Source organism: Schistocerca piceifrons, chromosome 2, assembly GCF_021461385.2.
Source record: "Schistocerca piceifrons isolate TAMUIC-IGC-003096 chromosome 2, iqSchPice1.1, whole genome shotgun sequence".
Lineage (NCBI taxonomy): Eukaryota > Metazoa > Arthropoda > Insecta > Orthoptera > Acrididae > Schistocerca > Schistocerca piceifrons.
In genome coordinates, this window is record NC_060139.1 from 680,290,893 (window position 1) to 680,362,981 (window position 72,089).

At 43.7% G+C, this 72,089-nt stretch overlaps 4 protein-coding genes and 1 pseudogene across 4 annotated transcripts; 3 read left to right on the top strand and 2 right to left on the bottom strand.

Moving 5' to 3' along the window:
• Positions 1-2,954: 2,954 nt before the first annotated feature.
• Positions 2,955-3,072, top strand: LOC124778740 (annotated as a pseudogene).
• A 356-nt stretch (positions 3,073-3,428) lies between these two features.
• On the bottom strand, positions 3,429-12,142 carry LOC124777573. The gene is made up of 3 exons (XM_047253028.1): positions 12,032-12,142; positions 9,728-9,840; positions 3,429-3,841 (listed from the first exon to the last, which is right to left on the bottom strand). Exons 2-3 carry the CDS (start codon positions 9,794-9,796, stop codon positions 3,563-3,565), a joined length of 348 nt encoding a protein of 115 aa, XP_047108984.1. The 5' UTR covers positions 9,797-9,840; positions 12,032-12,142; the 3' UTR covers positions 3,429-3,562.
• A 15,706-nt stretch (positions 12,143-27,848) lies between these two features.
• Positions 27,849-34,731, top strand: LOC124777576. The gene is made up of 3 exons (XM_047253031.1): positions 27,849-27,912; positions 30,534-30,629; positions 34,378-34,731. The coding sequence occupies exons 2-3, from the start codon at positions 30,555-30,557 to the stop codon at positions 34,585-34,587; spliced, it is 285 nt and encodes a 94-aa protein (XP_047108987.1). The 5' UTR covers positions 27,849-27,912; positions 30,534-30,554; the 3' UTR covers positions 34,588-34,731.
• A 13,946-nt stretch (positions 34,732-48,677) lies between these two features.
• On the bottom strand, positions 48,678-57,123 carry LOC124777575. The gene is made up of 3 exons (XM_047253030.1): positions 57,102-57,123; positions 54,998-55,103; positions 48,678-49,454 (listed from the first exon to the last, which is right to left on the bottom strand). The coding sequence occupies exons 2-3, from the start codon at positions 55,064-55,066 to the stop codon at positions 49,176-49,178; spliced, it is 348 nt and encodes a 115-aa protein (XP_047108986.1). The 5' UTR covers positions 55,067-55,103; positions 57,102-57,123; the 3' UTR covers positions 48,678-49,175.
• A 7,377-nt stretch (positions 57,124-64,500) lies between these two features.
• Positions 64,501-68,813, top strand: LOC124777491. The gene is made up of 3 exons (XM_047252929.1): positions 64,501-64,568; positions 67,970-68,055; positions 68,409-68,813. Exons 2-3 carry the CDS (start codon positions 67,981-67,983, stop codon positions 68,613-68,615), a joined length of 282 nt encoding a protein of 93 aa, XP_047108885.1. The 5' UTR covers positions 64,501-64,568; positions 67,970-67,980; the 3' UTR covers positions 68,616-68,813.
• Positions 68,814-72,089: the final 3,276 nt, after the last annotated feature.

Here is a 72,089-nt window from a genome sequence, read left to right on the forward strand (position 1 = left end):
GATATGGAAATACCATGAGTGCATACCACTACACTACAATGTATACTACAAAACTTTATACTGTCTATCAATCTGATTAAAATCGGGCATAGGTTACCCTAGAAATATCACTTTCGTGCCACACACAAAATGTCAATCTTGATTAAGATAAAACACTGATAAATTTTGACTTTTATATAGGCTTTAACTTTTGCTGGTCAAACCAATTTAGAACACTTCAGAATTCAAATGAATAAAAAGGGAGGGGGAGGGGGACCCTTAAACTGTTATGATCACTGTATTAAAAAAAATTATTAATGAATTTATTATGCGTTCAAGATTTCCAGTATATAAGTTACTACTCTTTTCATCTTATTTACTGCTCATTTAAATACCTTTATATCTGTCTCGAAATAATAAACTTCATTACTATATCAATACTAAAGTTATCTTTCGACTTCGTTAGACCTTCGTTATTCATTTACTGGTTCATTAACAAAACATTTCTTTAAACACCATTCTAACATAGTTAGGTCTGCAAATAATCATTATTAACACAAATTTTAAATTTTCATTTCGGAACACTCGGAATGCACAACATTTGGAAAGCACCCTATCTAGGTTAGTTGTGAGGATAATTAAATGATGGGAAAGTTCTCGTAAAATTTAGGTTATTATTGCACAGTTCACTCTCTGATCCATACGAATACAGTACTAAAAGTTTCAACCTGCTAGTATCGATGCGGCGGTTGGCGAGCGGCAAGACGGCGAGGCACAGAGCACACATACAACCACAGCTATGGCTCTTGACGTATCGGCACTTTAATTCTTCTTAGCGCCGCAATACTTTTCCCTTTAGTGCCTATGTAATTTTGCCATGCTGTGTGGCGTTGGAACTGCATACCCGAGGCTCAGTGAAGCTACGTCTTCCAGGAGAGCCTCCTCGCTGCAGAAGGTGTTGCTCAAACCAGTGCCAAACTCCAACTACTACTGAGCCCGTAGTGCCGTGCAGTGCCCGCGTGCATTTTCCCGCGCTCGCCTGCCATCCACCTTTTACCGCTCCCTGACAGACCGGGTATTCACCCGAGGTATTGCATTCTAAATATCCTAACACATTGCCTACGTATGGGCCAGACGCACAGTTACAATTTTAAACATCTTACAACAGTTCCAAAATTTGTTACATTTCAATTCTATCACAATATTACTTGACATTTGACATAAACATTAATATTCACATTAAAACTTGTTTACAGTTTTCTTAACACAATGGCATGAAACAAAAAAGAAATGAAATCAGAACATGAATTACACAAGTTTATCGAAAAATCAGAAGAAAAAATATTATTTATATGTACAATAGTACAGCGTCGTTGTTGTTACAACCGGCAACCCTCATGTTCGGATATTCCCTCAATTCGCCCTTGTCCAACATCTGATCGATCCAGGACCTCCTGCCCAACGAGATTAGCCCGGAAATCATCAAGAACAACACGCGCAGGGTTAAGGTCGCTATCTAGGGCACACAAAAGGGAAGCAGTGCAGTAAAACAACAGTTGTTGTCTGGGGAATATTGGTATCGAGACATGCTTCTTGTAAGGGACTTTGCTGGTAGGGCCGAGGCGGGAAAGACATCGGAAAGGGTGTCACCCCGTTATGTGGGGGCAACGCAAGATCGAGACGAGAAATCAGAACTTTTGCCTTTCGTAGGCAAGTGCTCTGTCGACTGAGCCATCCACACACGACTTAACGACTCGTCCTCACATGTTTACAGAATTTTCCGAGTTAGAATTTCGATCCGGCAGACAGTTTTAATTTGCCAGTAAGTTTCGTGTCTGCCCACAGTCCCAGGTTGCGGGTAAGCCATGCCTCCACGGTATCCTTTTTCCAGGGATGCTAGTCCTGCAAGTTTCGCAGAAGATTTTCTGTGAAGTTTGGAAGCTAGGAGACGAGGTTCCGGCGGAAGTAATTCAGCTATAAGATTTGATGATAATACATTCCTCAGTGAATATGAGCAAAAATTATAGAACTTACTGATTGAAAAGAGCAGTTTAATGAGCGCAAGGCACCAAAAAAATAACGCAATGGGAAGTATTAGAAGTGAATAAGCAACAAATTTAATGACAACATTAGTTATCACATGGTATATGATGAGAAGGAAGTGTAACAAACGCATTACGGGTAAAGCAACGAAAGAAGGTATTCCTCGGTAAAAGAAATCTGCTATTTTCAAACAAATGCATTAATTTGAGGAAGGTATTTCTGCGAATCTGTGTTTGGAGCCCTGTTTTAATCTGCCGGGAAGTCTCATATCTGCACACACTGCAGAGAGGAAAATTCATTCCGTGGAATTAATCTTCGCTCTCTGGAGTTTACTTTACGGTTTTTGCATTGATGTATAGTCTGCGTGCTAAGAAAAAGAGACTGAAGTAGTATGATAATTTGTAAACAGGTATCACTTGTTGCTTGAGACAGACACGTCGAATAGACATGAAGGCCGAACGATGTAAAGCGACACTAAATGAAACGAGCATGGAAGGGCGATAATACAGAAGGTGAATGGTCGACTACGGTTTATATATAGAATTTTAGATAAGTGTAGCTGGTGAAGGTGACATATTTTTAAGAAATGCTCGTCTGTTGGGAATTGCCACCGGGCCGGATTAAAGGAGGACATTGAAGCAGTTCAGAGGTGTGCTGCTAGATACATTACCGGCATGACGGTTCAATCAACACACGAGTCTTAAAGAGGTCCATCGTCAACTTGATTCGGAATTCCTGGATGGGAAACGAAGTTCTATTTGGAAACATTACTGAAAAAATTTAGAAAATAGGCGTTTGCAACTGACTGCATAACGATTCGAACGCCGCCAGCGTACGTTTCGCATAAGGACCCTGAAGACAAGACAAGAAAAATTAGGGCTCGTCAGAGGCATATAGATGGTTGTTTTTACCCTCGCCCATTTCCTAACGGAGCCAACGGCTTTGCCGCAGTGGTAACACCGGTTCCCGTCAGATCACCGAAATTAAGCGCTGTAGGGCTGGGCTAGCACTTGGATGGGTGACCATCCAGTCTGCCGAGCGCTGTTGGCAAGCGGGGTGTACTCAGCCCTTGTCAGGCAAACTGAGGAGCTACTTGATTGAAAAGTAGCGGCTCCGGTCTCGGAAACTGACGTACGGCCGGGAGAGCGGTATGCTGACCACATGCCCATCCGTGTCCGCATCCAGTGACGCCTATGAGCTGAGGATGAGATTGACAGGCGGTCAGTACCGTTGGGTCTTCAGGGCCTGTTCGGGAGGAGTTTTTAGCTTTGCTAACGGAACATGAAAGAAAAGATTTGTAATGGTACAAGATACGCTCCGCCATACACCATGCTGTAAATGGAAAGCTAAGGCTGACACAGTCTTGGTCTTACTAATTTATTTATCAAAAATACATATTTATTTACATCCTTATTTACATAAATAACAAAATAACACTTAAATGCTCAACATCGGTGTAAGAGAAATGAAATAGAGCTTTAAAAGAGCAAGAGTCCGGCTGTGTGTGTGTGGCACGCTGTGCAGCTGCTTTCTCATCCGCTCACTTGCCCGGGAAGCTGTGCTGGACGTTGATGTAGCCGCCCTTGGAGGCGGGCCCGGCGGCCGGCCCGTTGTGCACGCGGCCGTAGCTGACGCCGGCGCCCACCCTGGTGTTGCCGTCCTTGCTGGTCCACACGCCGTCCGCCCGGCCGTGCACCATGGTGCCGATGCGCCGGTCGCGGCTGATGCCGCCGTCCACGCTGCCCGACAAGTGGCTCTCCTGCCGCTTCGGCGGGTTCTCCACCCTCGACACGAAGCGCCGCTCCCGCACCACGGAGTCCTAGAATAATGAAGACAATTAAGAAGCCACCCAATTGTCTCCTCTGACTCCTACAGCAATGAACGAGACCAAGAAGCTATCTACTTGTTTTTTTGAATATTCCGACGTCTAGCTAGAGGAGGGTGGGGAGGAGAGATAGAAAGAAAGAGGGGGAGGAGGAGATGTATATCGAGACGGGGCAGTAGGGGAGGGTGGGGGGACAGGGGGTGATGGATACGGAGAGGAAACAGGAGAAGATGGACAAAGAGATGGGGCACATGGAAATAGGGAGATAGGACACGAAGACGACGTGAAGGTGGTGCAGGAGATACGGATATAGGGAGAGGGAAGCAGGATGACATGGACAGAGGAGGACCAGGAGAGAAGGAGGAAGGAGGTGATGGACAGGGAATTGGAAGGAGGATGAGGTAGACAGAGAGGGGGAAGATGAGAGGGACAAAGAGAGAGTGGAGGAGGTTAAGGGCAGAGACAGGGGAGAGGGAATGAGATGAGCACAGGGAGGAGAAGAGGGAATTGTCATAGACAAGGGTAATGTACGTAGGAAAGTGGAGAGCAGAGCATAGATAATGGGGAAACTGATGGACAACGAGACTGGGGTGGAAGAAACGGGCACACGTGGTGAGGATATGGAGAGGGGGTGCAGCAGGAGGTGATGGGCAGATGGAGTGAGGACAGGAGGAGATGCACAGACAAGGAGAGTGGAGGAAGGAGGACATAGTGGGTGGGAGGAGGAGTTGGACAGGTGGAGAGAGGAGGTGGGGGTGGACAGAGAAATAGAGGAGGAGGAAATGAACAGAGATGAGGCAGAAAGGAAGAGAGGGGGAAGAGAGTGAGATGGAAAGAGAGAGGGGGCACGAGGATGTGTGTGCAACATACGTGCCGAAGGTACAGGTGCCGTAAATGTACACTCGAGAAGCTATGGAGCAGCAGCTAGTATGTAGATAACGAAGCATGCAAGGTCGGTGAGGAGCTAATAGAAACAGATATTCAACTCATAAGTCGCAGGAGTAATGAGGAGGAGGAGGAGGAGATTAGTGTTTAACGTCCCGTCGACAACGAGGTCATTAGAGACGGAGCGCAAGCTCGGGTGAGGGAAGGATGGGGAAGGAAATCGGTCGTGCCCTTTCAAAGGAACCATCCCGGCATTTGCCTGAAGCGATTTAGGGAAATCACGGAAAACCTAAATCAGGATGGCCGGAGACGGGATTGAACCAACGTCCTCCCGAATGCAAGTCCAGTGTGCTAACCACTGCACCACCTCGCTCGGTCGCAGGAGTAATGAAGCAAGTGAAGAAAAGATATATGACTAGGAATACAAATGTAAGGATAACGCATACCGTTGCTTTAGTAGAAAGGAGTCTAGTCCGTTTTTCAGTCCATTTATCTTCTCACACAAGAATGTACCACTGCTACATGGGTTTTCTTCTCGAATCTATGTGCCAAATGTGTCGATGGTTGTTTAGCTTCACTAATTTCTTTGAAGTGATAGTCACCCCAATGTTCAGTAGGATTTTGTGGCGTATTTTTGGTCGCGCCTGCATGTGAAAGCTGGAACGCTCCTCATCCTGGATCGCATGAGGATCGCTTGCAGCTGGCTGCTGAAGCATCGAACAGGATTCAAAAAGCACAGACGAGTTGCAGGTATCGCCAAACAGCGTTCATTTGCTTATTTTGCTGTTTCCTCCCAATTATTTTGCAATTTAGTCTTCGTCAGCAGTGAAAATTTGTTTCATTGGAAATGAAGCATAACCAGAATATCAAACGGGGGTATGGCCCGGGCCACTGAGTGTGAGGAGAAACCCATAAGATTCTTTCAGTGCTGCGCTTAAGGCCTTTCGTACTCTGGTGATTGTGTCTCAGTGAATGTGGCGCCACGCGATTGTTCAATACGAGGTATGATATCTTTCCGATAGTGTTTTTACTGAGTGTGACTACCCACTTCTTCAGGCCAATGAAGCACTCGGCTTGAATTCGTACTTTTCTGGCTGAACTTAGACGAGTTGCTGTCATGAAACATTTGAAATTACATGTACATTTTCAGTAATACGTCCGACTAGAAGATAAAGTAATAAAAATACCTTCGTTCCTTTTACCATTAGAGCAGTATAATTAAGTGTACAATGCGACTCAATTTAGAGTCAAGAACGTTATCAAGAACGGTCGAAGTAGCTAAAGAACAACAGTTTCAAGATTCATAGACGACGTAGCCCTCTTGGCCGAAAGCCGAATACCAAAACACACGTAGGAGAGGCCTAGGAACAATCATTAGCTACTATCATTTGAGTAACAGATAGCTGATAATTAAATAGCTATGTCAAGTTACTGTGGTTCATGGTGTGGGTTCCTGTAGTCATGTCCTAGTTCATGAACCACGGGCAACGTATGAGTGGCCAAGTAAGTGGTCCCGACAGTCGGGATACCAGTTACTTTGGAATAAGGCTGGGCATCTCGGACATATTCTGAGTCGTGGTCACAATGAAATGGGGAGCTATTAATATCAATGGGGGCTACTCTGGGAAGAAGGTAGAGCTGGCAGAGGCTGCAAGTAAGATGGGGCTGGACGTTTTAGCTGTTAGTGACATTCGGGTAAGGGGTGAGAAAGAAGAGGTAGTGGGAGAATACAAGGTCTATCTGTCAGGAGTCAAAGCAGGAATAGCACAATGGGGTGTAGGGCTTTACATCAGGAAAGAAATGGAACCCAGCGTAGTTGCAATAAGGTATGTAAACGAACGACTGATATGGATAGATCTGACAGTGTCTAGCAAGAAAATTAGGATTGTGTCAGTATATTCGCATTGTGAAGGGACAGATCAAGATAAGATGGATAGTTTTTATGAGGCACTCAATGATGTAGTTGTTAGAGTAAAGGACAAGGACAGTGTTCGGCTCATGGGTGATTTTGACGCCAGGATTGGAAATCAAACAGAAGGGTATGAAAAGGTTATGGGTAAATTTGGAGAGGATATGGAGGCCAACAGGAACGGGAAACAACTGTTGGATTTCTGTGCCAGTATGGGCTTAGTAATCACAAACTCCTTTTTTAAACATAAGAACGTTCACCGGTATACTTTGGAAGGCAGGGGAACCAGATCTGTCATTGACTATATAATAACAGATCAGGAATTCAGGAAGGCTGTGAGGGACACACGTGTATTCAGGGGATTCTTTGATGACACTGATCATTATTTAATCTGCAGTGAAATTGGGATTGTGAGGCCGAAAGTGCAGGAAGTCAGGTCCATATGTAGGAGGATAAGAGTGGAGAAACTCCAGGATAAGGAAATCAGGCACAAGTACATAACAGCGATCTCAGAAAGGTACCAGTTAGTTTAATGTAGTCAATTACAGTCATTGGAAAAGGAATGGACAAGGTACAGGGACACAGTACTAGAAGTGGCTAAAGAATGTCTTGGAACAGTAGTTTGTAAAAGTAGGATGAAGCAAACAGCTTGGTGGAATGATACAGTCAAGGCAGCCTGTAAAAGGAAAAAGAAGGCGTATCAAAAATTGCTACATACCAGAACCCAGGTAGACAGAGAAAGTTATGTTGAAGAAAAAAACAAAGCCAAACAGATAATTGCAGCATCCGAGAAGAACTCGTGGGAAGACTTTGGAAAAAGGTTGGAGACTATGGGTCAAGCTGCTGGAAAACCATTCTGGAGTGTAATTAGCAGTCTTCGAAAGGGAGGTAAGAAGGAAATGACAAGCATTTTGGACAGGTCAGGAAAACTGCTGGTGAATCCGGTGGATGCCTTGGGCAGATGGAGGGAATATTTTGAAGAGTTGCTCAATGTAGGTGAAAATGCGATCAGTAATGTTTCAGAATTCGAGGTAGAATGGGATAGGAATGATGATGGAAATAGGATCACATTTGAGGAAGTGGAAAAAATGGTCAATAGATTGCAGTGCAATAAAGCGACTGGGGTGGATGAAATTAAGTCGGAACTCATCAAATACAGTGGAATGTCAGGTCTTAAATGGCTACACAGGATAATTGAAATGGCCTGGGAGTCGGGACAGGTTCCATCAGACTGGACAAAAGCAGTAATCACACCAATCTTTAAACATGGAAACAGAAAAGATTGTAACAACTACAGAGGTATCTCTTTAATCAGTGTTGTGGGTAAAATCTTTTCAGGTATTGTTGAAAGGAAAGTGCGAGTATTAGTTGAAGACCAATTGGATGAAAATCAGTGTGGGTTTAGGCCTCTTAGAGGTTGTCAGGACCAGATCTTTAGCTTACGGCAAATAATGGAGAAGTGTTATGAGTGGAACAGGGAATTGTATCTATGCTTTATAGATCTAGAAAAGGCATATGACCGGGTTCCTAGGAGGAAGTTATTGTCTGTTCTACGAGATTATGGAATAGGAGGCAAACTTTTGCAAGCAATTAAAAGTCTTTACATGGATAGTCAGGCAGCAGTTAGAGTTGACGGTAAATTGAGTTCATGGTTCAGAGTGGTTTCAGGGGTAAGACAAGGCTGCAACCTGTCTCCACTCTTGTTCATTTTATTTATGGATCATATGTTGAAAACAATAGACTGGCTGTGTGAGATTAAGATATGTGAACACAAAATAAGCAGTCTTGCATATGCGGATGACTTAGTTGTGATGGCAGATTCGATTGAAAGTTTGCAAAGTAATATTTCAGAGCTAGATCAGAAATGTAAGGACTATGGTATGAAGATTAGCATCTCCAAAACGAAAGTAATGTCAGTGGGAAAGAAATATAAACGGATTGAGTGCCAAATAGGAGGAACAAAGTTAGAACAGGTGGACGGTTTCAAGTACTTAGGATGCATATTCTCACTGGATGGCAACATAGTGAAAGAACTGGAAGCGAGGTGTAGCAAAGCTAATGCAGTGAGCGCTCAGCTACGATCTACTCTCTTCTGCAAGAAGGAAGTCAGTACCAAGACTAAGTTATCTGTGCATCGTTCAATCTTTCGACCAACTTTCTTGTATGGGAGCGAAAGCTGGGTGGATTCAGGTTACCTTATCAACAAGGTTGAGGTTACGGATATGAAAGTAGCTAGGATGATTGCAGGTACTAGTAGATGGGAACAATGGCAGGAGGGTGTCCACAATGAGGAAATCAAAGAAAAACTGGGAATGAAATCTATAGATCTAGCAGTCAGGGCGAACAGGCTTAGATGGTGGGGTCATGTTACACGCATGGGAGAAGCAAGGTTACCCAAGAGACTCATGGATTCAGCAGTAGAGGGTAAGAGGAGTCGGGGCAGACCGAGGAGAAGGTACCTGGATTCGGTTAAGAATGATTTTGAAGTAATAGGTTTAACATCAGAAGATGCACCAATGTTAGAACTGAATAGGGGATCATGGAGGAATTGTATAGGGGGGGCTATGCTCCAGACTGAACGCTGAAAGGCATAATCAGTCTTAAATGATGATGATGATGATGATGATGATGTCAAGTTACTGGTGCTGGTATGAGAATCAAGTATCATATGAAGGACTGCCATGTGCCAGCTTGGTTACTAGGTTTATCAGAACGGTGAAAGACCAGGCAAAATGAAAATAGGTACTATCACTTTGCCGCTTCCTTTTAAAAAACTCTGAGACGCCTTCTAGGTAAAACTATCTCTCTGATAGGACAGATCACAACGGAAAATGTTTCAACACTGACCCCAAAAATCCTTACAAAGACGTCTGGCATTATCCATATGTTTTGGTAGTCAGTTCAAAAATCAGGATCAGGCTATACATCGCAAACTGTCTCTTCCTACTCAAGATTCAACCCGTCTGCTTCCAATACCAAAGAGTTTTACTAATCTCGCCTACGCAGGCACCCTCACGAAACATTCAATGATAAATGCGTCCGCACTCGCCACACTGGAGAACGGTAAAGTTCCGACGTCTACATACCTCTTCCACTTGAGCGGAACAAATGACAGCGAAGACGCTGATGAGGAGAAGAGCCAAAGTCGTCCTCATTGTGTGGTGTGTTTAGCGGGGCTGCGACTGGTCCAGCTGTCAGTCTGGAACAGAGGAGACAGAGAGCATTAGAAGCTACATAGTTTCATAATACATGATTATTGACGACATCGATATTTAATGTATGTTCGGACACATTTTCGTCACATTTGAAGCTGTTTTAAACAATTGCTTAGAAATCACTTACGCTGGTCATAATAAAGTTACACTGAGATACCACCACAATCAGCTACATTTCTTTCACGACTTTTGCCATTAAATAAAGTTCTTCCTGTCTGATGGCAATAATTTGCAGATGTAACTTTTACAAGAACAGTTCTACACGAAAGAAGTTTACTCCCACCTAAACATTAAATAGTACAGAAGCAATCAAATTCCTACTAACGACCCTTTTGTACATCAACCCCCCCCCTCCCCCCCAAGTCAAAACTGCAGTAAATATTCAGAATAGTTTAGTGCTTTTTATACACTAATACTACGAGGCCTTCCTAAAAGTTCAGTAAAACTGTATATTTGTATACCATTGGAAATCTTTATAAATCTACTCCATTTTTATTTATGAAAATAAAACATAAATGTATTTCAACTACTATGCAATTCAGATGTCAGAAACATTTCTTGACATCTTTGAGATAAAAGGAAGTTACAAAATTGATATATGGATGTGTGCTGGAATTAGGCTCCCTGAGTCTTTTCTGGGCAGCAGAACAAGAGTACTTTCCAAGCGTATTATTATCAGCCGTCAGAGCTAAGCTATAGATGATCCGACTGAATACATTTTGCTTTTTAAAGTCATTCTACTTATTCGAAATTATCTATCTAAACAGCCAGAGAAGATCTTTCAACTAATGTCTCCATTTTTCAGGCAATCCTTCTGTCGCCATTACTTTGGCTGATCACCTTGAGGTCTAAAAGCGCTTTTTGTGTTTGTAGTACACATTCTTTGGACCTGTTAATTCTGAACTCCTTCCATCGCTTCCATCCTTCACCCTCCTAGTCTTGATCTATTTCGCACATGCCCACCAATCCGCAGTAAGGGTTTTTCACTTTACATCTTGCATTTGCAGTCTTCTTCCTCTTGCATTATTTGTAGAATTAATTAACAATGTACTTTTGATGTATCGTATTCCAATTCGACCCTAGACAACTTCCGTATAGGATGTTCCAATCCTTCCCGAGACGACTCCCTTCTAGTTTCGACAGCATCAACACTTGTCTTCTACATTGAGACTTTCTTCAGTATCAGTAGTATTTTCATCTTTCCATTTACTTTTCTTCACTTTATTCTGAATCATTCTCTAGACAACACCCTTATAGCATATTCCAGTTCTTCCTCAAACAACTCCCTTCTAGTTTCCAAAGTATCAACGTTCTGCAATATCAAGTGCAACAACTTATTCTCAGTCAGTTCACCTTTCAGCAGTTTGAAGTCCATGGCAGTCGATGTTTTATGAAGATGATCCATTAGACTGTGTTTTTTAAATACAAGCGAACCTTTTTTGGAGTACCTAATTTTTATTACTATGCCAAGTACAATTTCTTTCATCTTCTCGTCCCACTCGCCGGAAAATGAAACTACGTTCTTTGTAACGTAATAGCATTATTCTCAACAGCATAAAAATTTTAAAAAGACATTTATAATTTCTCCAGGCTCTACACTATTACCTCTTCCGGTAAAGTCTGCTTACACAAAGAAAGAAACAGCAAAGATTCGTCTAATCCTGCGCTCCACTGCAGAGGCAGCGCGAGAAGGATCGATGGGCAAGCAGAGTGTTACAAGAGCCTATGTATTGGCTAGCTTTCGCCTCAGGTTTACTACGCAGTAGTGACCTAGACAATCGCTTGCTTGGGGATTTGTAGTGCTATACAGACGAATGTTGAACATTAGGTGGGTTGATAAGGTGTGCAATGAGGAGGTTATACGCAGAATCGGTGAGGAAAAGAATATATGGAAAACGCTGACAAGAAGAAATAACTTGATGGTAGTACATCTGTTAAGACAGCACGGAATAAATTAATGGTACTAGAGAGAGCTGTAGAGGGTACGATCTGTAGATGTAGACAGAAAGTAGAATACATCGGGCAAATAATTGAGGACATAGGTTACAAATTCTGCTCTGAGATGAAGAGGTTGGCACAAGAGAGGAATTCGTGGCGGGCCGCATCAAATCAGATCAAAAGACTGATGACTACAGAAACGGACAAACGATCTGTCTGCGCAGAGCGAGCACTTACCTCGTACAGTGCGTGTGTGCGTGCGCTGTGCCTGTGGTACAGTGCAGACGACGGCCGCTGGCCCGCTATTTAACGGCTGTGGCCTGGCCGTAGGTGCATCCCCTCCGAGGGCACGTCGTACTCTCTGGTGCTTTCTGTGTGACGCCGCCAGCGCTGAGACCTCCCGGAACATTGCGTCATCAACCGAGCAGCGGTCGGGCCCTCTGGTTCTCGAGGCGGGCATTCGTTACGAAATTGTGCGTCTCACACACCAATGAAACGAGTATTAAGCAAGTTGTCATAGTGTGGTTTCCACAAATTGGAGATATGTCGTTGGCCGATGATAGTGTGCGGCATCTTATTGTCACTGAAGAACTAAGGTCGCCATTAGAACAAATGCATTTTTTATATGTGGTTGGCCTGCCTTGTCATACAGCACACATTTATCTATAGGAAGAATCAGTTATCGATGTGAGAAATGTTGCTTTAATTACATTAACTTAATATATTATGAGATATGAAAGTCACGTACAGCAAAAAGAATATTGGTGCGGAGTTTGTCATAAAAGAAACAGAACTGTTCGTATTATTAGGCAACTGTTATTCGTGGCGGAGTAGTGTTTGCACTGTCTGCTTACGGCTAGCAAATTTCTTCAGAGTAGATCAGTTCAGTATCACACATGAGCAGTTTTCTACAGACGTTCCCTTTGTCCTCCTAAAGCCAAAATAGCTGCGGAGCTCCTGACCAGCGTCTCGTACAGCATTATGTAGAAATGTTGTTTAGTGTTAGTAACGAATGCAAACGTGTGCAGAATAAAAGTGCAAATTTGTAAGGAACCTCCACTAAACGAATTTTTTGTAATCACACAAATTTGCTGCAAACAGTCTCATGTATACTGATTCAGAGCTAATACACGATATATTCTAGTGTAACGCAACAACACTTCTGTGGTAACCAGGCGTCGCTATAATAGATGTTTAGTCTACTTCCAGCTGGTTCAAATGGTTCAAATGGCTCTGAGCACTATGGGACTCAACTGCTGAGGTTATTAGTCCCCTAGAACTTAGAACTAGTTAAACCTAACTAACCTAAGGACATCACAAACATCCATGCCCGAGGCAGGATTCGAACCTGCGACCGTAGCGGTCTTGCGGTTCCGGACTGCAGCGCCTTTAACCGCACGGCCACTTCGGCCGGCTTACTTCCAGCTGTTCCCGAATACGAGACTGTGGGCAGAACTAACGTAAGCAGTTGTGTTAGTCTTCTATCTTTTCTGTTCAGTTCTTCGACTTCCGAGAATTAACAGAGCAGCATGAGAGCTGCATTTTCGGACTCAAGACCACAACAAGACATACCGGGTCTCGAACAGATCGTATAGTGAGGGGCACAGTGTTTCTGTGATGACAGTACACCGTAACTTATTAAGTACGAATGTCTTCATGTTCAACTTCGTGCTAGATAAAAACTAAGTGCCAACCGAGACTCGAATTTGGGATTCTTGCCTTTGGAGATGAGACACCGGTGGAAGTAAAGCTGCGAGGAGAGGTCGAGAGTTACGTTTGAGTAGCTCAGTCGCAAAAAAAAAACCTGTAGAGCACTTATCCACGTAGGCAAAGGCCTCGAGCTAGAGTCTCGATCGGGCACATAGTTTTAATCTGTGAGGAAGGTTCATCTCAGCACACACGACGTTGCAGCGTGAAAATTTCATTCTTTCATGTTAACATGTATAGTACACACTCTAGATTTTTTCTCCTTTGAAAACAACCAGTGAGCCATAGCAAAGTCTTCCTAAATTTAGTCGTAGTTTTTTACAAAAAATGGGAAAGGAGTACTATATTAAACCTCCTGTCGTCACAGACGTCATTGGAGAAGGTACTCGTTCAGTTTGGACAGTTCTGGATAACGAGGTAAGACGTGATCCGGAAAGATTTCATGCCCCTCAAATACCACTGTGCCACTTCACTCGCTGAGGACGATATTAACTGCGACCTTCACTGATGAATGACGTTTACGATAGTCCCTCCATCTGCAAATTTCCCTGTGGAAATTACGCCTGCCTCGTGTCAGAGAGGGGTAGCAGGTAAACCGGTTGTAATGAATAACATTTATTTTGTGAGCGTTGTTTGCAGCTATATGAATAAGTTGCATTATTCACTCAAACTGTGCTGCCTGTGCTTGTAGCTTGTAGGTTATTGTTTGGATTTCAGCAAGGAGCTATCGATATTCAATTTAGAACCACTCATGACAGCGCAGCAGTCTTACATGCTTAAATGTCTACGATAAACATTGTTCGTCTGTCACTGTTATTTTACATGTATTCATATCGTAACAAATAGTTAACAGCATATAGTCATTGTTTAAAATCGTGGTTCTGCCAAGAATGTACTACTTTTCTCAAAAGTCAAATTTTTGTTTAAATTTTGGGTTTAATTTGTGGTGAAGGCTTGCAGACTCGGCTGAAGTGAAACTGAAGCAGTAGGTAGTGCAGAGTGCTATGGTACGAGACGGCGAGGCAGACTGCCTGCCAACTTATAAGATTGTTATTCTCAGTTCTGTGTGTGAAAACTTGTAGTTAGTTCGTCACCTTCGGCATGTTGAATGTCATCCACTTAACGATTGCTCTGTGAAGACACGTTAGCTACGTCAAGCTTCGTTTCTTCTTCCTGTTTTGTTATACGTATTTCACAGGAACGCATTACTAGGTTCAATGCCACTGTCCGCTGAATATTCTAATCTTGCGTGCTGTGCCCAAAGATTCTTAAATATATGTAGTATATACGAATTTATTCTCGAACTGAATGAAAAATATGTGTAAAAAACGAATACAACAATTTTTCTTGTGGATATACCATCAATTATGGTGTCAATGTCTGTAGCAATAGAGAGAAAAAAGTAGAAGTATTTAAAGATTTCTTTAAATAAATGGTAATTGAGATTTCCATTAGAAATACAGAGCGTTAACGATGGAAATAATGTCATTCCAGGATGTTGTCTTGTGGACAACTGTATTCCAACCTTTTCTGTATAGACACCTTGATTCGCTCTCATCCAGTTCTGTGAAATACGTCTCCTCCTTTACGGAATTGCTGCTCAGAAGAAGAAGACCTTAACACCGGAACATGGCTTTTATTATTCTCCTTCTTAAGAAAAGAGACAGACAAGACAAACAAAACTGTAAACATATCAGCCTATTCTCCGTAGCGTACAAGAAATTCTCTACAATTATCAGCAGCCAAGTCGAAAAAGAGATCTAATTTCAATCAGTTAAACGGACGATCAGCTTTTATACGTGAGTATAGGTCAATGTATCACATGAGAGTCGTGAACTAACTACAGAACATTGTTTTTGACTGAAACGTACACAAAAACCCTTAAGGAAGAAGGCACTGATTCACTCTAAACACATCAGTGCTATACCTTCCATTACATTTCACCAGTTAGCGGACATCACGTAACTGAATGAAGAAACAAGCTGCTTTTCCCAGTAGCCCTAAATAAAGTTTTCAGTGGAAAGTAAGAAGAAAGACGTTTTAACTGATCTTCTACCTTGGTGTTGGCGGTGATGCTGTGTTGCTTGCCTCCAGTGCAGATAAACTTAAAATTGTGCAAGTTTGAAAGTAATGAAAGACAGCTTTAAAATAAATTATAAGCTCGAAAAGAATATAGTACAAATGAACACTGAATAATTTGGTCGCTTACTGTGTTTAGCAAAATCGAAGACAAATGTTGGAATGTGATGATGAGACGCAAGGAGAGGACAGTAAAAATAGCCTGGAACGTTTTTAGTTAACTGAATGAAGTCTTGCTTTACGATCACTAAGTCTGGAAAGGGAGGTTTAAAGCCTCTATTTTGCCTTCATCTAGTGAGACAGGGACCTTTAATGCAAAAAGGGATTCAAATGTTAGTACTGCTCAGCGAGCAGTGGAGAGATGTGCATTGACAATTACTGGGAGAGACAGGGAAATAAGCGGATGGATCAGGGAACTGAGTGGAGTACAAGATTGTATACGTAGTGCAAATTGAACTGAGATTTTTTTCTACGTAGTGCAAATTAAATGGAGATTTTGTAAGGCTTATTATTTCGTAATTGTGATGTGATTAAATTATTACCATTAGGGTCAGATAACGAACGAAGCCGGTAATCATCTAAAACATATCGCAACTGTTATTTTAATGAATAATGTGTTATAATTTTCGAACAGTTGCTTTGTGTCTCTGTAGATACTATGTCTGCCCCTATAAAAATGGAGATAGGCGAGACATGTAGTCGGATACTAGGCGTACCATGAAAGTTCTTTGCTGAATTCAAAGAGAATATGGATGAAACATATCAGAAAATGTGAAATTAATGGCAAACTGCTCATAATTATACCCGTAATAAGAAAGCGATTGGGGGGGGGGGGGAGACATTGTCAATTCAGCGTTACGTGCAAGTGCATATATATATATATATATATATATATATATATATATATATATATATATATATATATATCACCTGTGTCATTCCGAACTGAGTACATTCGTACGTTTATCTTTACTAAGCAGTATTGAGTTCGCTTAGCAAGGTCGTAATGGTCCTATCACTTCCTAAGTTCAATGTAAAGAAAGTTTCTGATATGGAATTTTTTATTGCCTTGATCGCGCATAGGTACTCCTGATTAATAGTTTCGATAGGACTAAGGTGCCATCTTTGTATTCACACTGTACTGGTTATGAACTCATGCTCTGCGATAAAAGGAACTTTATTTCCTTAATAAAGAGAGAGTAGGACATTAAAAATGTAACTGTGACATCATAACAAGCGCCCCATGTGCCTGGCTTGGCTGCCGGCTGTATTTCATGTAGCTACGTACAATCAGTATGTAGTGCTGCGCGGGGTAACCGCCCTGCCACGGTTCGCGCGGCTCTCACCGTCAGAAGTTCGAGTCCTCCCTCGTGTGTGTGTGTGTGTGTGTGTGCGCGCGCGCGCGCGCGCGCGCGCGTGCGTGTGTGTGTGTGCGTGCGTGCGTGTGTGTTTGTGTGTGTGTGTGTGTGTGTGTGTGTGTGTGTGTATGTATATATGTGTGTGCGTTGTCCTTAGCGTATGTTGTAGCTAGATTAAGTAGTGTGTAAGCCTAGGGTCCGATGACCTCAGCAGTTTGGTCCCATAGGAACTTAGCACAGATTTTCAGTATGTAGCCGCAGCCAAGCCGGAAGACATGGGGCGCTTCTTGATGTGCCAAACCTGTACGGTTCTGTCTTGCCGTAAGAACTCGTTTTATTATGAGTCCGTTACGACGGTACGGAAGCAAACGTATGTTTTATCGCACAGCATGATTTCATAATCTGTACACTGTGAATCTGAAGATGACAGCTTAGCCCTGTCGAAACTAGTAATCCAGTGTACCTAAACGCGATCAAGGCAATACAAAACTTCAAATCTGAAACTTTATTGATACTGAATTCGTTAAGCGCTCTCCAGCCGACTAAGCCAGGTATTTACAATACTTCCAAAATTGTTTCACAGACAGGTTAACACATTGCGCAAAAGAAACATCCTGCACGGAGAAACAAAGGATATGGGAACAAATAACAACAGTTTTGTTACTGACCGCAACTGCCGTCTCCAGTTGACGCAACCGGCACCTAAGGTAGCGGAGTGATATGATAACTGTGCGCAGGACGGAAGGTACGACAAAATTCGTGCTCTGTCGGATTGTTGCTATGGCAGCTGTCCTGTAAACAAGTAGCTGTCACCCACTGGAAAATAACGTGAATCGAGGACAGTCGAGATTTCAAACTAATCAAATAACTTAATTAACAATTAGGCTTCGAATAGCAAAGAAAACAAGACGGAAATGAGTGTCATACTGCAAAATTCTTCATTTTTAGTTAGAAAATTGCTAGAATAGGTGGAAATTGCGTTGTCTGACCACTTGCACCTAATATAATTCATGTGTTCACTAAATTAAGCACAACACAGTCACTTATTTACATGCATTTGCTCTATCAAAAGATGATTACCATTTTTACTTATGAAAACATAGTACACGTTAAAGCAGTTCAGTAAAATGGAAGGATACATGTTGTGTCTATAAGCTCCAGTAGCGGAAAACTAATACAAAATAATAGGCTGAAGCAATGAGCCCAAGTAAATTTTCATTCTTATACTACACAGGTGGCCCCAACAGAGTATTTACTAAGGTTATCTTGGTCCCTGTGGAAGTACTGTATTGGAGAGCAATTTCATTATCATTCAATTGTAGTGGAGCCCTGTGCATTCATGCATAAAGACTGTCGGCTTAAAGGTATCGGTATTCATCTTGGGACATCGTGTTCTGTGTTATTTTCATCTGTTGTCGCAATCTCTCGAGCGCTGTAGCCAATCAGGGCAGGGTTAGGTCACTCTAGAACAATTTCGTTATCCTGCAGTTGCAACGGAGTCTTGCGGGTCGTGTACAGATATTGTCATCCTAGAGGCGTCAGATGTCAGCTTGTGAGATAGTGTTCCGTGTTTCTCTTAAAACGTCTCAACAGAGCCATTCCATAAGAACTTCCCATTATGAATTATATGGCCCACCTTGTAACTGCGGTTGAGCGTATGAATCGCCCTAGAAGGCTTGAGTAGGTTGACTGGCGGCAGAAAAATGTTTTTTCTTGCCACAAAACCAAGTATTTTGCAAAAGGTCATCAGTGTTTGATTATATCATGTCATTTATTATGTTCCACGTTTCCACACATATACCTATTCGTTTCCCTAAACCGTCTTGTGTCTGTGAATGTGAACAAATGAGCATTTGAAGGTCTTTTCTAGCAATATGTGGTGGAAGTTGAGTTGGTTGACGTCTGCTAGAGCGAGGGCTGAGTGGTCGCTGCTTGGAAGGGAGAGCAGGATGACCAACTCTGGATCCTAGTACCTGGGCAGAGAGGTCTATTCTTTCTGGAGATGGTATTGTTGGTTTGTCAGGTTGGTGACGGAAGCTCTCTCTGGTTTTCATTTTCACGTGGTAGCCGGTGGAACCTTTGTGGAGAGGAAGGCATTCTGTTGCTGGTTACTGGTGAGTAAAGTCGTGGTCCTGTGTTGCTCTGCTAGGAACGTCCGAAGTTTGCGTTTTATCTGTCGTAAACAGCCTGAAACATTTACGTTCGCTTCATCTGAAACGCTATGCGTCTTCTAGTGCCTTTGTGCTATGAGGTAGCAGTAATAGCTGACGATTATGTGCAATTTTTGCGCTGATCAGACTTGGCTTTGTTCCTGTAGAACAACGTGGTGCAATTCACGCACCACAGAAACTTTCCGGCATGTTTAAGTTAGAATAACTTGCCCATACTTCGTGTGAAAAGTAAGGGTGGTTATTTCTTCATGCGTGCGCGTGTTTTCAATTTCTTTACGCCTTTGATCCCTAAGCTGATCGTCGTGCCCTTTCGTGTATAATAAGTTTCTTTCGGCGTGACTTGAAGTAATTACGTTTATGATATTATTTGTGAATTCTAGGAGTTTTCATACAAGTGCGGAAATCTGGTGGAACAAATGTATTGTCTGGGAACCACGTGGAATAGGTGGAGGCCTTCAGCCGGACCAGATTATTCCCCATCGATCTGATTTATACGGCTGTATTCTGTGACAGAAATGCACTCTCTGGGCCCACTTTCCTCCTCTGCATGCGAGTGCTGGTGGTGGTTTCTTGCTTCAGCCCATCCGAGTCTAAACTAACTGAGTGTACGGCAATTTCCTTATTACTACCTGTCCTTTCCCTTCCGTTCAGTTTCACAAATGTTACGATCTTCTCATTAAAGAGAAGCAAGTTATTTTGTTCCAGGGCCAGGCAACCGTTTTTCTCTTATAAAGTAATTGATTCCCTCTATTATTGAGCAGTTAACTGAATACATCAGTGATAAGTTGTACACCATCAACCCTGTGTATTATTTCACGATCGTTAAGTTAATACCCGGTTTCAATTGCAAAATCAATACGAATGCTCTGTTCGTTTTCATGTCTTTTAACGAGTCATTGCATAAGGGCAGTAATAAAAGAGAAGATGAAAGTTACCAGAACAACTTAATTAAATGATAAGAGAAAAAGGGGGAAAACAATTGTAGATCCTTTTTTCATAAACAATTTCCAGCCCGGTCGGTTCTCTTGTCTTAAGAGTCGACTTAGGCTGGTGGCGAATTACTCGTAGTTATAAGTCTGAATGCCCCAAAGTACTAAAAGTAGCATACTGATTCATTCGTCCTAGGTCAAGTTGCCAGTGCACTCTCTTTGCAAGACATAAGCATCCTACTTACACTCATCCCTTGTCGATACAAATTCAAGGGATGTTACCAGAGTTGGGTCCATATGGGCGAAGTTTCACTAATCTTCAGTTGCAGTGGAGTAGTGTAATTCGTATTGTCCAGTCAGCTGTGTCGGTTGTCATCGTGGGATGACGATGCCCCGTCAAATCCCACAGATGCTAAAGAGGGTACAGGTCTGGGAATCATACTGACCAAGGGTTTTGATGAACATCCTGGAGCCTGTGTTCAGTAATGAGAGAAGTTACAACGATCCTGTTCCCCTTTTCCTACACACAAATACCCCTGTACGTAAATTTTTTCAAGAGTTTTGTTGCGTGCGTGAAACAGACTAACATCGCTTACATAGAGTGTAAAAGCGTAAGCGCGAACGTGAACAAATATATTTGCAATTTGGACACTATATTAAGCTATAATGCTCGCTTTGGTTAATCTTGACCTCGTCTTTACCTCATTAAGATTTAATTTGGCTATCAGTCTTCTTTTGAAGTGTTCAGTAGACGAACAATTGCGTAGCTGCATTTACCAACAAAGGATTCGAAGCATTCACTACGCACCATAATTTCTGTTTTCCGTGAACGTAGTGACTATATCAACCACTCGAACAGGAACAGTGACTAGAACTGTGCTATATTCACCTTCAGAACTTCCTGCTGAAAATTAAAGATACTATTTGCTATACAGTGGCGTCACATTTTGAAGGAACGAAGTTTGAAAGTTAAATCTGTTCATTCAAGTTGGAACTTGTTCAACTTAGTTTTTAATGAAATAAAAAATTGCTTTTGGGTACCAGAATGAAACTGAAAAGATATTTATTTACTTGATTTGAGCCTCTTTTCTAACTCTTTCCAGAATTTTAAAGTTAATTCTTCCCATTGGAATAAAGGTAATGTACTCTCCATACTTTAAGAAAATGACTTTACGGAAACGATATACTGATATACACTCCTGGAAATGGAAAAAAGAACACATTCACACCGGTGTGTCAGACCCACCATACTTGCTCCGGACACTGCGAGAGGGCTGTACAAGCAATGATCACACGCACGGCACAGCGGACACACCAGGAACCGCGGTGTTGGCCGTCGAATGGCGCTAGCTGCGCAGCATTTGTGCACCGCCGCCGTCAGTGTCAGCCAGTTTGCCGTGGCATACGGAGCTCCATCGCAGTCTTTAACACTGGTAGCATGCCGCGACAGCGTGGACGTGAACCGTATGTGCAGTTGACGGACTTTGAGCGAGGGCGTATAGTGGGCATGCGGGAGGCCGGGTGGACGTACCGCCGAATTGCTCAACACGTGGGGCGTGAGGTCTCCACAGTACATCGATGTTGTCGCCAGTGGTCGGCGGAAGGTGCACGTGCCCGTCGACCTGGGACCGGACCGCAGCGACACACGGATGCACGCCAAGACCGTAGGATCCTACGCAGTGCCGTAGGGGACCGCACCGCCACTTCCCAGCAAATTAGGGACACTGCTGCTTCTGGGGTATCGGCGAGGACCATTCACAACCGTCTCCATGAAGCTGGGCTACGGTCCCGCACACAGTTAGGCCGTCTTCTGCTCACGCCCCAACATCGTGCAGCCCGCCTCCAGTGGTGTCGCGACAGGCGTGAATGGAGGGACGAATGGAGACGTGTCGTCTTCAGCGATGAGAGTCGCTTCTGCCTTGGTGCCAATGATGGTCGTATGCGTGTTTGGCGCCGTGCAGGTGAGCGCCACAATCAGGACTGCATACGACCGAGGCACACAGGGCCAACACCCGGCATCATGGTGTGGGGAGCGATCTCCTACACTGGCCGTACACCACTGGTGATCGTCGAGGGGACACTGAATAGTGCACGGTACATCCAAAGCGTCATCGAACCCATCGTTCTACCATTCCTAGACCGGCAAGGGAACTTGCTGTTCCAACAGGACAATGCACGTCCGCATGTATCCCGTGCCACCCAACGTGCTCTAGAAGGTGTAAGTCAACTACCCTGGCCGGCAAGATCTCCGGATCTGTCCCCCATTGAGCATGTTTGGGACTGGATGAAGCGTCGTCTCACGCGGTCTGCACGTCCAGCACGAACGCTGGTCTAACTGAGGCGCCAGGTGGAAATGGCATGGCAAGCCGTTCCACAGGACTACATCCAGCATCTCTACGATCGTCTCCATGGGAGAATAGCAGCCTGCATTGCTGCGAAAGGTGGATATACACTGTACTAGTGCCGACATTGTGCATGCTCTGTTGCCTGTGTCTATGTGCCTGTGGTTCTGTCAGTGTGATCATGTGATGTATCTGACCCCAGGAATGTGTCAATAAAGTTTCCCCTTCCTGGGACAATGAATTCACGGTGTTCTTATTTCAATTTCCAGGAGTGTATATGCCGATTGCATACATATTGCAAGAACTATCTACTATAATGTGAACATGGCATTTGTGATAGTCATAATGAAACGGGAAGTATAAGAAGAAAATTTGAAGGTAGAATTTCCATTTCGTCATATGTAATGGCAAGTAGAAATAATAAGTCAAATGCTCTGTATGTATTCCATCAGTTTACAGATCAGAAGATGACAATCTTAACTGTTGAAACCGATCATCAATAATAAATAATATTGAAGGAGACCCTGGCTATAGTTACGGAAATAAGTTTTCCTCAAGTGATGTAGCAAAGCGACCCATCAATAAATGCGTAATACTCTGACTCTTTAAATTTAAGGAAACACTGCAGCTACCGTTGCTGCTGCTACAATCATAGTTACAGCTGAACGTATGATTAGAAAAATGCAATCGATTTCGAAATCAAAAAATAACGCTCTGTAGTGTAAATGACAATATACTCAACAAAATACACTTAATCACAAAACGATTTGAATTAGGCCTGGCTCTCCTTTACAAAATGACCATTAAGTATTTCGTAGTCTGCCTTGTTGTGTAGAGTGCAACTGAGGTTGTGCATCGGAAAAAAATACATACACACATACATACATGAACATAAACACATACACCCACACACACATTATTAATGTCTGTTCATCCAGACAAGCAAATAAAAAAATAATTATCAGTACAAGTTAAATGCGACAACTCACATAATCATAGTCAAAGATCTCGTTTTATTATAAACACAATAAATTATTCGTACCGAATCTGGCGCACATAATGGGGCACTGCGTATGTAGTATCATCACACTTTGTGAACATCTCATGTTGAAGACCAGTTTCTGAACTTCATGCAGTGTTCAAAATGTTCTTATTTGTTTCCCATTTGCAATGGATCATCCGAGAAATCGTTCCGAGCTATCACTCTGTCTGTTATACACTCCTGGAAATTGAAATAAGAACACCGTGAATTCATTGTCCCAGGAAGGGGAAACTTTATTGACACATTCCTGGGGCCAGATACATCACATGATCACACTGACAGAACCACAGGCACATAGACAAAGGCAACAGAGCATGCACAATGTCGGCACTAGTACAGTGTATATCCACCTTTCGCAGCAATGCAGGCTGCTATTCTCCCATGGAGACGATCGTAGAGATGCTGGATGTAGTCCTGTGGAATGGCTTGCCATGCCATTTCCACCTGGCGCCTCAGTTGGACCAGCGTTCGTGCTGGACGTGCAGACCGCGTGAGACGACGCTTCAACCAGTCCCAAACATGCTCAATGGGGGACAGATCCGGAGATCTTGCTGGCCAGGGTAGTTGACTTACACCTTCTAGAGCACGTTGGGTGGCACGGGATACATGCGGACGTGCATTGTCCTGTTGGAACAGCAAGTTCCCTTGCCGGTCTAGGAATGGTAGAACGATGGGTTCGATGACGGTTTGGATGTACCGTGCACTATTCAGTGTCCCCTCGACGATCACCAGTAGTGTACGGCCAGTGTAGGAGATCGCTCCCCACACCATGATGCCGGGTGTTGGCCCTGCGTGCCTCGGTCGTATGCAGTCCTGATTGTGGCGCTCACCTGCACGGCGCCAAACACGCATACGACCATCATTGGCACCAAGGCAGAAGCGACTCTCATCGCTGAAGACGACACGTCTCCATTCGTCCCTCCAATCACGCCTGTCGCGACACCACCGGAGGCAGGCTGCACGATTTTGGGGCGTGAGCGGAAGACGGCCTAACTGTGTGCGGGACCGTAGCCCAGCTTCATGGAGACGATTGCGAATGGTCCTCGCCGATACCCCAGGAGCAACAGTGTCCCTAATTTGCTGGGAAATGGCGGTGCGGTCCCCTACGGCACTGCGTAGGATCCTACGGTCTTGGCGTGCATCCGTGCGTCGCTGCGGTCCGGTCCCAGGTCGACGGGCACGTGCACCTTCCGCCGACCACTGGCGACAACATCGATGTACTGTGGAGACCTCACGCCCCACGTGTTGAGCAATTTGGCGGTACGTCCACCCGGCCTCCCGCATGCCCACTATACGCCCTCGCTCAAAGTCCGTCAACTGCACATACGGTTCACGTCCACGCTGTCGCGGCATGCTACCAGTGTTAAAGACTGCGATGGAGCTCCGTATGCCACGGCAAACTGGCTGACACTGACGGCGGCGGTGCACAAATGCTGCGCAGCTAGCGCCATTCTACGGTCAACACCGCGGTTCCTGGTGTGTCTGCTGTGCCGTGCGTTGATCATTGCTTGTACAGCCCTCTCGCAGTGTCCGGAGCAAGTATGGTGGGTCTGACACACCGGTGTCAATGTGTTCTTTTTTCCATTTCCAGGAGTGTAGTTGTAGTAGTGTGACGATTTGCTGTCATTTAGTATCTTACAAATGTCCCACGACGACAAATTGTCGTTGCTCACTTGTTGCATCCGTGACCACAGTAACATATCCATTAGTACAATCACTGTTAAACATTGTCTGTCATGTAACATGACGGCAGAGAAGCGTTAAACAGGATTGTCAGGTCTACGAAACTAACTGATGAAAGTAAAATGTTCCTAGAGAACAGTCTCAACAAATGTAATGCGATTGGAACTACATACACCAGAGATTTGTGTTAGTTTGATATAATGAAACCTTTTGTACCGAGCGAGATGGCGCAGTGGTTAGCACACTGGACGCGCATTCAGGAGGACGACGGTTCGAAACTGCGTCCGGCCCTCTAGATTTGGTTTCCCGTGAATTCGCTAAATCGCTCCAGGCTGATTCTGGTATGGTACCTTTGAAAGATTACGGCCGATTTCCTTCCCCGTCCTTCAAGCATTCCTTGCTCGAGCTCCCTATCCAATTACCTCGATGACGACGGAACATTAAACCCTACTCCATCATGTATAAACGAGATGACAGGAAAAAAAGCGATTTCAATGAATCGCACAGTCAAACTGCCGCCCACAGAAAACAGTTAAGGCACTATGAGCAAGTCTCCTTTTGCACTGTTCCGCGGGATATGTGGAGCAGACCAGGGAAGGCGGAGAATCCAGACCCGTCGTGTTACGTGAATTATAATGGTTTGGACGGAGAAATTTTTCTTCGGAATGAGACGCACGGTCGTACTGAGAGTAATACTAGCAAGTAATGTTTGCGAAATAATTATAGGTGACCATGTGAAGGATAAACTGCTCCGTTACAACTCACAAATCGATATTCTGCTCTTCCGTATTGGCAAGGTATTACCTCCACATTTGCCGTTGATTTGGCACCTCTTCGCTGATTACACTTGGCCCAAAGAGATGCACCTCATCACATAAGCACGTTCAACCTACGCATACTCCGTCTCTTTGATATTTTAGTAGCTTTTTCTTTCATACACTGTTCCATACACACTCCAAACTTTGGGTTCATTGAGCCGTTCGTTCTGGCTGTTGTAATTTTCATAACCGTTAACGCTTATAAGAGGCAGTCGAGCAGTATCGGACAGCTGTTTCTCAACTCTGGGGCTAATTGAAGCGCTTGAAACGCCACTGAAGACTTGACTATGGAGCAAGGATACCTCTCATGTTTTGATTCAAAACAATAATAAGTTTCGGAATGGCAACAAGTTATATGTAAAAGCATCCTTTAAAATATTTTAAGGCTCCTATAATTGTGAAGTCAAATAGTAAACTATGAAAAGCTGAGTAACTGAGAAATTTTGACTGAAAATATCTGAAGCTTGCTTGAAATGGAGTCTGTGAAGCTCACGCTACACGATGTGAATTCCAGGTAATCGGTTTAACTTTATGTTAAATGTTAGCCCTGAATGCTGTGAACCTTTGTTTACCAGATCTGTTGTCGTCAATACAAAATAAATGATCACTGAATAAAACGCATTAGACTTTATCTGTCAAATCTGTTTGAATTCACAATGTAGCACTCCCATAAAATATTTCACTCCAATCTTGCTTCTTTATAAAAAAAAAAAAAAAATAACGATCTGAGTGTCAAAATTAAGCGATGTGCAAACGGAGGTGGGATTTCATCAGTACTCTAAAATGTTATTCAGCACAGAACTCGCGATGTGCAGTGCAAGTGTGTAGTCAAATAAAACCAAGAACACAAATGAAAAATCCGGTACTAATCTCACCGAGAAAGAAATAACTGAATAGGCACTTAAAGTTTTGACTCAGAATTATAAAGTCATAGCAGCTATACAGGTTGCCACACTTCTCACACATCAACTAATTCGAAATATCTCTCAGAAGACTGGGTTGAGTGCTACATTTCCTGGTGTTGGGCCCATGACAATTGTGCCCTTAAAGAGCTGAGCACTACACTTGAGTCATAAATGTGTCACTGAACGTTACACTATTTATATCGATGTTGTTCTATTCTGTTAAACAAGTGTATAATGAAGCTTAGATTATTCGAGTCAATGTTCTTTCATTTCAAAGCTTAATACTTTAGTTTAAGGTCCATTTACGGTGGAATTGAGACTTTTTTGTAACAAAAATTCCTTTTTTTCACGTCAGGATTTCATGTCTGATTAATACTCCTCTTCAAAAATTAAAACGACGAATATGCAAAGGATGGAAAAAATATAAAATAATCGACGAAAGTATATTCTCAGGCCATTGGATTTTATAATTTCATTAAGTAACGTATCATACTACTTTTTAGTGTGAGGAATGCTCCAATACAATCTTCCGGAAAAAATATATGATTTCGAAAATGTTTGCGTGTCCTCCATAATTAAGGGGCCACTTACCGTGGAGCGGCTCCCGTCACTGTACCTGATAGTGTTATTTCTAGGGTTCTTTTTGTGAGTAAGGGAAATAAGATGACTATAGCTATAACTGCGCAGACTAATGTAAAAGCTCTCTCAAAGAAAACATGCAATAGAGTTACTTGAGATGAAATTGTTCTTGGAAATATCCATTAACCGTGACGAATAGACTGTAATGAGAACTTGTAGCACTTGCCACCGCCATTCATCGTTAAGGAAAGGCCGAGGCCGTTCTTTGAGTCCACGGCGGTTACTGCACTCTGCCAGGAAGGCGCTGACGTCACTGCCTCCGCAGGCGCGCCTCGCGGTCTAACCGGGAGCAAACAATGTCGCCTGCGCGCAGTGTGGTGATGCACCGACGGGAAGACCGACCCCAGACCCCGGGGGTATAAAGGCTGCTGTCAGCTGGGAGCTTGAGGCATCCACTAGCTGGCAGAGAAACAGCAGCATCAGCCCGACCGCCGCGGAGGAACAAGTAAGTCTGAGGAGGCAGCTATACTTCCGGCAAAGATGCTGGTCCTTGATGTGAGATGCACAGTATTAATGCTGCGAACTTTCATAGGAAATTTGGAAGTGATACAGACATTTTTACGTGTTAATTCTAGTAAAGCTAGACAATGATTAAGATTACTAATAGGTGAGAGTGACACACAAAATGTTTAAATTTTGTTTCTGTTATTGGCAAGTTTATTCGCACCTTCACTGTTAGTCTTGCCAATTGGTAATAAAGAAAGATGTCGTACAATATTGGTCAGTTAGTACTAAAGGAACTAATGGCAGCCAGACAGTATTTTCCTATTGCTTTATTGCCCTTGACCAGTTTGATATGCAGTCAACAGGAGGTGCACATTTAGTTTAACACCGTACGAAGGTACTGAGAGCCTTGACGTTCGCAGTTAATAGCGATCTTCTTTCTCCTTTTCTGCGTAGGTACGGAATTTATGTCAGAGGGCGCATTTTACGTGTTTCATGCACTTGAAGCTCAGCTGCAGCACAATAAGTAACATACTGTGGCGAACGAAATTAGAAATTACTGTCGATTTTTACATTGTCATCACATATCTTATTTTTCATCATATCACGTTAATGTGTTGACAGTAGCGCCTATAATTTGTATGATAATCACCAATTTGAAATAAAGTTTCACCTTGAGCACGCTACTGGTAATACAAAACTAACAGCAACTAAGAATTTTTTTTTCACTAGAACCTATTTAATCCTTCCTGGACCCCAGTCGTATACAGGATGACTAGTACATTTCGTTCGACAGTAATACAGCATACGTTATAGTTAGCATCGGTTCAAATTAATGATTAATACAATCCTTTTTATAGAACAGCCTAACCATTCACCATCAAGGAACAAAACCATGACTATGTTTTAAAACAGTTTTCCCGCTTTCTTCAGTTATCTAATTGTTAAAAGTTCTCTCTGTGACAGGAACGTGTTCTCAAGGAGAAAAAATTAATTTCAATTATATCGTGCGAGCTGCAACATATACGGAATTACTTAGTGCCTAATTATATTGCAACAGAACAGTTTTAATAGAGAAGAGGCCACAGACGTTTATCTGTGTAGAATAATCGGTTTGATCTCCACATTGACCCTCATGCTGCTACAGTATCGCGTAGACAATGTGACTTTGCCGTAAGTTATTTTCAGGAATCTTATGTTTCCAATTCTTAAGCACGTCTGATGAGTCAACAATACGTCCCGAAGAACTGAATTTCCACTTTCGTTAAGAATGGTAAAGATTGCTGTACGTAACACTGGAATGAAGTGTGAAGGTCGGTGACAGATCTCTTCATCAATATTCGAATCTCGTGTGAAGTGCTGGTAATGACCAGTTAGTCTGCCTTGCGAGCAACCTCAAGGAACAACAGTGAGCTACCCTCAGCTATGGGCGTTCGTACAAAAAATAAGTTCCTTTGTAGTAAGACCCCGCTCTTGTTTAATTCATGGCGATGGATCAGAAGACGCGGAGAATTATTTAATCTTATGTCGGTTGTCTTTCCTATGAATCTTCGTTTCTCTGATGTTTCATCAGATACTTGAAAGCTCGTTTTTTCCCATTGGATAGCTGAAGTCAGCCCAAAGACATACTGCTTATCATGTCATGACAACTGGAGTTGTGCACACTCATTCGTCGGTGCGGTCACTAGTTACTCTAGTGCGATGGTCGTTTTTATCGATGTCTTTTCACAGGGACATTAAAACAGGAAGAAACACAATACTCCAGCAGCGAATGCTGGAGTACTGGTTAGTCTTCGTGTTTCACTGTCACAGTTAATACATATCGATAAAACGACTGTCTCATTAAACTAATTTGGGACCGCTCTGTCGAGTGGACACTTGAAATTCTGATTTAAAAATCACTTTCTCAGTAACGAGAAACAAACTGACGCTTCCCGTTGACCCCGTTCGTTGCATGAAAGACATAAAAACAGTATTTGTTTGGGCCAACTCCAGCTAAATGCTGAAAAACTAAATTGCAAATATCCGCCGAAACACAAGGGAAAATTCGACTGGCAGCTCTTGGGAGAGAGGAAAGATCCTGTAGAGAGGACATCTCCTGCGTTGAAGTGTAAAATAAAATCGTGGGTAACAGGACAATGACAAAATAGGATATGGTAGCGGTGTGTAACGTCTGCTTTAAGACCGCACTGAATTTGCAGGCAAGATCTGCCTTGTATCTGTGGGTCTGATCTTTCAGCAGCCATAGAAGGACCGTACGTAGTTCAGAGTCGAATCCGAACTGAATCGCTTCCGAGTAGAATCGGTTTCCCAGATGTGTTGGTCATACAAGAACCTATAAAATTCTTCTCACCCGACACGTTTAACATGTAGTTATTCCTTCTTGTATAATTAGAGTTAAACTACTTTTCTGTGACACACACTAATATCGGTTTTCCAGTTAAAAGAACTCACAGTGTGAAATATTTTGCCCCAATCATTAAATTACAATACGCACTCTCGTACTTTGGAGTCGCTGGATACTCGCATTCCTGTTGATACAAAGATCATAACTTACGATACTCCCTTATTATTGTTGTTCGTTTCATTTGGACGTAACAGCCATCAACTTTTCTGTTCCAGAGTCACGCAGAGTCAACCACTATGAAGACAGTCGTGCTGTTCCTCGTCCTGAGCGCCGTAGTTCTCAGCTGTGCTCTCCCGTCTCCGGAGGACAAGGTAAAGCATGCTTATTTGTTTGCAGAGAAAAAAAAACTTTCATTTGCCCAAACAACAGAGATTTATTATGTGCTTGAAAGCTAACTGGTTCGTAATTAAATCAGACAAGAGTTAATGAAATCGATCTATCATCAGTCGGCAGATGATGGTTGAAGTGTGTTGTATGGACAACAAGCAGAAATCGACAGACACAAGTATTGTTTTGACCAGAACCGAGGTGGAATCTTCCTACACGTCGGACAGGGGCCTGAAGATGGCGTATTAAATCGCCGAAACAGATAGCCAATTAAAATAAGTTTGGAAATTAGACGGCTGAAAGGTGTTTGATTTGACACCCTACAGTGAACGGCCGAGTCCCGGAACCATCTTTGAAAAGATGGACATACAGACACTTAAATTTATACAGGTGTACTGGGAGAGGCTCTCCATATTTTCCGTTCGTATTGTTTCTTACGCTTATACCTCTACAGTTTGAAACAATGTAATTAAAACCAAATTACGTAGAAAGTAAAATTACAATACGTTAGCTTTGTTAGGAAGATAAAGAGAGGAAATAATCGTAAATAAAGTGACATCGTTACCGCAGACGTCTGGCAAATATCATCATCAGTAATACCACACAGGGTGTAAACAGAATAAACTGCCAATATTATACGGAAAGGTACCTCCCGGTGTCCGTGACGAAAAACGTCTCGGAAGACCCCTAACGGTACTAACCGACCGCCGTGTCATCCTCAACCTATAGGTGTCACCGGATGCGGATATGGAGGGGTGTGACGTCATAATGCCGCTACTTCTCAATCAAGTCGCTCCTCGCCGGCCGGGGTGGCCGAACGGTTCTAGGCGCTACAGTCTGGAACCGTGCGACCGCTACGGTCTCAGGTTCGAATCCTGCCTCGGGCATGGATGTGTGTGATGTCCTTAGGTTAGTTAGGTTTAAGTAGTTCTAAGTTCTAGGGGACTGATGACCTCAGAAGTTAAGTCCCATAGTGCTCAGAGCCATTTCAAGTCGCTCCTCGATTTGCCTCAGAAGAGGTGAGTGCATCCCGTTTCCCAACAGCGGTCGGCAGAGCGCAAGCGCTAGCCAAGCCCGTCAGCGCTTAACTTCGGTGATCTGACGAGAACCAATGTCACCACTGCGGCAAGGCCGTTGGCATACCGTTGTGTCACGTTCTTTATTTTCGTATTCCTAAAAGACAGATAGTTGTATGTTTGATAGTAGACACATCTCTGTTTACTTTGTCAACTGTCGGCACACGATCTTGCTTGTGTATTATCGACAGCGATGTGACGGTCAGGGAAAGGTAACGGACGAGTCAAGCAATGTAAACATTGGGCGTGTACAACAGCGCAGGCCGGCGGCTAGGTACTACCGGAACAAGAAATTTAAATACTCATTGGGGTGTCAAGAACGTGTAATTCGGTTGGCGTAAACAATGAATTAAGTACAACCAGACGTTTTCTCTTTTACATTATCAGAACGAAGGTCGCGGTAGTAACGAAAAGTATCGATCGTGCAGGAGGTCTTCGTTGTGGGAAATGTTTCGGATAAATTCGTAGAGCTGCCATCACAATACCATTTGCCTCGCCATAAATTAAATGAATATCGCCTAGTTCAGTGATAGTAAATCTCCGTTCCTTCCTAACATTTAACGGAGTTGCAACGTCTGCACAGATAACTCGACGACTGCCGACGATCGACATATTACAGTGACTCAACCAAGCAGGCCATTGTTAGAAATTTATAAGTTCTTATGGGACCAAACTGCTAAAGTCATCGTCCCCTAGGCTTACACACTACTTAATCTACCTTAAACTAATTTACGCTGATAATAACGCACACACACACACACACACACACACACACACACACACACACACACACACACACACATGCCCGAGGGAGGACTCGAACCTCCGACGGGGCAGCCGCGCGAACCGTTGTAAGGCGCCCTAGAGCGCGCGGCTACCTCGCGCGGCAGCAGGACATTGTTGCCTACTTGTTTGCGACTTACGCCTGCGATGTCAATACGCGCAGAAGTAAATTACACGAATCGATCGCTTATATAAATGTACCTGTGTTGGGGGAAGGGTGGCCGACGTAACCCGTAGTGTACTCATCCTGTTTCATGAATTCTTCCATTTCATTGTGCAAAACGTTTCCACAAGTCACGCCTAATTCGTATGTGCTGTCCAGAGTCCTTTCCAAAAACATTGTCACGAGACGAACTTTTTTTGTCTGGGAAAGCCGTAGGAAATGGACCAACATGTTACTAGACGTTTTAAATCCATTACATGTGTTCTGTTAACTGGATTTTTTTGGCACTTTATACCATTTACACCCTGCATAGCTACGTAGGATAGCGAGCTATACAGTATCCATAAGCGTGTCAATTTCCGCAAGTTACGAGGCTTGTTTTGAACTACAACTTTGTTGGGTATTGTATGTTACGCTTGCTACGTTAGTGAATGGAGCTTATATTTGTGACAAGAGTACATTTGATGTTACTGCTTTTTGAACTATACAAAAGAAAAAGAAAGACGCACAACAAAAGAACTATCCGAATGGGACGGAAATTGGTAGATGTGATTTACATGTATAGACAAATAATTACAGCTTCAGAAAAACTATATGATTCATTCGAGAGACAGAGAAGGTCATTAATACGTTCGTTCACCTCTAGTCCTTTGGTTGCCACCAACGTCATCGTTACAGCACGCCCCGTTTTGTTGCCCTCATGGCAATCCATCCTGAGCTTACATTCCAGCAAGATAGCGCTCGCTGACGCACGTTGAAAGTTTCTTGCCAAACCCTGCCTTGGCCAACACGACCGACCTCTCCCCAGTTGAGTACGTGTGGGACATTATGGTCAGGGCCCTCCAACCATCTCGGGATTTTGACGATCTAGCGGACCGGTGGGAGAGAAAATGGCACGATATAACTCAGGAGGACATCCAACAAATCAATCAGTGCCAAGGCGAATAACTGCTAGTATAAGGGCCAAAGATTGACCAACGCGATATTGACGTACTAAACTTGTGTAGCGGTTTCTCTTGAAGAAGTCATCCATTTTTTTCTGAAATAGTAATAGTTTGTTTGTCTGTACACGTTCATCACATCTACAGATTTCCATCCCATTTGGGCAATTCCTCTGTGGTGCGTCATTCTTTTGTCTTAAAGTATATTTCCGTGTAAGTAACTTCCCTAGTTTATTTGCTACAAATGCTTGTTTAATGATGCCTATTGCTAGATTTTGTCTCATACACCACTGCTTTGTTCTCTTTTTTCTTGTATTTGAAACAACCACAACAAGATCGTCATCATATCTTCCAATTCCATCGTCGTTTACTGACTCTCCTGAACTGAAGAACTAACTAAACGAAATGTAGTGTCTCACTTTTGGAGATAAATAGTCATGTGTTTACCAAATTTCTTCCCCCCCCCCCCCCCCCCCACTTCCCCGCCCCCGGCCCACCAAATGTAGCCATAGTCAGTAGAGGAAACTATGGTCACCAGAAACCAGGTGACTTTGCATTTGATGTAATTTTGACAATATTCCAAATGCTTCTCAGGAGGCGCGACAGTCTGGAACCGAGCGACCGCTACGGTCGCAGGTTCTAACCCTGCCACGGGCATGTGTGATGTCCTTAGGTTAGCTAGGTTTAAATAGTTCTAAGTTCTAGGGTACTGATAACCTCTGCATTTAAGTCCCATGGTGCTCAGAGCCATTTGAACCATTTTTCTCAGGAGGACCGTGGCGGAGTGGGCGTGGACGTGCACAAAGAGAAGGGCGTGGGCACCGTGGTGGACGCCCAGGCCCACGGAAACGTATGGAAGAGCGACGACGGCAACACCCGGGTGGACGCCGAAGGCTCCTGGCAGAGGGTCTACCACGGGCCTGGGGCCGGCAAACCCAACTACTCCGGCGGCATCCGCTTCTCCCACAGGTGGCGATAACCGACCTGTGCTACCTGCCTCTCGCTACAGCCCCAGGGAGTGTATCTCGTCGCCGGAATTGCTGTACTTCGCCATGCAAAGTTTCTTCAGAAACGAGTCCCACTTTCGTACCTGTACTATTTACCATCAATTTAATTGGTAATAAATAACATCTTATAAAAACTTTTTGTTTCCTTTCTTTATGTAACGCTCAGCCCCATGCTGGGTGACACCAAAATAAATTGTTATATGTTCTCATGTTTTACAAGGTCCGATCGATCACGACATTAAAACCACAGTGAAAATTCGATAAATCTTTGCACAGATGTGTTGCGCAGTGTCTCTACTATGCCCATCGATCGCGTCGCGTGGGTCTTTTCAGTTTTGAGTGTGCAGTGAGCACGTTAAGATGCCTAGAACAAAAGATTGTCCCACCAAGAGTGAAGAGTGTGCTGCCATTTGCCGAGGGTATCCGCCTGATTTCATGCAGTCCACATATCGTACCTGCCATTCACCTGCCACGCATAACAGCAAAGTGGGGCAATGGAGCAGGAACTCACTGCAATGTTTTCGATGGAAAGTGTTTGACCACCCATGTTACAGCCTGCATGTAGCTCCATCTGATTCTCATCTCTTTGCTCACATGAAGCGTTACCTGTGTGGACAACATTTTGATCCAGAAAACGATCTGCAGACCAGCATAGAGAATTCGCGGAAAGCTGCTGCCTTCTATGATGAAGGTTCTTGAAAAGTTGTAAACCTTCAACAAATACGAGGTGCGACAATAAAGTAATGAGATTGATTTTCTTTGCAAGATGTGGCAACCCTGAAGGCTTGCATAGGCACAATATCTTTGACATTGGTCTATAAGCTGCTTCTAGTCCAAGCGGCACATCGATGCAACTGCTCAGTCGTGAGTTGTGCTGTAATAAGTTAACACGTGTTTGTGTCTCTCGTCACGGAAATGGAACCGCATAATATTGCGCAACGGTACGCCATTTCTTTTTGCGTTAAATTGGGTGAAAACGCGACAACTTACGGTAAGCTTCAGAAGGCTTCTGTAGAGGAGGTTATGTCTAGAGCTCAAGTTTTTCGTTGGCATAAAATGTTTAGTGAAGGCACAACGAATTTTGAAGATAAAGACCGCAGTGGACGACCATCAACCACACAGACGGATGTCGGCCAGGGTGCGTGAACTCGTACGATCTAATCGAACATTATCCATGAAAATGATTGCAGAAGAACTGAACATCAATCGAGAAACGGTTCCTCTAATTATAACTGAAGATCTTGGTATGTGAAATACTTTTGCATAAATTGTCCCCAAAAATCTCACACCACAACAGCGAGAAACACGGGAAAATGTGGCACCCGATCTGTTAGAGCAAACTGAAATCAATCCAGAATTGTTGACCCGTGTTATCATTGGTGATGAAAGTTGATTTTTGCAGTATGATCCAGAGACAAAACGTTAAAGTTCGCAATTGTGCTCAAAGGGATCACCCAGACCAAAAAAAGCTCGCATGTCAAAGTCAAAAGTGAAATGCATGCTTGTTTGCTACTTTGATTCCAAGGGAATTGTTCATGAAGAGTGGGTCCTCATGAACTAACAGTTAACCACTATTACTACAAAGAAATTTTAGAACGACTTCGCAAAAGAGTTCTTCGTGTCTATGCCAACATTGCAGATAATAGGATTCTGCATCACGATAATGCTCCATCCCATATTGCTGTGAGGACGACGGTTCAATCCCGCGTCCGGCCATCTTGATTTAGATTTTCCGTGATTTTCCTAAATCACTCCAGGCAAATGCCGGGATGGTTCCTCTGAAAGGGCACGGCCGACTTCCTTCCCTAAACCGATGAGACCGATGACCACGCTGTCTGGTCTCCTTCCCCAAACAACCAACCAACCAACCAACCATATTGCTGTGTCAGTACAGCAATTTTTAACCTCAAAATAAATTTCAGTACCACCACAGCCACCTTATTCACCAGATATCGATCTGTGTGACTTTTTTCTATTTCCAAGAGTCAAAACGGCGGTGTCCAAAAAGCTATGACGAGGGTCTTGGGGGATATTACAGAAGATGAGTTCCAGGAATGTTACCATCAATGGCAGAAGCGCTGGAAAAAGTGTGTGCAATCAGAATGGAACTAATCTGAAGGAGACAACACTAAACTTGAAACTCCCTGGCGGATTAAAACTGTGTGCCGGACCGAGACTCGAAGTCGGGAGCTTTGCCTTTCGCGGGCAAGTGCTCCACCATCAGAGCTACCCAAGCACGACTCACACCCCGTCCTCACAGCTTCATTTCTGCCAGTACCTCGTCTCCTACCGTCCAAACTTTACAGAAGCTCTCCTGTGAAAGGCAAAGGTCTCGAGTCCGAGTCTCGGTCCGGCACACAGTTTTAATCTGCCAGGAAGTTTCATGTCAGCGCACACTCCGCTGCAGAGTGAAAATCTCATTCTGGAACACTAAATTTGACTAAAACGGTAAGCAACATTTTTTCACATCAGCCTCATTACTTTACTGTCGCACCTCGTATCTCAGTCAGAGCCGCGACTAGATAAGGAACTGGAAGAAGTTGCTAAATTTTAAAAATCATACATTTCTGTTTTTCTCTGTGGTTTCCATTTCACGACCACTAAAGCCTCGCAAACAAATAAATAAATGAAAAAATAGAAACATAAAAAACGGCCTCGTCTCATGTCTTGCCATTGACAGAATTCGCAACTCCCATCACCTATTCGTTACGATAAACTTCAAACCTTTCTCGTCTGGTACAGAGAATAACCGGACAGGAGACACAGTGATACCAATCTCATGGTTACTTACTGGATATTATACAAAACAAAAGTTAGGAGGAACGCTGTTATCTACGACCTCCCAAATATTTTCAGACTGCTTTGCAAATTATTTTGTCGCCAGTGCTTTGATCTCGTCACGACTGACTCATCTTTTCGTCATTCCTTTTATCACAATTTGAGTGAAGGAAGACAGCAGCCGGCCGGGGTGGCCGAGCGGTTCTAGGCGCTACAGTCTGGAACCGCGCGACCGCTACGGTCGCACGTTCGAATCCTGCCTCCGGCACGGATGTGTGTGATGTCCTTAGGTTAGTTAGGTTTAAGTAGTTCTAAGTTCTCGGGGATTGATGACCTCAGAAGTTAAGTCCCATAGTGCTCAGAGCCATTTGAACCATTTTTGAAGACAGCAATAAGAATTGAGATGCTGCCGTTTTGACACATTATAATGCAAAAAGTACTTATATCATATGGAATTCTGGGAATTAGAAAACGGGAAGTAAATTATCGGCAGCAGTCATTAGTTAAAGTAACCTTCATCAGGCAGACTGAGTCGACAAACGTTTAAAGGGCGCTACACCGGCACATTTGCTAGATCCATAGGAACAACGCTTATTCGTTGACGTGACAGAGAAAAGGGATCCTGTTTTACACGCTTTGCAACGAATCGTGGATCACTATGTCCAGACCGGATATGTAACAGTTTCCGCTGACCGGCTGTCAAATGCTAAAAGGGCGACAACTCTGTGACGCGGCGCACTTCTGGTGGTTTTTTGCAAATTAATACTTAATTATAATTGTCCCCTCCACTAGTTTTAACACTTCCCACTCACGTTGCAACTAAAATATTAGTGTAAATTTAGAACAAATATAAACGATAAAGGCGTCCTACAACGAAGTAGTAAAAAATTATACGAATATTACGTTAAAAAGTAATACACAAAATTTGAGCAACAGAGAAGTACGGCAGGTTTGATAAATCAAATCTAAATCTACAGTAGTTGAGCATCAGAAAATCCACATAATTTCATTGACGAAACAAATGGTGTCACATCGAAAAAAATATATAATGTAAGGGATAACCAGTAACCAACAAACTCTCACATTGCAATATAATACATAATACACTGAGATGGCAAAAGTATTGGGTAGCGACTTTCACATATAAGATGCCTGTTGTATTGCATGTAAAAGGTCATTTGTACCCAGGTCATTCATGTGAAATTGTGTCCTATGTGATTATGATCGCAAGACGGGAATTAACAGACACTGAACGCGGAATGTTGATACATTCCATTTCGAAAATCGTTTGGGGATTCAATATTTCGAGCTCTACAGTGCCAAGAGGGTGCCGAGAATACCAAATTTCAGGCATTACCTCTCACCACGAACGACGCAGTGGCCGATGTTCTTCACTTAACGACCGAGAGGAGAGGCATTTGCGTAGAGTAGGCAGTGCTAATAGACAAGTGACACCGAGTGAAATAACAGCAGAAATCAATGTGGGACATGCGACGAACATATCCGTTAGAACAGTGCGGCAAAATCTTGCACTACTGGGCCATGGCAGCAGACAACCGACGCGAGTGCCTTTGCTAGCAGTTCGACATTGCCCGCAGCGCCTCTCTGTGCTCGTGGCCAAATCGATTGAACCCTGGACGACTGGAAAATAGAATACAATACATACAATTTTCTAATGGTTCAAATGGCTCTGAGCACTATGGGACTCAACTGCTGAGGTCATTAGTCCCCTAGAACTTAGAACTAGTTAAACCTAACTAACCTAAGGACATCACAAACATCCATGCCCGAGGCAGGATTCGAACCTGCGACCGTAGCGGTCTTGCGGTTCCAGACTGCAGCGCCTTTAACCGCACGGCCATACAATTTTCTAGCTCAAATGCGTGCATACTGGAAAAAACTGCCTGTATGTGAACTCAGGACACCGACTTTGCCTGCACGAGTGAAAGCGTTTACGGCTGAGCCTCCACTGTTCCAGTGACAAGGACATACCATCGAGTGTACAAGAGCTACACCGTCATACTTCGAATGCGATTTTCTCGACAGTGTCTCAGAACTGCGCCTTACGCTTTTCCTTACCTTAAGTCCCAGTCTTGAACTCTATGTATGCTGAATGAGGGTGGAATAATACTTAGGGAACATACGCACCTCTCCTTATTAGTGACACTGCAATGATTGAGAAGCTCCTTGCACCGGGTCCGCTGACTGAATCGTGTTGAGAATGCGAAATCAAGGATCCTCTTACATTCGCACCGTTAAACCAATAATTGTGGGAATACCGTGAACGGAGTCACCCGTCTCTTCAGATTTATAATGGACATATTTCTCATATCTCGGAGGTTTATATTAGAACTCGTATTTACTTGACTTTTTTGCTTCGAGTGATTGTTCCATTCCACCTGGGACAACCTGTATAGCCTAGTTTGGTTTCGAAATATCCACAAGCAACACTTTGGTATGTCTACTTCCGCGTTCCATTTTCTCTTGGTCTGCATGTCGTCTGGCTGCCACAAAAAGAGAATTATTTGTTTATAAATCAAATATTAGTTACCGCAGATACGCGTTCAGATATTATGACACTTTGAGTTATTATTTAACAGTTACATACTAGCGGTATACCTAAAGCAAGAAGCATTTTGGAAAGGTCCGAGGCAAGCTAAAGAACATGCCATGAACTTTATTCTCGCTCGCCGTGAGAGCTCTCATCGTTGTAGCAGCTGTTAATGGCGACTGTGAACTTTGCTACCACCAGGAAAAGATCTGTAACAAACATTACATAACGAAGCGCCGATCGAAATTCATCTTCAACTCTCTTGTTTGTTAGCGAGCCGTCGTGAGCAAGCAGATCTACTTGTTAGTAGAAAAAGTATCTGGAGGCGACAGAGTGCCTATCAGGAAGGATGAAGTTAATTAAGGTGGTTCCTGCGCAACAATGACATTGCCAAACGCGTCCTGTACATAGCGACATGCAGAACCCTCAGTTGAAGGTTACGCAAATGCGGCGCCATTCCCTGTCCACAACCCAACGCGAGCACTTGCGTAGGGTTGAACTGTGTTCCGTTTTTAGGAGGTAATACCCATATAAAAGAACGAGCACGGTGAAAACATGGAAGTCCGGTGGTGGCACATTCGAGATTCGTAATTAACACACCATCTCCTTAACATACAGACTGTTTATCAAGAAGTATGCGTCATCACCATTCTCACTCTGTTTGACGCTGGAATTCTTTTAATGAAATTTTCGTCCATCACCAGCATTGGAACCATCTATCACCTAATAACATTTGCAGCATCCAGTTAACACGATTTACAACCTGGAACGGTTATAAATCACAGCAGTACGCAAGGAAGTAAGATAAAATTTCCTTAAAATTAAACGTCATTGTTTACATTCGTTTATTTCTCATTTCTTTTGAATCTGAAGATCTGCAAGAAAATTGTGTAACTTCGTAGTAACACGTATACTAAGATATATTGAGACTAGCAACAATAACAAGAAACTATTTCAAATCAAAGTAAATAAAGTAGCCTATTCATGCATCCCAGAGAGATCCTAGTGTGTCTCTGCGGCACTAATTCTATATTTGGGTGAGAGCAACTTCGCAGGATATTCCTTGACTGCTGATTTATCACACTTCTTCATATGAAAAATATTTTAAATACGCAAAAGAAAATGATAATGGAAGAACAGCACTTCGGTAGAGTCTCATGATACCAGTTTACACTTTTCTGATAACATTTTATGAACTTCAGTTTTCTCTTTTGCATAAAACACCGGTTTTTTAGGCGGAGGAGTGGGGTGAGAAGCACTAAATAAAACAGCCTCTTAAGTCACCAATTGTTTTCATTACCACTTTCACTCCCAAAACATGACTATTGTATTTTGGAAAGTTGCTCAAAGATATACGTGCTAAAGAAAAAGACAAGCAACGGCCTTGCCGCAGTGGCTGCACCGGTTCTCCTGAGATCACTGAAGTTAAGGGCTGTCGGGCGTGGTCGACACTTCGATGGGTGACCACCCAGGCCGCCATGTGCTGTTGCCATTTTTCGGGGTGCACTCAGCATCGTGATGCTAACTGAGGAGCTACTCGACCATCATAACGACCGGGAGAGCGGTGTGCTGACCCCACGCCCCTCCTATCTGCATCCTCCACTGAGGATGACACGGCGGTCGGATGGTCCCGGTAGGCCATTCGTGGCCTGAAGACGGAGTGCTTTATTTTTAAGAAGCAGATGATTCTTGGGGAAAAAATGAAATTTTTGCCCACCCCATTAGCGTCCCCCAGTTATCGTTTCTGGTTTAAGTGATAATTCATACCTATGTCTATCATTATCGAGATATATATTACTTAGATTATCAAGTAAAACGATTTTAGAGAAATGTTTCAAGCTCACGGCGTCACCTAATGCCATTCTGCCTGCCGATGTGCATATTGCTTTCTCTGGCCTGTGATTGTATGGACAACATCACAACATTACCATTAGTGGAGGATGATAACTTCTCAAAAATTCCTGAGCGCTTGCAGGTTGTTATGAGTTTCAAAACCATCAGTCTAAGAAGGAGAAGAAATGTGAACCATTTCATGACTGTAAGATATTTGAGACAAGACCCCGTTTTTATAGGAAATTCATGTACTAAATGTCAAACGATACTTGTTCCTCGAGATATTTTGCAAACATAGTTGCCATGTATACACATACATGACAATACACTAAATGTGCAACACATTATGGTGTTACACGTTTCTCTTGTAATCAAATAATTAGCATGTTGTGCTGTGATTCTGCTCTTTGATATTACTAACGTAGCTGTTGAATGTAATCTTTCTGCCTAAAACAAGTCCTTAAACAAAACTTAGTATACTCAGTAAACGAACATGGAAGCTGAGGACAAACGTTTCCCAAGAACTCTACACAAAAGAAGAGAACGTGTGCTATGTATATGTTTAAAACATGTTATTGGATGTGTTTGACGTAAGACACGTCATGGGGGCCCTGGGGGGGGGGGGGGGGGAAGCTGGGCTCTTTCCTCTTCCAGGACTCTTATGTATAGACTTCTAATTCATTACGTTTCTATCAGACCACAGATTTAGCACTGCTACGACAGGAAATACTGTGGCATCAGCATTCGCTTCGTAACTCGGGTGTGTTTTGTTGTTACACACTTGACGGGAAATTACGTATTTTCTCCTAGGCCAGGGAGACGGTTTCGTCGTAGACCTGCACTCAAGTTTTGACTCCTAACCTTTACAGATTGCAGGAACAGAGCAGCTCAACTTGCCTCCGCCACTGCTTCGTAAAGGTCGTTATCCCTGATGTATAGGGGGTGCACCACAGCGTAACGTGCAGTCATAGAGTTACAACTCGTGGAGTCCACTGAGTTCACTTAGCATGGCTGCACAAAGCGTTTTATACACGGGAGACGACGACCGTTTTGTCTTTTCCACACATCCGTCTAGGAAGCTGGGCCTGGTTAACACTTTATACAAAGAAGCCAAAACCGAAAATAAGTAACTTGAAATACACGTTTGCTCAATTTTGGCTCTCCCTCTCAACATAATTAAAGAGATTAAAGCAGTGAAGCACGTCCATTGACTGTAGGTACAGATTTAATTATCTTATTCTGTTTTGAGCAGTACATTACGGCAGTTCGTACCAATTTCCGTGGGCTGAGCAATCCTTCCTCTTCATACTATGAAGCACGGAACCTCACATACATGTCATATGCTTGACTCTATATATTTTCATTTCGCTGCAGGTGTAAATTATCATACGTGAAGAATTCGGAGCTCAGGTAGACTCTGGCAGTAGTTAACCTGCAATTGTCAAATTTGGTGGAATCATTTGTTATATTCCCTCCTCGCAAGTATGATGAATCTGGGTGTCTCCAGTTCAGCAAAGTTGCAGGTGGTGGTAACACTGGGTGCTCGAAAACTTCCACGAACAAAAAGATAGTCGTGGAAATACACCAGCTTTCAGAACTTTTAGTAACTTCAAATGCCGCTCATCCAATATAGTGATGTGTGGCATTTTCTATGTTATTTTATTGATGATCTCGTTCTACTCTTGAACTCCTTGAATATATGACTTCTTATCCGTTGCACTCTGCACCAGAGTAAGTTCTTGTCTAGCATTCAGAACAATTCGCCATATGTCTTCAAAGTATCCCATAGGCAGTTTTAGATGTGTATATGAAGTAAATTTCTTATTCTCCTCCACTGCTCTGCCCTCTGGCTCCTCTATGAACTATCCAGCATCTTCTAAATCGTTCAAATCTGAGGGAGAAGCAGAGACACACGTTTTAAGAGTTGATGCTATGCCCACATTGGATGTACAATCAATCTCGACTTCGTTAAGTTCGTATCTCATGAAACAGGAACACCGAAGCATTACGTGTAAGGTTCAATGCCACAGTAACGGTACCATCCCATTTCGTAAATTATCCATCAAGATATTTGAAACTTCTGCATGGGAGGCTTAAAGCGTCTTGATGCTGGATTACAATCCCGATTTCGCGCTTCTTGTTAAATGTGGTTGATGCACAAGTTTTAAGCGAGTAGCATTCCTGTCATATAATATGCTCATCATATTCCATCGGGCTAGTTATGTCGAATGATGTCATCGTGATTTCAGATCTACTGATTTAGGAAACTCATAGTTCGCATGTTTTATAACATTGCTGTTCTGTTGTGAAGCGCCACGTGGTGCGTTGTGCATCTCGGTTTTATGCCTTATTCGCATTCTCTCTTTGTTGACAATACGAGGACGCTGGGATGCTGCTGTGAGTCCTGGCTTGCTGAAGTCGCCGCTGCCGCTTCCAGTCTCCCAGCAAGAGAATGACTTTGTTCTCGCTGAGAAGCTCAGGTGGGCCCACTTCACGTCCCGGCCTGTTGAAGGTCACTGTCAATTCTGGTCCTGACAGGTTTCTGCACATTCAGGGTCACAGCTGGTTCCACTTTAGATGTAATTATGCAGTGATTTCCTACCACGAAAGTACATGAGTTGGTTGTACCAGTCCATAATATGCAGCTCCAGATAGTGGAGTGTCTGGACTGTGACTGGAAGGTAAATCACGTTGCAGTTGTTTCAATGATCTTATACCCTGTTCCAACTGATGGGAAGAATATGTAAGTTGTGTGAATCGATCTCTTGTTGAGGTAAGAGATTGTAACAATTTTACACACGACACTGTCTATACTGACACGAAGTATATACACTGACTGGTCGGATCTGTAAAATTTATTAGGCTCTTTCTTCAAAACTTGTCCTTTTGTGGGATCCAATCTCAGTCCTACTGAAACTTTCTGGTTGAAATCAGTCGCTGAATTCGGTGTCTTTATTTCAGATTTAAGTGTATTGATGTTTCACATAAGAGCCGGCCGCGGTGGCCGTGCGGTTCTAGGCGCTGCAGTCCGGAACCGCGGGACTGCTACGGTCGCAGGTTCGAATCCTGCCTCGGGCATGGATGTGTGTGTGATGTCCTTAGGTTAGTTAGGTTTAAGTAGTTCTACGTTCTAGGGGACTGATGACCTAAGGTGTTAAGTCCCATAGCGCTCAGAGCCATTTGAACCATTTCTTTTTCACATAGCACAATCCCTTTTCCAGAGCGTTTAAAATCGTCGTTTAAATCGTTAATGTCGTATCCACTGTTTTCTATTTCCACAGTTTCTTTTCTACCTTTAATTTCCAGATGAACTCCAATTGATGAGTGGACATTTAATACACCTCTTAATACACCCTCCTTCAAAAACGGTAGGAGGAACATGATACGCAGATGTCTTGTTGTATGGTTTCAGGTATAATCCTTTTCTGATTGCTAATGCTTCCATCAAGCGGTTATGCCGTCTTGCTTCGTCTAGCTGCTCCGAGGAGTTCTGTGCGTTCTTGACTGTTCTGGAAATAGCCGCAGTACCACCAGCCAGTGAACCCATCGCTGAGGGATCTGAGAGGACAGAAATGACGAAGGGGATTATTCCGCCTGATGTCTTGGGTATCGGCAGAACCCGAGTTGCTTTAACTGGTCCTCTATGCTTCAGGAGGCTTTTAGCTGCATACATCAACGTAAGGATACTGTTTTTTAAACACCCCTGACCTGACTTCTTCTTCGTAGTTGTCTTCTTCTTCTTCAGTGCACGACGTGTGTCATTGATAGCTTACCTGAAATTCACACCCAAGTCCAACTTAATTGCACCACGCATGGTTTTATCAACTACAAATGCTGCAGTGCACTACCCTATACCAATATCCTTTCTTGCATATATTGCCTTGGCTCTATCAGCTAAAATTCGATCTGCAGCACGACGTCCTGGGAGATCTTTATGTTTTGTGTATGCAATGTCGTGTTCCAAGCACGCCTCGTCAAGCAGGTTAATCCCCTTATCACCACGAGCCAACGTTTTTGACGCTTTGCACCAGGTCCACAGTAATTATACTGTGGAATGTGCAGTTCGCCTGGAAGTTTTTGGAGAATACCAAGACGTCCTAAAAAGTATTTCCTACTGTGGTCGCTATACTATTGTTATGGATATGATCAGTGTACTCTTTATATAGCAAATCGTCAGCGACAATACATCTGTTTTGTGCTGCAGGAAAGTCAAGCCATTTAACTAGTGCTCTGTTCCCTCGACGTCTCATGACATGGGCTCATAGGGGAGGGGGGGATGCTGCATTCCTATTGATTCCCACGAATTTTTCACCTATGATGTCACAATTTTGAGCACCCTCTGTTGGTGGGACTGTCAACTAGGCCAGTCAGTCTGCAGCTGCTGAAGAGGACGTTATGCTGCAGACCTATCTGGCTGCAGGGGTAACTGTTATTAGTTCAGTGTGTTACTACTATGAGTGTGCTGCCCACCACAAAAATGCAGCACATAGGAATAATATCACTTATCTGCTGCATTGGCGGCAATGCACAGTGGAAGAGTCAAGCTGACGAGCTATTTCAAAGAAGGAGTTCGGCAGTTCGAGCAGCAGCAACTATTTCTATGCGTTGCGAAAAGCTCCTTCATCCCATACCAATGCATCGCCTTTATTTGGCAAAAAGTATTCTTTTTTCGCTCCTTCATTGCTTCATCTCTCTAACCATCAAGAAGGACGCTATTTATGCAGTCCTCGACTGTATGTTTAGTATAATATGCTTATTAAATTCCTCTCTGCTACCAGCAATTGTACAAATTCTGCACACACCCAGTACATGCCTCGCCAACATCTCATCGCAGATTGAGCTTTTCCCAGCAGTTCACAAATGGAGGATGGGAGGCAGCTGTAGGACAGTCTACATATAAATAAAGGCAATACCTTATGTCCTCCCTCTCCAGCAGCTCAGCACAGACTGAGTCTTTCTCCCACCAATTCACGAGTGGGGGTGGGGAGGTGAAGTAGAGGAGGGGAAAGTGAGGTGAGAGGAAGGGAAGAGGGAGATAGAGTGGGGGGGGGGGGGGTGGTGATGATGATGTGTGATGTTGCCACATCTGCTCCCCAAGGGAGAGGAGATGGTGGGATCCTCCAGGGGAGGCTACCATCTTGAATAAATTTGGCAACAATACAGGCTGCACTGACTTATCTTTGTGCCACTACTACTGCGGTGGACCACTTCACTATTCTACACTTACAGAGCACCCTAAATCACACAAACATGCCCCGCAGTACCAACCGCCTCAAAGGCGAAGAAGCAACACTATTAAAACCTTTAAAATCAACTCAGAGAAACTAATACCAACCACAAGCAAGGCACCTGATCTCACAACGCCCTGCTCTGTGGAGAAGAGTCTGAACATCCGACAACATACCACAGGGACTTATCAATGTTCCACACTCCAAGTTTCAACGCTTTGGAAACCAGCAACTTAGTAATTGTCACAGTTTCTTGAACGTTGTATTGAGGATGAGTTGCCATACTCTTCATATGTACCAGATCACAGTAACATATATTTGATGATCTCTGTTATGAAATGATGTAAATACTAATTGTGGCAATTATTAAGTTATAATGGCATAACGCGTTTGTTTTCTGACTATCGTGTAATTACACTGACCACAAACGAAAAAAAGCTGTTATGTCATGTGCGGATGTTGTCATTTTAAGAAATATTTGAATTATGTATGAAGCTATAACGGCAGCTAACTAATCAAGAGTATTTTATGACTTGAAGATGGCTAGGTTGTTATCTGAAACTAGTAATCAATCCAAATACAGACGATTTCATGTGTGATCTTGATTTCATGGATTTTCAGTATATAACACAAATTTTAAAAAATAATAATAGTAGCAGATATCAAAAGAATTTATAGGTTTACAAAATACATGTTACTGATACAGCAAGTTTTGGGAAGTAAATTTAAGGAAACTGCTCCAGCAAAGTATTCTGGGAAATGGGGAAAATCTGGTTGGAAAGAAGGAGTGTGTACAGGGACAATGGTAATCGTGATTGTTGGTTTAGTGGATATGTCATTAACTTTCTGAAACCGGATATGTTATTCATTTCTCCAATATATTGCGGGAAGTTACTCCATAGTCGGGTTCCTGCTACAGACTTCAAGAAAAACATGTTCACATGTGTGTGAAATCTTATGGGACTTAACTGCTAAGGTCATCAGTCCCTAAGCTTACACACTATTTAACCTAAACTATCCTAAGGACAAACACACACACACCCATGCCCGAGAGAGGACTCGAAGCTCCGCCGGGATCAGAGACTTCGAGAAAGTGGCTGTAGGATGAGTGGAAAAAGAAGGATTTTGCTCTGATGTAAACAGGTGTTTTTGCAATGTTGTTCAGACAAGAGCGTAAAGGTCGAGGAGATATTTGGGAAACAATGGACACTGATAAGACAGAACAGAAGCTAGAGAGTATGGAAATCTCTGCGTTTGTCTGCACGCAACTAGGATAGCTGCTGGTATTCATAGCCACTTTCAGGCGTCGTGAGTTTTCCTGAAAAAGACCTCACCGGATAACATAGCTGTAATCAATAATAGGAAGTATACGTGTTCTGACATGCAACGTAGACACTCCTGAGCTGAACGTGTGAGCAACTCCCGGCCAGTTGCACTGCTCTACCATCTTCGGTCAACGCCACGGAGAAGCTATTTGTATAGTAGGAAAACTAAAATTTAATGTATTTACACCCAACACCGTATCACTTTCGCCCTAGGGCATTTCAACAGACCACACTGCCATACACTGAGGCTAGCATCCTGCGTAGGGACCACAGCTCTGTGGGACTCCATACTGTGTTGATCAGACACAAAGAAAGGTAAGGGGGACATAAAGTACATGGATCCGGTATACCTTTTACTAATTTATTTATAAAAAACAAATTTTTATTTACAGGCGTATTTACATATCACTACTGCTCAAAAACAATTAAAGAGCAATGAACTGGAGGCAATTGTTGAGTTGTAAATGATAAACAGAACTTTAACACAATATTTGGTATGTAGGGCGTCCGTAAATGAGAGGCATGATTAATTAATTTAAAGAAATTCGCTTCAGATTATTTAATCAAACCATGACCAGTTTCGGGATGTGAAGATCCCATCTTCAGGTGCATACAGTTATTGTACTTGCAAATGCATAACATGCGGTATGGCAAGTCGGTGCACGGCCTGGCCCGATTATATGTTATGTATTCTCAAATACAAGAATTTCATACACCTGAATACGGTGCTTTAACACCCCGAAAACGGGCGTGATTTGAATGAATAATTAGTACAATCATAACTTTTAACAGCTCGAGAGTCCGGCTGTGTGTGTGGCACGCTGTGCAGCTGCTGCCTTATCCGCTCACTTTCCCGGGAAGCTGTGCTGGACGTTGATGTAGCCGCCCTTGGAGGCGGGCCCGGCGGCCGGTCCGTCGTGCACGCGGCCGTAGCTGACGCCGGCGCCCACCCTGGTGTTGCCGTCCTTGCTGGTCCACACGCCGTCCGCCTGGCCGTGCACCATGGTGCCGATGCGCCGGTCGCGGCTGACGCCGCCGTCCACGCTGCCCGACACGTGGCTCTCCTGCCGCTTAGGCAGGTTCTCCACCCTCGACACGAAGCGCCGCGCCCGCACCACTGACTCCTGAAAGTAACGAAGCAGTTTAAGGGCCGATCTAACTGCTTCTGCTGACTGTGCGAATCAGAGACGCGGAAATCGTCAAGTGTGTCCCAAGGAGGTGTAATGATACTGCTCTTATTTTCTACAGACGTTGACGGGAAACAAAATCGCAACACCAAGAAGAAGCTGTGCGACATAGCCTACATGAAAGTTGACATGCGTGTTTCTACATAGGAAAGGTGACACCTGTTTCAATTTCGCGCCAGTCATGAAGTGGTGCTAGTAGCACCACTATGAGGAAACCAATCAGGTTTGCCTTAAATACACAGTGAAACTGTCCTGAGGATTAGTTGCCTTTGAGATTGACTGTAGTGACTTGACGTCAGTCAAAAATGCCTTTAAGCGACAAAGACGCCATCACTTCACGGAGTTTGAACGAGGTCGTGAAATAGCTTCAAGGACAACTCCGAGCCAGACGCCCTGAAAAGCGCATTCTACAGACGGTGGTTTACCGTTGTTTACGACTTCAGTAGTGTCAAGCGAGAGTTCTCTGGAGGCCAGGGTGGAAGTCTGTTGTGTTTTCTGATGAAAGCTGGTTCTGCCTCGGTTAGTTAAGAAGAGACCAGTTGACGGCCTGCAACCAATCTGTCTGCCTGTTGCACACACTGGACCTATACGTGGAGTTACGGTGTGGGTGCGAGTTCGTATGACAGCAGAAGCAGTCTCGTGGTTATCCTACGGAGCCTGACTCCAAAACTGTATATCAGTTTTGTGATTCGACCTGTCTTGCTGCCATTCGTGAACAGCATCCCAGGTTGTGCTTTCCAACAGCAGAACGCTCGCCCAACTTCCGCTATAGTAACCCGTTTTGCTCTACAGACAGTCGACTTGTTGCCTTGGCCTGCTACATTACCAAACCTGTCTTCAATAGAGCACATACCGGACATCATCGGACTACAACTGCAGCGTCAGCCATACACAGCATTTGCGTTGACCGAGCAAGTGCAACAGGTATAGAACTCCATCCCGTTAACTGACATGCAGTGCCTGTACAATACAAGGCATGCACGTTTGTATGCTTCCACCCAACATTCTGGCCGTATAGAGCTGTCATTCATGTTCCAGCATTTCATATTTCCAATGGCTTTGCTCGTGCTTACGTTCACCTGTGATGTTACAATATTAAGCGCTAAAACTGTTTCCGAAATTTCATTACTCTACATTAATTATTTTTTTATTTTCCGGTTTGTTTTGTCAGTGTACATAAATGATCTGACGGGCTACTCGCCTCCAAGAGTAGTCGCTAACGCACGCCTGTGCGGTGGCGTTCCACTCTTGCATAAGCCGGTTCGAATCCTGGTGATAGATGAAATTTTCATCGTCGGTATTTGACCGGCAAGGGGAAGATAGATAGTGGCATAACGTTTCTAACGACAAGTCTTCGGGCAAAAGTACTGGGTTAAATTCCACACCTCTCCGCAGTGTCTCATGAAGTGCGGGCAAGCGACACTGTTGACGGTGGTATGTCCGTCAGACGGGAACGGTAAGCTCGGCGGCCCCCTTGGTGCTATTCGCGAGCGGTAGGCTGTGTGCCGGTACAGGGTTTTACCCACTCCTCTCCCTCATCACCTTCAACACGAACATGACACAACACCACGCACTCCGATTCCAGCCATCTGCCCTTAACAGATGCACTTACGCACACAGTTATCATATTCCGCGAAGGAAAGGTGCCCGCGGACGCGTTGGACACGGAAAACCTTTCCAGTCAGGTGGTTGAATCTGCCCTTCGGCCACTCGCGCCATGTGACTTTACTTATCTGACAGCTGGATGAGCAGTTGCTTTCTGATGACGGTGCGGTGTACGGAAAGGTGTCATCGGTGAATGACTGTAAGAGGACTCACGATAGCTTAGGAAAACTTTCTAGTTGGTGTGATGAATGGCAGGGTGCTCTAAACGTATAAAAACGTAAGTTACTGCAGCTGAGTAGGAGAAACAATCTTTTAATGTTCGGATACGGCATTAGTAGTCTGCTGTTACTCACATCTATTAAATATTTAGGCATAATGTTGTAAAGCACCAAGGAATGGAAAAACAACGTAAGCATGGCAGTAGGGAAGGCGAATAGTCGACTTCGGTTTATTGAGAGAATATAGGAAATTCTGCTTCATCTGTGAAGAATACCGCAAATAGAAGACTACTGCGACCCATTCTTGAGTACTGTTCGAATGTTTGGGCTCCTCATCATGTCGGATTAAAGGAAAACGTCGAAGCAGTTCAGAAGTGTGGTGGTAGATCTGTTACTGGCAGGTACGACGAACACACAAGTGTTACGAAGATGCTTCGTGAACTGAAATGGCAATGCGTGCAGGGAAGACAACGTTCTTTTCGCGAAACACTACTGCGAAAATTTAGAGAACGGGTATTTGAAGCTCACTGCAAACTGATTCTACTGCCGCCAATATATATTTGGCATAAGAGCTACGAAGATAAGAGCTTTCATGGAGCCATATAGGCAGCCATTTTTCCTGTCTGAACAGGAAGCGATATGACTATTAGTGGAGTGGTACAAGGTCCCTACGTCATGCACCATACAGTGCCTTGTGCTGCATGTATGTAGATGTAGATGTAGCTGTAGACACAACACGTGCAAAAACGTAACGTAAAAAACGTGACATATAAGAAAGACAATTCGCTGATGAAGAAACTGCAAGGTTAGGATGCAACTGTTAGTGGCTGGCGTATGGTTAGTAACTGTAAGATGTAATGAACGAAGTGAAGAAAGACATTGAGTTAAGAATAAAAGTGTACGAAAAACATGTACCACTGCTAAGATCGCAAACGTCATAACCCTCATGGCTGAAACCAGGGAACACTCAGGAAAGCATTGCATGGGGATGAGTACTGAATTTACATTCAAAATAAATAAAAAAACAGAAACTTCCCGAAGATATGTAAAGAGGAGACTAACATCATGTTTAGCGTCAAAAGTGATAAAGAGGAAATAGCGAAAGAAATAAAATAAAAAGATTGTTAGGAAGGAAAGACGGTTACAGAAGATGAAGGAGCCCAGGAAGGTATTAGAACTAGACTGACGCTTACTTTGGTCCAGAAATGAGTTCGATATCAAGCAACGCACATTTTTAATAACTTACCTACAATCATTTAAGATTTATCTAATAATAAAGTACAGTTTAAAAGAAGTGTGAACGGACTGTGTATTGTGTATGAAACGGGGGACCCAGAAACTACGGAGAGGCTTTGTCCCCCCATAGTGCGCAGTGGTTCACAACCCCACAACAGGCCACAGCAGTCCACCCGCCCCACCCACCGTCGCCCCACACCGAACCCAGGGCTATTGTGCGGTTCAGCCCCCTGTGCCCCCCCCCCCCCCCCCCCACCCTCCCGGGTGGTAATCATGGTGTACGCGTACGTGGAGACAGTGTTTGCGCAGCTATCGCCGACATAGAGTAACTGAGGCGGAATAAGGAGCACCAGCCCGCATTCGCCGACGCAGATGGAAAACCGCCTTAAAAACCATCCACAGACTGGTCGGCACACCGGACCTCGACACTAATCCGCCGCAGGGCGGATTCGTGCCGGGGACCGGCACGCTTCCCGCTCGGGAAGCAGCGCGTAGACCACGCGGCTAGCCGGACTGGCTATGAAAGGTTTCATTGACAAAGCTCTCAGTAGATAAATCACGTATAATTATATTAAATTACATGAAATCTGACTTCTGAAAATATTCATTGCAAGCAATCAATGTAAATAAGTGTTGTGAACTGCTACTTGTTTGATGAAACACGGATCATCAGTCTAAGAATTATCTTACGCACTTCAATGTACATACGTATCTAGTATATAAAAATATGCCTCGCAGGATTAGCCGAGCGGTCCAAGGCGCTGCAGTCATGGTCTGTGCGGCCGATCCCGGCGGAGGTTCGAGTCCTCCCTCGGGCATGGGTGTATGTGTTTGTCCTTAGGATAATTTAGTTTAAGTATTGTGTAAGCTTAGGGAGTGGTGACCTTAGCAGTTAAGTCCCATAAGATTTCGCACACATTTGAACATTATAAAAATATGTTCCAGATTTCCTTGATGAGAATCTATGCAAGGAACACAAACGTATCTCTTTTTTTTGTAAATATGTATTCTTGCTTTATGACATCTTTTACATCCTTGAGGATCGCCTCACTACACAGGCCCACGGATCGAAACCTACTTTAAAAAAATGTTTGCAACTAAACAGCTTAAATAATATAAAAAACATAGGGCGAAGGTAAGGTTATTTACACTACGTAGATACAGCACAACAACGTGTGGAAAATGAATTCGGATTTCAGAAAGTGACAAAATAGGAAATATTTGAAATGCAATGCTATAGAAAACTGTTAGAAAGTAAGACGAGAGATAAAGTAGCAAATGAAGAGGAACTACAATGAATAGCCTGAAACAGAAGTCCTTAGACAACATTATCAGAAGAAGCGTCGTAGAACTAACCAGGAATAGTTAATTTTTGGCACCTATTAACATAAAAAGTTCCTTTTGATTGTTGGGTATTGTAAGGAAATAATTTCTCTCACCTGACGAAATAGTGGCTGCGATTCAGAGTCATATCTCTCTAGCCTAAATTGCACATGTCCGTCACAGCTTTTACCTTTTGGCAGCAATGGCGAAAATAAGACGACCTTCGTAAGTAAGAGGGATAAATGCTCTTGGGATAAACAATATATTTACACTGGTTGTGTGGAGTACAAAGTATAATGCTATGTTTTTGTGGATTACTATAGAGGAAAATGATGGGTCAAAATCTGAGTCATTGCCTATTCTTTTTATAAAGCTCGATGACGGTTGCCAGATACAATAGATACATGTAAGGTACATACAAGAACCAAATGTTTTAGATCCAAACTCCAGAAGAGGCTGCTAAAAAAACCAGCATTTAACCCTGGGTGTTGGCATCACTCGAAACCAGCAATAAACTGTGCATTGCCATTTCTCAGTTCCCTGCACAAGATTATACCTATTTGTTACCTATACCAAAGAGATTTATTAATCTCGTCCACGCAGTCAGCCGGCCGGAGTGGCCGAGCGGTTCTAGGCGCTACAGTCTGGAACCGCGCGCCCGCTACGGTCGCAGGTTCGAATCCTGCCTCGGGCATGAATGTGTGTGATGTCCTTAGGTTAGTTAGGTTTAAGTAGTCCTAAGTTCTAGGGGACTGATGACCACAGCAGTTAAGTCCCATAGTGCTCAGAGCCATTTGAACCATGCAGTCATGTGTGCGAAACAATGAATGACTACTGCATCGCCGGCCGGGGTGGCCGAGCGGTTCTAGGCGCTACAGTCTGGAACCGCGCGACCACTACGGTCGCAGGTTCGAATCCTGCCTCGGGCATGGGTGTTTGTGATGTCCTTAGGTTAGTTAGGTTTAAGTAGTTCTTAGTTCTAGGGGACTGATGACCTCAGAAGTTAAGTCCCATAGTGCTCAGAGCCATTTGAACCATTTGACTATTGCATCCGCAGTGGCCACACTGGGGAACTGCCACATTCCGACTGATACGCACCTCTTCAACTGGAGCGGCGCAGCTGAGTGCGATGACGCTGAGGAAAAAGAGAGCAGGAAACGTCCTCATTGTGTTTAGCAGGGCTGCCACTAGTCCAGCTGTCAGCCTGGAACAGAGGAAAGACAGCATTCACAGCCATACAGTTTCATGATGTTTGTACGTACAGAGCACTACAGTTGAACTGACGTGATCATTAATCAGGTCAATGTTAAATAAGTTGCCGTACGCGGTCCGCAGCTCGTGGTCGTGCGGTAGCGTTCTCGCTTCCCACACCCGGGCTCCCGGGTTCGATTCCCGACGGGGTCAGGGATTTTCTCTGCCTCGTGATGACTGGGTGTTGTGTGAGGTCCTTAGGTTATTTAGGTTTAAGTAGTTCTAAGTTATAGGGGACTGATGACCATAGATGTTAAGTTCCATAGTGCTCAGAGCCATTTGAACCATTTTTGTCGTACGCGTTGTTCCCACGACATCGATCAGTACCTTGAAAATCAGTTACACTGCCCACACTAAAGCTGAGTTAGGTACCTTCCTGAACAGCTACATTTCTTTCATGGCTTTCGGCGCTAAGGAACGGAATTCTTCCCAACGGCAATAATTTTCAGAATAATTATTACAACAACAGAAAATCCGGAATTTCGAATGGCACAGAGATACATTAAAAAGCGCAAGTTATACGTTCATCTAATTCACCTATAATAAAATTTATATTGTAGAAAGATACATTGACATCAATCAGTTTATTTGTAAAATAAATTCGTGAAATTCAGTCACCATATCTCAGATCAGTCGACGCAGTACATTCAGCTTTTGTTAGGGTCCTTCAACTTACTCGAAAACAATTTTTCATATCTTACACCTGAATGTTATTTCAAGACCTGTGCGTTAGCTTATGCGTTGTGTGTGTGTGTGTGTGTATGTGTGTGTGTGTGTGTGTGTGTGTTTTTCTCGGTGACAGTTCGCAGGTAAACGAAGCGTTGTGGTTATTGTATCTGGTTACTCTCAGATTTCATAGCACGTTATGTGTTCGAAGTCCACATCTTCTGAATCCGTTTGTTTTAATCATCGATTTCTTTCCATTCTGAGCTTGTAGAACTCACTGCCTCTCCCAGGCCTTCTAGTCACGGACTCCTTAACATTTGTCAAATCAGACCTTACGAAGGATTTCTCCTGCTCCTCTTGACGTGTGTAGCCTGCTGGGGTTGAAACAAGTCTGCAACTTTTCTGTGATAACAATAACTGTTAGGTGATGCGTCTCAAGTTGGGTAATAAGTTTTGTTTATTGATGACTAGTTTCGGGCGGCTTGTCCATTATCAAATCATCTGTGTCTGGTTGTTAGGCAAGATGTAAGTACCTGGATGATTTGATAATAAACAAGTCATTCTAAACTAGTCATCAATAAATAAATAAAACTTCCTACGCAACTTAAGACGATTTCTCTAGCAGTTATTGTCATCCTACATGAATTGTCGATTTAATTAACATTACAATTTTGATACCTCATACTGCACTTTGTCCCAGGTAATTCTGTTCCAGTTTTCACAGGGATATCATCTATTATCCATACCGTTTCCTTCTTGGCTGCTATTTCTTATTAGGTATTAATATGTTTTCCAGATAGCCCATCAGTTTCGTTTAACAGCCATTCCCCATTTTCATCTAGAGGACAACTTATGCTCGCTCACTGACATCCTTTTCATAAGCCAGAGGCACATTGTAGTGAATGTTTTATGAACACAAGCTGTATGAAGGAAGAGGTTTCTTGTACCCCAGTGTTCAGTATAATCTTTTTCGTCTCCTCTTCTTACTCACCGAAAAATTATAGTACTTCTTTTACTATTAAAGAAATTATTCTCAACTGGAGAAAATCGTTAGCAGATCTTTACGAGTTTTTCAGATATTTTCGGTACAATCTGTTTACTCAGTGAGAGAAAGAATAAACAATTTCTAGACCTCCGCTGGGTGGCAAGTGCATAGTCTTACAACTTCATGCGTACCTATTGGCTAGCTTTTGCATGAGGTTTATTTCGCAGTGGCGATCTAGACGAACATCTGCGCGTTCGTTTCTAGTGTTACACGATCTTTCAGCGCAGAACGAGCACTTACCTCGCACTGTGTGAGTCCGGTGTGCCTGTGGTACAGTGCAGACTGCAGCCGCAGGCCCGCTATTTAACGGCTGTGGCCTGGCCGTAGGTGCGTCCCCTCCGCGGGCACGTCGCACTCCTTGGTGTTTACTGTGTGACGTCACGACAGCCGAAACCTCTCGGAAGGCTGCGTCACCAGCCGGGCGGCAGGCGATGCCTCTGGTTCTCGAGACGGGGGTTCGTTAAGAAATTTGTGTCCCACATATCGATGAAACGAGCGTTGAGGAACTTGTGACATCGTCGCTTCCAGAAATTAGAGTACTATTACATGCATCGCTAGGACAGTGACATGATCTGTTATCTGATTGTCGTGTGCAGAAGGTAGATCACAGTTAGAACATACAGAGTTTTTGTGAGAGGAGGACTTCTTTTTCACACAGTACAGCTCAATCTAGAGAATGAACGATTTTAGATGTGAGAGGTGTGTTAATTACATTAACTGAATTTATTTTGACATTTCTTCAGTGACACCTATCAAAGAATGTCACACAAATGGCACCATTACCTTCGACTTAGAACCAAGTCTTTTTTTTTTTTTTTGTAACTTATCCAAGTCCCAAGTACTATCTATGTAAAGAATTCAAATCCTCCGATGAAGCAGTAATGTTACCTTTTTACACGATATGAAGCTGAAATTTATAATAAGAAAACAAAGTCACTGTGTATCCCTAAAGCAATATGTGTAGTCCACGCAAAATTGTTTGCTGTACTATGCCTGAAAAAATGTGCTATACCCATCACTAAGCAACTTGTTCAACTCGTTCGTGGCAGCAGAATCTGTCTACTCAGTGGTAGCTGATGGGCGAAAAGAAACAGCGGATTGCAGAGTCGCAGAAAACAACAGGCTAAAATGCTTTGAACTGTAGAATGAATGTATGCAATTGTGCGCTGAATGAAATGAACCCTACTTCCAAAGTTACCTCCACTGAATGAACATACATATTGTAAGCACATAAATTTGCTGCAAACAGTCTCATTTCTTTCTCTGCCTCGTGATGACTGGGTGTTGTGTGATGTCCTTAGGTTAGTTAGGTTTAAGTAGTTCTAAGTTCTAGGTGACTGATGACCGTAGATGTTAAGTCCCATAATGCTCAGAGCCATTTGAACCATTTTTTTTAGTCTCATTTCTACTGCTTGAGATTTACTGCACGACGTTTGTGGTTGATTGAAAGTACAAGTGGCCTAGTATCGAGATCATCACATGACTAAAATCTTTAACATTGCGTTTCAAAAGGTAAAATATGAAATATAAATCTGAACTACTCCGCTCCATTTCCACTCAGTCTGGCCCACACTTTCAGACAAAAGCACAAGCTACATAATACTTAATCACTATGTAAAATCCAGTGCTAAAATATACAGCAGCTAAAGTACTGTGGCAGGGAACTGCTACTAACTGATCACTGGTGTAGCGCAATAAAATGTCTTTAGTAACCAACGGTCAGGAAAACTGATTCGTAGTCTACATCCTATCTTTCTCCGATACCAGGCTGTAAACAGGTTCAACGTGAGCGACAGGTCCTGAACTTCTACCGAGTTGCCGGCCGGAGTGGCCGAGCGGTTCTAGGCGCTACAGTCTGGAACCGCGCGACCGCTACGGTCGCAGGTTCGAATCCTGCCTCGGGCATGGATGTGTGTCATGTCCTTAGGTTAGTTAGGTTTAAGAAGTTCTAAGTTCTAGGGGACTGATGACCTCAGAAGTTAAGTCTCATAGTGCTCAGAGCCATTTGAACCATTTTTTTCTACCGAGTTCCGTGTTAGCCACGAATAGTAGCTTAGCCCCCTGAAATTAAAAAGTCTTCTATTATCGTCCCGCGTCATACTTTACAGTATCGTTGGATGCAGCGTTTCTGCCCTCTTACTGATGCCTTCTTCTGGGATCTGGCTGTAGACTGTGGCGCACTGTCAGAGATACGCAAATTAAAGGAAATTATTTCGTGTGTTTATCGCCGCGAATATTAATGACTGATTGGCAATGACGTTTGCATGACTGGAGGAAGCTTTCACCAGTGACTGGAGAGCGGGGCAAGAGTCAGTAACTTTTCTCTGTTTAATCTTGTGAACTGAAATTGGAGTAAAGTGAACTTCTATTCTTTATAGCTAGAGTACCGGGTGACAATTGTCGAACTATACAAAGAAAAACGTAAATTAATTACAAAATACATACTTTATCCAGCATGTAAACGTCACTACAGATATTCGGATTTAGGTTACATGTTCGATATGCCTGACATCATTGGCGATGACGTGGCGCAGACGAATAGCGAAATTCTGCATAACCCGCTGAAGTATCGGAACATTGGCACTGTCGATGACCTCCTGAATCGCTGTTTTCAGGTCATCAATGATTTTGGAGTTACTGTCGTACGCCTTGTCTTTAATATAGCTCCACAAAAAGGAGTCGCACGTGTTCAGTCCGGATAATATGGCTGCCAATCGAAGCCCATGCCAGTATCCTCTGGGTAGCCCAGAGCCAGAATGCGGTCCCCATAAAGTGCTCCTCCGAGACATCACTCTCGTGCTCCGATGGGGTCGAGCTCCGTCTTACATGAACACATATTATCGAAATCAGGTTCACTTTGGATAATGAGGATGAAATCATCTTTCAAAACCTTCACGTACCGTTCCATCAAGGAACATCGTACCGATTATTCCGTAACTGGACATTGCACACCACACAGTCGCCGGCAGAGGGTGGAGAGACTTCTCGATCGCGAAATGCAGATTCTCAGTCCCCCAAATGCGCCAATTTTGCATAGTGACGAACCAATCCAAATGAAAGTGGGCTTCGTCGCGTAAATGCGCTTACTAATTCCTACCATGCCTTGCGCCCAACGTGCAATTCGAACGTTCTAACGCAAACCGTTCAGAAGATCTGATGATTTAATTTCCTATAGTTCACCCTGTATCTGTTGTAGTGCTGAACAATGCAAGCGGTGCAATTACAGAAACGCTATCTGATAAAATGAGTAGCCAAAACTTTCTGAAACTGTATTTTTAATTAACTTTACCAAATGGATTAAAAATTTTCTTTGAAATTTTATTAGGCAATACAGTGGGTCTCAGTACTCGACTGCACTTCCAACACACAAAGATAACAGAATGAAAATGCTGCGTAAAATTATTAATCGAATTTTGAAAGAGCAAAATGGTTCAAATGGCTCTGAGCACTATGGGACTCAACTGCTGAGGTCATTAGTCCCCTAGAACTTAGAACTAGTTAAACCTAACTAACCTAAGGACATCACAAACATCCATGCCCGAGGCAGGATTCGAACCTGCGACCGTAGCGGTCGCGCGGTTCCAGACTGCAGCGCCTTTAACCGCACGGCCACTTCGGCCGGCTTGAAAGAGCAAATCAACAAAAATGTTTGTCTAAATATGCCCTGTGAGTTTTCGTACGTAATCTGATGAAAGTTCTGGATACTGAATAATACGTACGTGAATGTGACAGTACACCGCGACAAAATAAAACTATCTGCTTACAAAATCTGAAAATCTGGAAATTTGGCCGGCCGAAGTGGCCGTGCGGTTAAAGGCGCTGCAGTCTGGAACCGCGCGACCGCTACGGTCGCAGGTTCGAATCCTGCCTCGGGCATGGATGTTTGTGATGTCCTTAGGTTAGTTAGGTTTAACTAGTTCTAAGTTCTAGGGGACTAATGACCTCAGCAGTTGAGTCCCATAGTGCTCAGAGCTATTTGAACCATTTGTTTGGAAATTTGTGGCAAGATCTTGTGGGACCAAACAGCTGAGGTCATCGGTCCCTAAGCTTACACACTATTTAATCTAACTTAAACTAACTCCAATCTCCGACAGGGGGGGGGGGGGGGGGCGGGGAGCCGCGCGAAATTTTTTGTGGCTTACCTATGGCAACGGCAACTTGTTATTGCACGAAGTGATGAACATAAATATGCAGTGCAGCTGCAAGTAAGCTAAATAAAAGGAAAGCCCGGCGCAAGCGCCTGCAACCCCGTCAGGCGGCATCCTCCGTCGCGGTGGGCAGTATGTGTGTGTGTGTGTGTGTGTGTGTGTGTGTGTGTGTGTGTGTGTATCGTTACACTTGGTCAAGTATATCATTACACTCACTTAGTCAGTCAACTCTGAGACACCGAGCGAGGTCAGTCGCATTTATTTGTGATTTTAAATTTTAAATGAACTTTGCCGCGCGCACCATTTTTGTATAAAGAACTATTAATTTCCTGCTCATTATCAGTCAAAGAGGAACGCATGAGAGTGCGCTCAAAGCTCTTACAATCGCAGCATTGTTCTGTGAATTACCATGTTAATAACTTTCTATAATGCAACGTACAGCGCGGGACTAGCCGAGCGGTCTTGGGCGCTGCAGTCATGGACTGTGCGGCTGGTCCCGGCGGAGGTTCGAGTCCTCCCTCGGGCATGGGTGTGAGTGTTTGTCCTTAGGATAATTTAAGTTAAGTAGTGTGTAAGCTTAGGGACTGATGACCTTAGCAGTTGAGTCCCATAAGATTTCACACACAATTTTTTTGCAACGTACACTCTTTTACGAAAGACGTTGGAGAATTAAGTCGATCAGTTAGCGTGGGAGTCTTTGTAAATTAAAGTCACTTTGGTAAGCCGCCAGTTTGAAAAGTTTGACATAAATGAAATTTTAGTTCAAAAATGATTCAAATGGCTCTGAGCACTATGGGACTTCAAAACTGAGGTCATCAGTCCCCTAGAACTTAGAACTACTTAAACCTAACTAACCTAAGGACATCACACACAGTCATGCCCGAGGCAGGATTCGAACTTGCGACCTAGCGGTCGCACGTTTCCAGATTGAAGCGCCTAGAACCGATCGGCCACAGCGGCCAGCAATTTTAGCTGTTAATACTAAACAATCATTAATCTACTCGAACTTGTTCGAATTTATGCAGGGAAAGTGTAGTCTGAAGAATTATGTATAAAACGTACATGTTCGTGATTATTTTCGAGGAAACCTGGACTCCTTAATACGAAGTACTATGGTGGAATCACACGCACCAAACATTTGCGGTAGCGTTGATATAAACAAACCTCTTGTGAACTAGATGTCTGAAATGACGAGATTTCAGAGGGGCACCGCAACTACCGCCCACTGAAAACAGTTAATGTACTGTGAGCAGGTCTACTCTTACACTGTTGCACCGGATACGTGGAGTACACAAGTGGACGCAGAGATTGTGGAATCGCCGTATTGCGATATTTATAATAACATTGGCGGTGAAATTGTACATCGCAGTGACATGCACGATCGTACTGAAAGTAAAGGTAGAAGTTAATATTTATGAAAGTAATAGTAGTGACTACAGAAAATGCATTCTGACTCGTTCCAACTCACATACGGATATTTCGTCCTCTGATTTTGAAGAAGCTTTATTTCCATACGTCCATTTCACACCTCTTCATCAAATACTCTTCCCCAAGAGTTACGTTCCTCTGTACATAAATGAGGTCACTGTTAGACTACGCATATTTCATTTCTTTGATATGTTAATCGCTTTTCGCTGTTCTGTTCCATACATCCTCCAAGACAGAATTCATTATAGCCTTTCAGCATGGTTTTTATAATTTTCATATTCGGCGACATGAATACTTCGGAGATCTGTGACAGTGGTGTAATTCCCATTTAAAGTGTTCGATTTCTCTGTGATCAAACAGTTCATTTCCATCACAAGAAATATTTCCGCTGCTGCTGGAACCTAACCTGGAAACTGAGAATGACACCGTCCGAAACAGAGCTCAGTTATGTCACGTCACACGATATAAAGTAGGTAAAGCGCCTAAGCAAGCTATCTTTCCAGTGTCATGTATCGATAAGTTCTGTTAGGATTTCTTGAAAGCAAGAGAACTAGCGAAATTAGCATGTTACAACGACATAGTTGTGGATGCAGCAGATGATGATGATGATGATGTTTGGTTTGTAGGGCGCTCAACTGCGTGGTTATCAGCGCCCGTATAAATTCCCAACCTTTGCACACTCCAAACTGGCCACATTCATGAATGATGATGAAATGATGAGGATAACACAAACACCCAGCCATCTCGAGGCACGTAAAAATTCTTGACCCCGCCGGGAATCGAATCCGAACCCCGTGCTCGGGAAACGAGAACGCGACAGCGAGACCATGACCTGCGGACTGATACAGCAGAGAAATTTCGCCGTCTGTATGTTATGACACTGGGTTGCTTTTCCCACTGTCACCAGTTAGGAACTGGTACAAAAATGGTGGAACGTGTACTGAACTAAGCTGAAAAGGGCGGAAGTTTTGACAGCATTTTCTTGCATTTTCAAGTAACCAATGAAGGTGCCCTCTAGTTCTGTAAGAGATTTAACTTTGAGATTGTTGAAACAAATGAGCTTTATTATAAACGTACAGAACCTGCTGGTGCTCATGTTTTAGAAAAGAATGTCAAGCCCAGTCACGAGAAGACAAATGATGTAACTCATTTTGGGACACATCGCAACAGACATTTGTCCGTGACATACAGAAAAATCTTACTTTCAAGTGGGTAAAAAGTGTTGTGATGAATAATTATAATTTTTTTTGTAGTGGTCTGTAGTCGCAAACTTGGACATTTGTGATAATGATGATGGGTCTCAGCTTGTTTCCAGTTTTCTAGCGTAGGTGTGACGATTCGATTGTGTTGTTTCCTCCTCTCCGAATGTGTCAAGGTTTTCTGTTTTAACATATTCAGATAACAAAATTCATCCCCTTTATATTAATAAACTACCAAGTAAAAAGTTGTAGAAAAATTGTCTAGCGACTGGCATTGCTGCCTCTACATCGAAGGGTTCCAGATTCGATTTCCGGTCTGGTCGGAGATCTTCTTTTTTCGTCCGAGCACTCGTTGTTTGTGTTGTTCTAATCACGTCGTTTCATCTTCATCGACATGAAAGTCCCCGAAGTGGCTTCATATAAAAGGACTTGCACCAGGCGGCCGAACAACCCCAGTGCAACGCCAATAGTACCATACGATCGCTTTATTTTTTCCGTTACTCTATCTGATATGTTATTTTCTAGGGTTCTTTTTCTGAATATTACAACTCATACGACCATAACAACATCCGGGTCATCTAATGTAATAACATTCTCGTAGAACACGTTCATTGGAGTTTCCTGATTCTTGGAAATAATAATTAACAACGAAGATCACCGGCATTCATAGAAATGGAAGGCCAGGGCCGTCTTCGAGGCCGTGGCGGTTACTGCTCTCTGCCAGGGAAGAGCTGACGTCACGACAGGCTCACCGGGCCCGCAAATGCGCCTCGCGGTCTAACTGGCGAGCAAACAATGGCACCTGCGCACAGTGCGGGGATGCACCGACGGAAAGCCCGACCCAACACGCCGGGGTATAAAGGCTGCTGGCAGTCGGGAGCCGCAGACATCCACTGCTTGGCTGCAGCACCACAACCGACGCGGGAAAACAAGTAAGTTTCACAAATTAGGTGTATATTTGGCAGATATACTGCCTACTGTCGTATGATAGACGGTGTTAATGCTGCGAGCTTCCATGGCGTTCTCAGCAGAGTGGGATGTGTGAATGTGCCGTAGAGGTTTTTGGGATTCTAATACAGTCAGCTGCTTGATATGGATTAGGTCGAGAACGGCACATAAAATATTTACATTTCCAAATATTTTATAAGGCTGATCTTATGCAACACACAGCACTAAGAGTGTATTTCATTAGAGACGATCGACATCGGCTTAAGATCAGCCCATCAAAGGGTCTACTGTATCAGAGAACAAAAAAAGGTACAGGGTGTTCGAAAATTCCTGCTACAATTTCCCAGGACTTGTAGAGGGGAGTAAATAGATAATATTTTGAACAGGAACTCGTGTCCGAAAACGAACCGTTTCTGTGCTACAACATTTTGTAAACATGTTGGTAAGGTGATCACTTTTACGACTAACTGATTAGGCGTGACCCAGTACATCACTTGTTTTACAATTACACTCATTAACAGCCGAATAAATTCCTCGTGTACTCATTGAGGGGTCCTCTTCAGCGTGATACAGTACGGCTTCTTCCAACTTGGTTGTGCGGCGTCTCCTAGGAGCACGACAGTCAAACCAGCTGACGATGAGGGTATCGTTTCTCGAAGACGTTGCTTAACTGTGCAGAAAAGTGTATGCGATGGAGTCGGATGTTGTGGAGATCGATCTTGATAAAGGCGACAAGCAGCTTCTCCGTTACCGTGATCTCTGTCACTCAGAAGGATCGTGCCGGTGTATTGTGCAAACGTGTACTCAACCATGTTGCTCTGACACCCACAGACACGTGAATGAGGCTCGAACCAGGTCAGAGAGGTAAGTCAGGCGTCAAATGACGATAGACGATACGATGTAAACACGCCCACCCCCCTCCCCCAAGACTATCTTGTTGCATACCTACCTAGCAAATGTCTTTCCAAACTGCTTTAGTATGGAAACTGTCCTTTTACGGACATTCGTTCCTATTCAGAATATTATGTACTCACTCCCCTTTACTAACCCTAGAAGTCTGTAATAGGAATTTACGAACACCATATGCAGCAAATATTACAAATCCCTGACATTGTCGGCTGGAGAGCGATCAATTAATTCAGGGTAAACAAAGCTTCCGATACGAAGTTTTTTTTTTATTCCTTCGATCACGTTTATGTACGCTGTATAACTAGTTTCGACAGTACTAAGCTGCCGTCTTTATATTGGAAGCTTTATTTACATGTAACACATGTAACAATCTGTGTAGTATTGAAGTAATGCAGTTTTTATCGTATATTCCGTACGAGCTCTGATTTCCCTTATTTTATCGTGGTTATCGTTCCTCCCTAGGTAAGTCGGTGTCAACAAAATATTTTCACATTCCGATGAGAAAGTTGGAGATTGGGATTTCGTGGGAAGGTTCCGTCTCAACGAAAAACGCCTTTCTTTTAATGATTTCCAGCCCAAATCCTGTATCATTTCTGTGACACTCTCTCCCATATTTCGCGATAATACAAAACGTGCTGCTATGTGAAAAAAATTATTTTCGGGCATAATGGTTAGGTTTTTGAAGCGTGACTGTGTGGGATAGTTATTTATTAGTAATTTCTGCTACCAGCCTCATTTTTGTTTGTTTTATGTTTAATCTAACATAATACTGTTAGGTTAAACATAAAACAAATAAAAGCGTGACTGGTAGCAGAAATTTCAAATAAACAATTACGTGAAACAACATTAAAAATGTCACACCTTACATCACTGTAACAAAGTACTTTCAGAATCGTCTCAGGTATGCATTGGCGTAATTGGTGTAACAGTTATCAGAAGTGTATTGATCCATCATTGAGACTGCCTGTAAATAAGTAATATTCTATACATTTAACCTCATGAACCTATTTCTGGTGGCTGACGATCTGGGCACATAGCGATGAAATTTCGATCGCCGAAATATTGTTCGCGTAGGACATTATGAACCGGCAGTACATCCGTGGACTGCTCTATATTAATGAATTGTTAACAGTTCTCTTAGCATCAGAAATGTACACTAATTGTGGATTCAGGGGGATAAAAATGGTTTCTAAGCACAAGCAATCTGCTAAATATGTGAAGGTACTTACTGCCTATTTATATTGTAATACTTTTTGATGGGAAACATGCTGCAGATCTTCACCACTTATAATTAATCACAGTTTAAGCTTCACGTTGGCCTGCATGTTATACTGAGAGCGCACAGATGTCGCGACTTTACTACCAATTCGTTGCATGAATCTTATGTGTTCAGGCCTCCAGGTCATCTGATCTGTCGACACGTTCCAAAGAAATGAGTTTCGGTTTCGAATCAGCGCAGATCTCTATATTTTGCAATTAAATGTATACCTCGGTGCCAGATGTCTTCGTGAATCCTCTACTCTTGTAGAATCTCATGAAGTTTACATTCTGAGGAAGGTGTTGAGCTGCCTCCATCTACGGGCAGCCGCACAAAGACTAACGTGTTACTAGTAATGCACCAGTCTTGTGTAATTTCCGGTGATAAAGCAGTTATAAGCACAACACAGGGCGGATGTATTATTGGCAGCTAAGTGTCCACTACTGCATTACAGAGTAAAACCAAGTTCACTTCGCAGGTAGAGCGATGAAATCGACTGTAGTATGGAATGTCGGTTTGAGGATCTCTGTTGGTTTCTAGACAGGGTATACCTTCCAACTACGGGCCTGGTCTTTCAGAAGGCTACAGAAGAATAGAAGCGGTTCCAAGCCGAGTAACGTTCCGAACGGAATAGCTTTGCCGGTCGTATCGACCATGTCAGAGGTTATAAAATGCCTGTCAGCCCCTAGCCCTCTAGCACATTTTTGTCTCTACAGATATTTCAATTAGTATTGTTACAGCTGAGCTGCTCTGGTCTGAAGCACACTGGTATTGACATCAAAATTTAATAAACTCGCACAGTAAAATCTTTTGCTTCAATCAGCAAATTGCAGTACGCACGCTCTTTCCTGTGAGATGTTATTCCTAACTAGGCATACGTGACAAGGCTGGAACGTATTTTACTTTATTTTTGATTTGAGCATAGCTGATCTAAGTTCTGACCATTGCTTTCTCGCAATGTGATTATTCAATTTCTCAAAATTTCATTCTGATGAAGACACCGTTAGTAGGTGTCGAAACCTGGGTCAATTGTACCAAACAGTTATATGCAACTAGTTGGCTGCATGATTCCTATGTTTGAAAATTGTATGCGATTGATGAGAAACAACAATGTTTGAGATGGTACATTCTCGTTGATTGGAAGAGCCTAGTACATCGTACGCACTGTTGGTGTTACTTTGTACTTGGAAGTACCTTCAGTCCACTGTTCTGTTCCAGAGTCAACCACTATGAAGGCAGCCGTGCTGTTCCTCCTCCTGAGTGCTGTAGTTCTCAGCTGGGCCCACCCATCTCCGAAGGACAAGGTAAGCCACATCTATTTCTCTGCAAGGTAACAGACTTACTTCCCCAGAGATTTTCGATGTTTGAGAGGAAATCTACGTCAAACAGCTGTCAGTAGTAGCTTACTTTTTAGTCGCACTCTTTCTTCTTTGATCTGAGACCACCAATAAGAAATGCTTCCTTATCTGACAATTCCAAGATTATTTTCGTCCCTCCTGATCATTTTCGATATCCGACAGTAAAGTGTGATAGTGATGTGTTTACTACGTGGCTTCCAAATGTTGCCATAGACATAGGATGACACAACAGTCGCCCGCAATAGCGTGGGCTCATGGGCCCTTAGTTTGATTTTAACAGTGTTTCCAATGCTCTTCAGGAGGACCGTGGCGGAGTGGACGTGGACGTGCACAGGGAGAAGGGCGTGGGCACGGTGGTGGGCGCCCGCGGCCACGGAAACGTCTGGAAGAGCGACGACGGCAGGACGCGCGTGGACGCCGACGGCAACTGGCAGAGGGTCTACCGCGGACCCGGCGCCGGCAAACCCACGTACTCCGGGGGCGTTCGCCTCTCTCACACTTGGTGAACACCGAGCACCACTACTTGCCTGACGTCCTAAGCCCATGGGGAGCACGTCGTTTGGAATTGCTGTTTCTCGGCGACTGAACTTTTATTCGGAAATGAATCCCGTGTTAGTACCTGTATTGTGTACTACGACGATATTTAGATTCAGTTATCTGTAGATACAATATGCTGACACTCAATAAACAACATTATACAACTACTGTTGCCTTTCTTTTCTGTGTGTAACGCTCCATCAAATTCTGGGTAACATCAAAACGAGATAACAAAAGCAACCCATGTTTATTCACAGCCAGTGTGGAGTGAAACTACACGGCCCAACCCAAAGACTCTACACGACAAAGCTTGGGAAAACATCTGATATACGTACATCGTTCTTCATAGTTGATAGAAAGACCACTAAGTACACTGTAGTACAAAGTACTGTGTAATATGCTACACCATAGCTGCTGAAATTTTCTGGTTTCACACGCATCAGTCACGTGTCAAAGTAATATTAACGTGATAGAAACAGTTCTTATAACCAAGTCGGATGCAACCTCGAAACATCTATATTACATACTACCACCCACAACCCGGAACACATAACAGTTGGAGTGGATCGGCAACAAAAATGCGATTTTCGGTATTTCGCGTAACAGTATGTACATATCTCAATGACTGAACCTGCAAAATTAAATCATTTATGACAAATAGTTCAGTACATACGACGTCGTAAACATTTAGATGCTTGCAATCCTACACACTAAAACTTCAGCATCAGGCATGACGTTTTAATTTGTTGCTTCTCTACTACTAACTCTATTCGCAACACACTTCCCATACAGTACCTACTTACAGTGAAGAGCCAAGGAAACTCGTATAGGCATGCGTACTCAAATGCAGAGATAAAGACACTTCAAAAAAAGTTATGCATCATCTCGGTTCTGAGAGTTCCGGAACCTGTACAGAAAACTGGAATAGAGATGAACATAAACATCATTTTCGCCCTTTTTATTGCTCATGAAAACCACACATTACATGTTCTACCATCACACAGCGAGACCTTCAGAGATGGTGGTCCAGATTGCTGTACACACCGGTACCTCTAATAACCAGTAGCACATCCTCTTACATTAATGCGTCGAGGATTACAATCCACAAGATCATCAAAGCACTGTTGGTCCAGATTGTCGCACTCCTCAACGGCGATTCGGCTTATATCCCTCAGGGTGGTTGGTGGGCCACGTCGTCCATAATCAGCCCTTTTTAATGTATCCCAGGGATGTTCGATAGGGTTCATGTCTGGAGAATATGCTGCCCACTCTAGCCGAGCGATGTCGTTATCCTGAAAGAAGTCTTTCACAAAATGTGCACGACGGCGCCACGAATTGTCGTCCATGAAGACGAATGCCTCGCTAATATGCTGTCGGTATGGTCGCACTATCGGTCGGAGGATGGCATTCACCTATCGTACAGCCGTTAAGGCGCCTTCCATGACCACCAGCGGCGTTCGTCGCCCCCACATAATGCCACCCCAAAACAGCAGGGACCCTCCACCTTGCTGCACTCGCTGGACAGTGTGTCTAAGGCATTCAGCCTGACCGGGTTGTCTCCAAACACGTCTCCGACGATTGTCTGGTTGAAGGCATATGCGACACTCATCAGTGAAGCGAACGTGATGCCAGTCCAAAGCGGTCCATGCGGCATGTTGTTGGGTCCATCTGTACCGTGCTGCATGGTGTCATGGTTGCAAAGATGGACCTCGCTATGGACATCGGGAGTGAAGTTGCGCATCATGCAGCCTATTTCGCACAGTTTCAGTCGTAACACGACGTCCTGTGGCTGCACGGAAAGCATTATTCAACATGGTGGCGTTGCTGTCAGGGTTCCTCCGAGCCATAATCCATAGGTATCGGCCATCCACTGCAATAGTAGCCCTTGGGTGGCCTGAGAGACATATGTCATCGGCAGTTCCTGTCTCTCTGTGTCTCCTCCATGTCCGAACAACATCGCTTTGGTTCACTCCGTGTCGCCTGGACACTTCCCTTGTTGAGAGCCCTTCCTGGCACAAAGTAAGAATGCGGACGAGATGAACTGCGGTATTGACCGTCTAGGTATGGTTGAACTACAGACAACACGAGCCATGTACCTCCTTCCTGGTGGAACGACTGGAACTGATCGGCTGTCAGACCCCCCTCCGTCTAATACGCGCTGCTCAAGAATGGTCGTTTACATCTTTGGGCGCGTTTAGTGACATCTCTGAACAGTCAAACGGACTGTGTCTGTGATACAATATCCACAGTCAACGTCTATCTTCAGGAGTTCTGGGAACCGGGATCATGCAAAACTTTTTTGATGTGTGTATTAACAGGCAGAATACGGTTCTGAGGCTGGCAACGCCTATATAAGATAACAAGTGTCTGACGCAGTTGTTAGATCGGTTACTGCTGCTACAGTGTCGGTTTATCAAGATATAAGTCAGTTTGAATGTGGTGTTACAGTCGGCGACCGAGCGATGGGATACACCATCTCCGAGGTAGCGATGAAGTGGGGATTTTCTCGTATGACCATTTCACGAGTGTACCGTGAATATCAGGTAAAACATCAAATATCCGACATCGCTGCAGCCGGAAAAAGATCTCCAACAACGGGACCAACGATGACTGAAGAGAATTGTTCGACGTGACGGAAGTGCAATCCTTCCGCAAATTGCTGCAGATTCCAGTGCTGTGCCATCAAAGTGACTCACCGTGCGAACCGTACAACGAAACATCATCGATATGGGCTTTCGTAGTCGAAGGCCCATTCGTGTACCATTAATGACCGCAGGACAGAAAGGGGCCCGTCAACACCGACATTGGACTGTCGATGATTGGAAACGTGTTGCCTGGTCGGACGAGTCTCGTTTCAAATTGTATCGAGCGCTTGGACGTGTACGCGTATGGAGACAACCTCATGAATCCATGGGCTCTGCATTTCAGCAGGGGATTATTTAAGCTGGTAGAGGCTCTGTAATGGTGTGGGGCGTGTGCAGTTTGAATGATATGAAACCCCTGATACCTCTAGACACGATTCTGACAACTGATACATACCTAAACATCCTGTCACATCACCTGCATCCATTCATGCCCATTGTGCATTCCGACGGACTTGTGCACTTCCAGCAGGACAATGCGACACTCCACACGTCCAGAATTGCTACACAGTAGCTCTAGGAACAATATTCTGAGTTTAAACACTTCCGATGGCCACCAAACTCCCCAGACACGAACATTATTGAACGTATCTGGGATGCCTCGCAACGTGCTGTCCAGACGAGATCTCCACCTCCTCGTACTCTTACCGATTTATCCTCGTACTCTTAAGGATTCACAAATAGCCCTGCAGCATTCATGGTTTCAGTTCCCTCCAGCACTACTTGAGACATTAGTTGAGTCCATGCCACTTCGTGCTGAGGAACCTCCACGTGCTCGCGAGGACCATACACGATATTAGG

Bases quoted from the DNA above. Each gene is read 5' to 3' on its own strand.
- LOC124777575 (XM_047253030.1), bottom strand. From the start codon at position 55,066: ATGAGGACGTTTCCTGCTCTCTTTTTCCTCAGCGTCATCGCACTCAGC. The intron at 49,455-54,997 runs GTGCGTATCAGT...CGTTACTTTCAG, and splicing joins GCGCCGCTCCAGTTGAAGAG to GAGTCAGTGGTGCGGGCGCG.
- LOC124777576 (XM_047253031.1), top strand. From the start codon at position 30,555: ATGAAGACAGTCGTGCTGTTCCTCGTCCTGAGCGCCGTAGTTCTCAGC. The intron at 30,630-34,377 runs GTAAAGCATGCT...CATTTTTCTCAG, and splicing joins TCCCGTCTCCGGAGGACAAG to GAGGACCGTGGCGGAGTGGG.
- LOC124777491 (XM_047252929.1), top strand. From the start codon at position 67,981: ATGAAGGCAGCCGTGCTGTTCCTCCTCCTGAGTGCTGTAGTTCTCAGC. The intron at 68,056-68,408 runs GTAAGCCACATC...AATGCTCTTCAG, and splicing joins ACCCATCTCCGAAGGACAAG to GAGGACCGTGGCGGAGTGGA.
- LOC124777573 (XM_047253028.1), bottom strand. From the start codon at position 9,796: ATGAGGACGACTTTGGCTCTTCTCCTCATCAGCGTCTTCGCTGTCATT. The intron at 3,842-9,727 runs GTATGTAGACGT...TCATTATTCTAG, and splicing joins GTTCCGCTCAAGTGGAAGAG to GACTCCGTGGTGCGGGAGCG.